Genomic DNA, 71126 nt, shown 5'->3' on the forward strand with positions numbered 1-71126 from the left:
GAGAATAGTTTCAGAGTCATTTGAACTTGTGGTTGTGAGTGTGATGACATTAAGCATTTCATCAATGAACCCATTTACAGCTGGAAAGTGTCCAAAACATTAAAACAGTCCACAAATGACAATCAATTACCTGACCAACCGCACAAAGTATATTCTTCTGAATTCGCATATCTTTTTCAAGTTCCACTCCTGGTAACATAGGGGAACATATCATGTTAACTGCTAAAGAAAAAACAAAAACAAAAGAAGATGAAAGATGATGATGATGATGATGATGATGAATATAACAAAAATATCTAACCCGTTGCGATGTACAGCAAAAACTGTTTTGTGGGATCCAGCCCAATTCTATTGTAATGTCCGGGTTTCTTGGCTTTGTCTTTTGTAACAGAGGACCCAGAGTCTGAAGGTCCACTTACAGGAGCAGAGCAGAGCATCGTTGTTACTACTGCATCATGACGTCTATGAGCAGCAGCTACTGCACCAGGAGAAACATCAGAGACAATATCACCACTGACAACCTGCACCAACAGCAAGACTTAACTAATCTTTACAAAGACAGACTTCGGAAGTGAAAACACTATAAAGGACATAGATGCTAACCAAAATGTCTTTTGCAGTCAGGAGGTGTGCGACGGCCCGAAGTGCACCAGCTGTTCCAACATCATCAGGGACTCTTTCAACCTGTTATAAACAGGTTGCTCGGTATCATATCAAGTATATGAGATTTTGATTAAAATTACATTCCATGCCTACAAGAAGTGCTTCCAGCTTTTGAAAATTGAAGCAGTAGATAGAACTAACGAAATAGAGGGAATCACATTTAAACCGAAGCTTGCATGCAAAGAAGAAAGTGGGAGGAGCATACAACACCATTCTCTGAAACCAGAATCACTAGTCCCGTAGCATCAAACAAATGCAACAAATATATTTAGTGTCTTAGTGGCAGTGTGGCACAACCATTAAATATGTAGTACTACCCTAACACAGGGGACAAGGCATCCTTTGGACTGTTTAACAATCTGAGATACCTCTAGAACAGATAAAAAAATAATGATGCTACAGTTAAAACAATAAAATAGAAATAAGCTAAAGCACAATATTCTTTAATCATTACAAATGGCCTGGCAAGAGCTTTGCTAAAGAAACCAACAACCAAGGGATGCCAATAAAACATAATAGGTAATAGGCTAAAGCACAGCAGGACTCCAATCATAAAAAATGGCCTCACAAGAGCTAAAAAAAGAGCAACCAAAGCAATGCCCAAAATCAAATTCTATCACACAATTCCCACAATCACAAGAGCTTGACATGCATCAGTACCATTCCTATGGATCATCCTTTTCCATCTTCTTAAGTGAAGTCCTACATCTGAGTAGACTTAAAATCCCTAGAATTCCTTCATTGCTTTCAGTTCAATCAGCATTCCTTGAAAATATTGGATGGGCCTTTTATGAAAAGAAACAGCTTTTATATCTTCATTTCATAGTTCTTCTAACTCTTTCCTTTGTTCATAATTTCATTAACTAAAAAGATACCGGTGGACAAGATATCCACGGATAAATACACCTGACTTCACCGGCTATATAAACCACACTACAAACAGAAATAGCAATTCCAATTACAATGAAACTAAACTAACATCTACATACCAATCTGAAGGAATGACAAAAGAAGAGCTGTTACTCAAGTCCGAGAAAACCAATTCCCACAATAATCCTCAGAGCAGGCCTTTCTTTTCCTTTTTCTTTTCTTGATAAGAAACAAACTCTATTAACCAAAGCAGAATATACAACAGAGGGATGCACTGATTATGGGCTGAGTATTTTGGATAGTGGAAGTGTAGACCTATACTAAAGTTTGGGGCAGCACTATCCACGCCCATGATGCAGTGCGAGTTTTCAATGTTCTTCAAATGTGATGGAAAAGACTGAAGTACTTAAGCGGCCTGTAAGTGTGCATGCAAGAGGTCGGAGAAGCGTAGTGCTTGAATCCAATGACAAGCTTCAAACAGATCACTTAAAGGGATTTACCCAGATGGAGGCTTGGAAGGTATGGTGTATGACATTATTCTTATAGCTGATCAAACAGAGACTTATGTCCCCAGGGCACGTAACACGGTAGCTCATATGTTAGCGTATCATGCTTCCAATTGCTCAACAGATTGGACTTGGGATGGCTTAATGTTGTCCTCAATAAATGAAGATGTACTTGCTTCCTAGAGTCGAATGAGAGTTTCAGTATCATTCGGGAGAAAAGAAATGAATGCATCATAGCTAGGTCATATTAGTTTGGAAATTCCAAATGTATTTATCTTCTCATGTTTCTTTCCCCAAAACAGTACCTACCATGATTTGTGAATAGCCATGCTCCAACATGGTCATTAAAAGTCGCTCCAACATTTTCATTGAAAGTCCTTCCCAGTATTTAGTCAATATGCCTAGAGATTCAAGAAAAATTTACGTCGGTGGTCTCATCTAGGGACCCTTGTGGCAATAAGAACTTACAATATTTACTATGGTTTATCAATTCCTATAATTCCATAATAAGGTGCAATATCTTAAGTTCTATTTACCTAAAACTCCAAGGACATTTTCCTATTTGTTAGAAATCCCAAGTGTATTCATTCGCAAAATTACTATTTGATTCACTCAACATGAATACTGGAATGCTAAACCAGAGCCAGCCTTGAAACATACCTGGATACGTAATCGATCAATATAAGCTTCTACAATCCAGTGCTCAACGCAATCATGCGCTTCTTTTCCTTCAACCGCCTAAAATCTCTCAGTAGAAAACAAAATCAAAGAACTATAGTAAGCCATGGCAATCGAAAGGAGACAAGCGTTTACTGATGAACAATCAACCGCAGATTATCCAAGGTATAGAGATTAAAAGAAGAAGGAATCGTACAACAATGATATCCTTAAGGTTACTGAGTTCTAAGAGCTCCAGGACGTACGAGATAACCGGCCGGTTCGCCACCGGAAGCAGAGCTTTCGGAACCTCCTGCCATTGTTTGAGCAAGAGTAAGAAAATTGGTTTCGTTTTGCGAGGAATGGAATGGAAAGAGAGAAAGAGAAGGGGATACCTTAGAGACGAGAGGGACGAGTTTCTTGGATGTTCCGCCGGCTAAGACCACCACTTGGAAATCCATCGCCGTCGCGTCGGAGCAGACGGAGTCAGAGAGAATAGGGCTCTCTCTCTGTAAAGCAGCGGTGAGAGATTAGTAGAACGGTGTGCCCCAAACCCTTGGGTTTAGTTCCAATTTCCAAATGCCTCCCTTAAACTATTTCATGAATTGTTCAAAAAAAAAAAAAAACTATTTTCATGAATTATTTCCTTCTTTTTTTCTGAGAAAATCATGAAATATTACCTTAAAAAGTGTTTAAGGTTATTATATTCACTGAAAATTATTTCAAAAAATAAAATACTAAATGAATCGCTATCGATGAGTTGTGACATAGATGATTTTGTCATCAAAATTTAATATTTTGTTAGGTCTGTTTGGAATTACAGTCAATTGCTTATGATAGATCTGAAAGAAATGCTTCTAAAACTCAACCAACACGCGCATTCCTTTCTTTCTTTCTTTTTACAATTTTTGTTACATTTATGATTAGTTTTTTTCTTTCTTAATTCATCTTGGCCCTTACTAGAAGCAATCTCAAATAGGACCTTAACATTGGTCTGTCTCTATTCGTCTTGACGACTTGACAAGAGTTTCCGAGCTAGCAATTCTGATGCCAACACCATAGATGAATCATCAAAATTCATAATATTCATATAACTTGTAGTTATATCAAAATATTCATTTAATTGAGAATTTATAATAGTTTCTCATGCAACAATTAATTGTTTGAATGAGAAAATACGTAAGCATAGGATTTATTAAGTAAAATCAATAAATTATGTAAATTAATAAAATATTTGGCTCAGTATCAAATAAAAAGTTCTCTCTTTTTTTCTTGGCCTCTATTTGATAAAAAAAAAAATTTGATTTGCTCAATTGGTAAGAAGAAATTTAACCTAAGAAATCTCATGCTTATGTATTTTGCTTCATACATTTTTATTTGTCATTGGGCTATTATTTATGTTATTAATAAAATAATGACAGCCAAAATATACATTAAAGGTGAAATCAATGGTCCGGTTCTTAGTTGAGACATGCATTATCTATCTTTTTTATTGAAATATCAATTGAGTCCCCTCTAAGTTTCTAACCATTATGTCGGTGAGCTGTGACCTGTTGGTAAATTATAATTCCAACATTATAAAAATCATGGGTTCGATTCTCACTAGCATATGTAAGTTTGGGGGCTAAGGGTTTTTCTTAAAAAAAAAATTAAAAAATAAAAAAAAGTTTCTAACCATTATGCTTCACGGCACCATGTTGTCAAAAGAAAACATGGTTCACAGTTTCACACCTCAATCCACGTCATTGCTTAACATTTAAAATTGATGATCTAACTTAAGAGTTGACTAAGTATGCTATGTCATTTGGAGAGAATCTTGCGTGGGGCGGACCAATCACTGTTCAGCAGAGGGGGTGTTTTGGGTATTGCACTTTAGGAAGCAGGGGCAGTTTCGAAAAAGAGAGAAAATTTATTTTCTTCTAATTGGTTGGCCCTAAAGCCACGTGGTGGGGAAACCCCCTCCTAAGAATTTCTCTATCATTTGTTAAAAGAATGGTCCCCACCTTAATCCACATGATCACTTAACAATCATTGACGTTTGTATTAAACTAATTATATTAATGACTATAGAGGCGCTGTCAAAAGAATGGTCCCCACCTTACAATCATTGACGGTTTGAATTAAACTAATTATATTAACGACTATAGCGGCATTTTTGATCAAATTAGAAATTAGAAATGCAGAGAGTAACTGATTTTCGCTTTAAAGTACAAGATAATAAATTGAATTTAGCCCTTCTAATTAGCTATAGGTACTTGAGATTCAAGTTGGCGTCGACATCCTCATTATGCACCAATAAATATTGTTAAGTGATCAAAGTAATTTGAGGACATAAAAGCAATGGGTGTCGAATAATTGCCCAATATTACAGGTTCATTTCCTCATTATGCACCCATAGATAACCATAATTAATTACAGTCACAAAGTACTTGGAGGTTAAACTTGAGACCACTTCTCTTGGTGGCCGGTGATCATATAACATGCATAATAGAGGTATACTCTATTGGCATCCAGAAAACTACTCAAGACACCCCATTTTGTATTATTCTTTTTCAAAACACGAAAGCAAAAAAACCCAAATAAATGAATCAGAAAGCTCCATGACATTCATCAAAAGACATCCAATTCACATTTTATTTGACTTTGGCCTTCGTGTTTTCAACTTGATACATCTCTCTTCTGTATGTACTCTTAACACAGAAATAAAACCTAACTGACCATATTGGGTAAGGAACTTGGGGAAGAAAGAAAAAGAACTACCTCTACAAGTCTAGCAAAGATTACTTGTAATTAGAACTCCAACTTGATTTCTGGGCATTGAACTTCTCTGCACTCCATAACCTTCTTTGGGATGTTAGTTGTAACCAGAGTTCCGCCATTATAACCGTCCATTAGCATCTTCCCTATTTTTGATCTCCACTCTGAGCTATCACTTTCATTCTTCCTGTCATGCACAACTCTCTCACAGTACTTTAGCATGGTTCCCAGACCAGTATTGGGTTCCCAACCATATTCCAATAGAACCTGGGCCTCACCTTCACTCAAGTCTTGTCCAACCTTCAACACAGGATTGAGGAACAGATATAAACAAAATATATTTCACCTTCTAGAAAGATATACAAATTGTCTGGATAAACCTTGCTTAAATTTCAACAAAGAGTTACACTAATATGCCAAAACTAAACTCAGCCAAAAGGCATACATCAAAAACTAAGAAAGATTGCACCTGCATTACATCACAGCAATACCAAGTCGATTTTGCATTATAAACATAAATCAAGAAAGTTGAACATCAGACCAAACTCTTTGTGTATGTGTGTGCTTACATCAGGAACATAAAGGATTCCGCTATAGAAAAACCTTGAATGGGCTCGCGCTTGTTTGTGTGCTTATGAAATAGAAGAAGAAAACTGTAAAAATGCAAATAAAGTGGCAAAATTGTAAAGCTGGGTGTAGCAATATTTTGTGTGTGCGTGCGTGTGTGTGTTTAGGAGATAGAAGTAACAAAACTGAGTGTACTTATATACAAGAATAGGAATAACATAAGTGTAATAACACAATTGAAGTGGCAAAATTGTAAAGAAACATAAAGAGGATGGACAAACCTAGAGGACAGTGAGCACTTGGCAAATTAAGATGTACCAGGGTTTAGGTGGCATTATTTTCAAACACTGAAAAGAAAATCAGTGACAAAGAAAAATCTTTCTAGTGTTTTCTACCAAACAAGAAAAGGATAATAGGTTGGTCAAAATGATCCTTTGATACCCACATGCCCACATCTATAGTAGGCTAAGTTTATACCATGTTTTAAGCATTATCTACGAGAGAACAGCTCACAATTGCAGTAGCATAATTAATTAGCCCTTAAACAATATTTTCATGTTCTTCTGTGCAGCCACTCAGTGGCTGGACAACATTACTAATGGATTCAAACACATATGAACCAATGCACGAAGTGACTTAATTGTTTGACCCATATACCAGCAACGATGTCGGATATGTTTTCTAAATGTTTACCGTTAGTGCTTTATTCTCAATTAGAGAAAGCCTGCTACAGCTGGTAAGCTTCATTGCAGTCACCAGGCGCTTGATCTGCCATTCAATTGGTAGTGAATCTACTAGCTCAAAGAAGTATGTTGCATAGCCATATTCCGGTCGTTCAAGCACAATTCTGCACACAAGTAATACTAAAATGTCAAAATCCTCTCAATAAGATGATACGGACCTTAGAAAAAATTATCAAATCATGCACCTATTATGTCTCGCAAAGACAAATATAAACGATTGAAGGTCCCGGCACCAACCCCATTCAACAGGCCAGTTTCTAAACTGCAAATATCGGGCCTGTAGAAGAAAAAGAAATGAAAGCGGACTTATCCCACGATTCCTACCAGAAAAATAAACAGCTTGAAAGCGATACAGGCTTAAGTCATTTGATGAAAAGGAGTATCATGTTCATGGATTGGTTATAAGCGACCTATTACCTGCTCTACAAGTGAAATTAGACAAGCCAAGCAATAACTAGCCCTCGACTCCTTCGTGCATCGTATTGGAGCAAACTTAAAAAACGACTGGCGCTGCGAGAAAAGCTGAACAACAATAAGGAAGCTAACATTAGATACACCAATCAACCTAAATACTGTTTTATGAACTCAAGATCCCTTTTCTCCAATAATCAAAATAGTCTTGTTTTTTAAAGAAACAAAAAAGATGGAAGCACATTGAATGCCCTGCGGAAAAAATCACAGACTGTGGCGCAGATGTAATAAACTAATAAAGCATCTTGCAAAGCAAAGTGGAAAAAATTATTCTCACATTAATATTCCTTAACAATGCTTTCAAAAGTTCCACACCAAAATGATTCAAAATTTCATGCGACATAGTAGCCACTAGAACAATCCATGAAATGGTAGTAACAAGGCAAAGTCAGGAGGAAAACTTCAATATTACTACTGTTACAAACCTTTGATATCACTGCTTCAAGCTGTGCAAAGCTATCTTCACAAAAAGACTCATCTAAAGCTTCATCACTCTCGATCTCACCATAAAGCTTGATTTCATCAACCAATACCCCCTTGTCAATTAATACCTGCAAGTTCACATTTTAGGAGTCTTGTTCCACATGACACTGGAAGTGGAACAAATAAAAAAGGGCTAAAAAACATGGAGTACCTGCAAGAGTCCTGGAGCATCCTCCTCCAAAGCTGTTTTAATAGAATCCCTGCAATTAAATTTGAAGATCGATCCCTAAGTAAAGTGGGCACAGTAGTAGGTGGAAAAATAATCTGCATAAACACAACATCTTACGTGGCAGTCTTTTTCCTTTTCCTTGGACGACTAATGCTTATAGGCTTAGCAGATTCGGAAATAGGGCTACAGCTAAAGGCAGAAGGCACAATTTTAACCAAGCATCCATAGTTCTTAGACATACTCACTTCAGAGTTCTCTTGTGACACCAATAGATTCATCCGATCTCGCAGCAGCATATTGTCTATCTCATCGTCACCAATTTTGTTGGTAGCTCTAAGTTCTTGCTTTACAGGAAGTATATTAAGAGAGAAGTCACCCCTAACACGTCTGCCCAGACTCAGGAAGTCACTGTTGTCCAAAGGTTCATCCTTTATTTTGACTGAGGAATGCACTCTACTTGTGCCTGTAGGCCCATCATCTTGTCCCCCACATGGACTTAAATTCATGGCAGTAGGGGGAATTCTCTCAGATGAGCATATCTTGTCACTTTCAGAACTTTTCCTATAATCGTTTGATTTAGATTTAGCTACATCAAATGAAAATTGACTAGTAGTACTAGTAGATGATGAGAAAGCAACATTCTGTTGTGGTGAACTGATCATAGATCTACAAAGAACTGAAGCATTTGTTCCAGGATTGTCATAAGGCTGAAAGGTAGCCTTTACAGATTCTTCACCAACAATACTAGTACCTCCCTTTTCTTGACTGTCAAGTTGTTGCAAAACATCTTCCGAGAATGCCTCAGGGATATCCTGTGTGTTGCAATGCTGAAGCCACTTTAATAATAGGAGATAAAATGTAATACAAGTATCCTGTATTCAATTATACCCACTTCCCGAAGGACTGATCTGATAAATTAAAGAAGTATAACAAGAAGTATCAAGTTTTGATTGATTATCGGTTGCCGAACTAGTCCAAATTGAGGTCCTGGTGCAATGTGAAATGTGACGAAGGCACTGATATTTAAAGCTTTACCATTGCCTGTCAACAATTGTTTTTTTTTTTTTTAGGCATTGGGCTATATACCAGATGAGCACTATCACACTCCAAATCTCCAACAGAGTCCCAACAAGATATCTTATAAAATGAATCAAATAAAAGGATAAAAAAAACTACCTCCGAAACTGAATTTTCCAACCTGAAGAGTTTCCTGTGAAATTGCAGGGAAAAGGCAAATCAATGAATTACACATATAGTTTCAGACGTGTGTGAGAGCACAAATTTCACATTCTGCAAAGTCATGGGATAATCTCTTTGTATACTTCACGTGAAGTACAATGCGTTTGTGCTTATGCAGTGAAATAAATTTCAGAAAGGACAACAAAATATTGTGCCAAGATGTGAAAATCACTGAATTAAAAATGGAACCTTGATAGTAGCATCCTTTGCCGCTCTTTCAAGGCAATGTGGTCCAGATGATCATAAGTAGAGTGCATGGAGATCTCATTTTTCACCTTAACAGTCTGTACACGAGAACCAGCAAAGCCATTCATTCCATCTCCAAATGAGCTTGACAAGTTGTCAGGGTAAGCAACCTTAACTTCAACAGAAACTTCTGATAGTGTAGGATTTTCAGGTAGATTGCAACTATCAACACCAAATCTCTCTAGTTGAGCAACACCAATGCTAGGTTTAGTACAGTCAATCTGATCGGAAGAAGCAAAAGTATTCAACTTTGTCCCATTGGAGTCACAGATAGCATTCATTTCCACACATCGGCTGAAAGCGTCATTATGTAAACATTGATCAACTGAAGAACCTACTTCAGATTTACTGCACGGAAGTTCAGGTGTAGATCCTCTGGGAGTTGCAAAATCCCGATGTTCTTCTTGTTCCAATAATTGAACTGCCACTTCTCTAGCAGCACAAGGAAAAGAAAACACATCCTGCAAACGCTAAACAATATGTCCAAAAAGGACAACCACCAATCAAGCACTTATTACGGAGACAAAATGTCGGCTACAAACTGTTATCATCAAGAGCTATAAAGAAATTTCACTAACAAGGATAAGCCTATTTGTTGTTGCCTAATTACGAATCATTAAGGCTCAAGAAACAACTTTAAACTTTCGAACTTTCGACAACACACTACCGAGCTCTAACTACACTAGAATGGTTTTCGAATCAAATATTCACAAACACAATAATTCAGAGTATGACAAAATTAAAACATAGAACACGAAATTGATAAACACAAGTTATGGAGATGGAAAAATTACTCGAGACTCGGAGACTGCGTCTTCTTGTTTAAGAGCAATATCAATGAGAGACCTGCACATAAAGCCCAAATTACAAAGCTTGCATTCTAAACATTTCAAACAAGGAAAGGGGGAAACGATTTGGAGATTAAGGAGCTCACGTCGGTTTTTGCTTGGTAGCCAGTAACAGGTTACGGCGTCGTATCAACGGAACATGGTCAAGCTCATCGGAATCAACAGCCAATTTGGGGATGTCGTCTTCCATTTCAATTCAGATAATCAAACGCCATTAATCGAGATTCCGAGGAAGAAAAAGCTGTGGGAAAATCAAGCTATTTTGAATCTGGAAGGTTGGGTCGGGAATTCGGAAACGTAGCAGAGTAGGGTTTGGGATGTGAGAGAGAGATAGAGAGAAAGACAATAATATGGCGCGACGAGAGAGGATTCAAGCGCTTCTCTGCAATCACGGACTTTAACTTCCCATACTCTATAGTGTAGCGTACCTCTACGTGTACTAGCACGTCTCCATTGTATTACACCAAACAAATTCGGATAATAAAACTACTTTTTCGTGAGTCGAACTCACTTGTGACGGAAAAATGATAAATTATTATTTGAGTTTTTAGTATAAACAGTTTTCGAAGTTTCAGTTCTTGAAGTTTGGGTCATTCGGCACTTTGGTTTCCAACTATCTAAAATCATCACATTAGTACCTCAAAATTAATCTCCAGCATACTTTTAGTATCATTCGTTAGTAACACCGTTAACTCCTTTTTGCTGAGGCCATTCGTTAGTAACACCGTTATCCTAATTACTTCTCATTTTTCATATATTAGTACTTTTATGCTTTGAATTTTTCTTATTTTTTGGTTAGTGATTGGTAATTATTTATCTCAATCAAGACGGTGATGGGTTTCGTGGCAGAGGGAGAGAGAGAGAGAGAGAGAGGGCAAGACGAAAATACCCTTAGAAAAATGGAGGAGTTAACGATGTTATTAACGGATGTATGTCGATGATTAATTTTGAGGTACCAATGTGATAGTTTTACAATGTTAGAAACCAAAGTGTCGAATAGCTCAAATTACAAGGACTGTTTGTGTCTTTGTGACATTTACACCTTATTATTCAGATGTTTACTAGTCTCTTAATCTATAATCCACGCCACTTTATGGAGTTAGCTTTTTTTTGTTTGTTAATTTTTTATTTGCAATTAGAAAGAAAGCAAAATGCAATTTGTGTTTTAGGGAAACGATGTGGGTGCGGCTATTGTCACCCTATCATTTTCTTTGTTCACCCTACTTGCTCATTACACCCTACATTTTAATTTCAATTATTAAGTTTACTTATTTAACCCATTTTCCTTTCCAACAATATCTTTATATGATATATTCAATTAAAAAATAAATATTTTTAACTTTAATTTATACTCATAAAAAGATTAAATTTCCTAATAAAATCATAATCTGATTTACTCTCATTTGTTTCATTTTTTCTTTCAATTTCAACGTTCTCTATTTCAATCCATGTAAAAAGATTAGTAAATTTACAACTATGATCAATGAAGAAGAGATTGATTTTTTTTTTCTTTGTGTTTTAAATTTTTACTTTTGGTGTTCACAAAGAATATTGCAAAGATTTTGATGAAGTTAAAAATAATGGGTTTGTGAATTGAATAACGAATTAACAATGAAGAAGCAACAAAAAGACAAAAAGATAGTAATAAATTTAAATTTGGATGGAGAAGATAAAGATTAATGTTATCCAATGAGAAATTAAGTAGTCTTTGTATTTAATTAATTACTTATATATTTATTTTTCTTACATATTTGGATTTTAAAAAATTAGTGTACTTATCAGTCATTTTGCACTTGGGTAATATAGTCTTTCAATAATTCAAATGTTTGTAGGGTAAACTAAAAACATGGTAGGGTGGCAATAGCCACACTCAATAACGATATTTGAGAGAGAATTACTGTGTGTTCTCATTGATAATAGGGACATCTTTATATCGAGGATTACAATGCATAGAATCTGAATCGTACAAGGAAAGATAATCATATAATGAATGTATATCTCTAAGATATTCTCCGAGATTATCTCTAATTAAAACCCTATTACCACTAGGTCAAGTAACCTAGAGTTTGGGCTAAACACAATTCGGATTTACTTAAACACTCCCTCTTGTGTCGCCCAAACGCGGTGCTTCTCTCGTTGCCTCGTTAAAAACCTTGTCGAGTAACAAAAACCCTATGGGACAAAAATAACCTCGGTCGAAGGGGAAAAAGAGCACAACACACCCTTCACGTTTCGAGACTATGCATGTAGACATCTCCCCCTGATGTCTGCATCTCCCCCTGATGACTACGGTCATGGGAGTTCGGATAACTTCCGCAAACGATGCTACCAACATGTTTCTCAAAAGTGGAATTTAGGCAATGACTTAGTGAGCAAGTCTGCCACACTGTCCTCAGATCGAACCTAGTTCACTTTGATCTTGAGCAGAGTCTGTTGTTGCGGATTATCCTTGGTGTTGTCGCTTTTGATGAAGCGTTGCTTCATTTGTTCAAAACAAGCAGCATTATCATAAATGCTTGTAGGCTCATCTGTGGTAGACTTCAAACCAAAATTGTTCGAACACGCGTAATTATGGATCCAATCCATCAACATTCACGAACCACTTTGTGAACAGCAATAAACTCTGCATTGTGCGAAGATATAGCGACTAGGGTCTATTTTGTAGACCTCCAAGATATCATGGTCTTTACCCATGGTGAACATTTAACCAGTTTGGGAATGACCTTTGTGTGGGTCAGAGAGAAACCCAATATCAGCAAAACCTTCCAAAACACATGTCGTTTTGGGATGGGGATAGTGGAAGCAGGCCAGTGCTTGCGGCGTTCCTGGTGTGTGATGGGTCCAAATCCATCATCTCTCTGTAGGGATAAAAAAAGCCTATATCAATTGTACATCTCAAGTACTGAAAGATATCTTTTACACCAATCCAATGGCGTCGCGTTGGCGCAGAGCTATACCTTAGCTAACAAGTTCACTGCAAATGAGATGTCCGGTCTTGTGCATTGAGCTAAGTACAATAATGCGCCTATTGTACTTAAGTAAGGCACTTCTGCCTTCTAGCACATCTTCGTCATCATCTTTTGGACAAAGAAGATCATTTTCAGGATCAAGACTATGGACGATCATGGGGGTGCTTGAAGGTTTGACCTTGTCAAAATGCCTAAGCATCTATCAACACGATGCTCAAGTTCCAAACCGAGACATAATTGTGTTCTCCCAAAATCCTTCATCTCAAACTCGGATTTCAAGTGTTCAGCGGTTTCCCTTAACTTTTTAAGGGCTTCTAATGAAGATCATGTCCAACATGAACTGTGATAGAATTCAGAACTTGTTATGGAAATGCGCGGGCATATCCCTTCCCAATCAAGTAGTCACTTTAGTGAGCGTTTCAACCTTATTGCAAACGCGCTCCGTGGTCTCGAGCCACTTAACTTGGGTAAATGAAGTTCACCATGTACCTTCATGTACGTTCCATATCTAGATCCCTATAGAGATACGTAGTGACCACATTTGTAAGCTGCATGATCAGTTATTCGGAAACTACCAAACTGACAGGGTAGTGGAGTGCAATGACATCCATTACGAGAGAATATGTCTCATCGTAGTCGAGTGAAACCCTTTGATCCTCTTTTTATAAAATAAAAAAAAAAACTCATGCGGAACGAAATGCACGATTACATCATCAATTATGATGGAGTTTCTATCCCACGTCTCATGTACACTAATATAATTTTCATAGAGCTCAATATTCTCAGGAATAGGTTCTGACGTAGAGGCGTCCCCCAACGATAACCATAACCCGGAAGATACTCATGAGACTGATTTTGAGTCTTGATGATCAAAGGATTGGAATGTGCCAAATTATCCTTTGAACTCACGGGCCTCCCACTCTTCCTAGCTGGGGCCATGGCCTATAACGCCAAAGTGCCACTCTCTTTGGCATTGGCGCCATGCCTACCTCCGTGTAGGGTGGTGCTACATCCTCTCGTAGGGACGTCCTTCCTTGCAGGCATATTTGCAGCAGATGTGTGATCTCGTCACTTTAACAGGGATCGAGATGAGACATAGTGGGGACAGGCCACGACAATTCATGTCGTTCCTGCTGAATATTCGTGTTCTTATCTCCCCCTAAAGACGGGAAGACTGTCTCATCAAAGTGACATATGCAAATCTAGCAATAAGGAGATCGCTTAGCAAGGGTATTAGGTGGCGGACGATTGTTGGAATCTCAAATTCAACTTAGTTGTCCATTCGTCTGTAAGGACCCATCATAGTGAGTTGTGGCAGCGCAATTGGCACATAAATGGCACACTCAAATATGCGTAAGTACGATACTTGTACTCAGTCACTAGCTGTAAGCAGAGGTAGCTAGATTAGGTGGCAGTGGGTCGTAGACGAATTAGCATAGTTGCATGCGATATTGCATCACCCCAAGTGGATATAAGGAGATTGGTGCGCATTACCAATGTCCTGACTACCATCGTAGTCGTTTCCGCGAGACCATTTGGGTGTGTACATGGGAATATGATGTCCAACATCAGTCCCATTGCAATAACCATCGAAAGTCTTCGATGTAAACTCTCTAGCATCGTCAAGTCCAATTGACGGAATAGGATGATCCGGGGAGTGAGCCCGTTGTCATATGATATTTGCTAGGAGTGTAGTATAAGCAGCATTTACGGGTGGACAATGGCACAACACGTGACCAGCGTGTTTGCGTGTCAACCAAAATCATGAAATATTTAAGCGTCTGCAAGTTGGTTGAATCAGTCCACAGAATCCCCATGGATTCTATGTAACAACAGAATGAGTATTTTCATATTCTTTGCATAGGACGGTCTCAGTCCTAATTTCCCTAAGGAACGGGCTTTGTAAAATGAGCGAGAGGCCTTAGAATCAACCAATGAGGATTTTGGTCGGGCCTAAGCGTCTGAAACACTATTTGAAGCAAAGTTTGTGATTGCAACATCACCTGGGGCGTCATCACCATGATGTACGCTATCCATGGCGTCATGGATAAGGACTATGCCAGCCCTAGGTTGGTGGTGGACGGCGGCGGCTCTGGAGGCAGCGGTGGCAGTCACACTTAGTCCAGGAATCAACTTTTGATTCATGCTTCATTTCGCTCGAGAGAAATGATGTCCATGTGAAGTCTTTAGTAGATGGATCATCATATCATGACTAGGATGACCTATCCTGTCGTGACAAAGCCAATATGTGTCTAAATCTAAGAGATCTTCTCTCAAAACTTTATTGGATTTAATAGCTCGAATAGTGACATAGAGTCTACTAGAGAGACACATAAACTTCTCTAAGATGCGTCTTTGTCCACAATCATTAGAGGTATTGCAAAGGAACTTATTTCCGTTGTCTACATGTGTTTTCGCATGGAATCCGTTGGCTATTCATAGGTGCGATTTTCCCTAGGAGCGTAGAGAGTTTCTGTGACAATAATCAAGGTGCCATTTGGCAAGGGGAACTTGGGCTATTCCATGTCCTTGAATTAATACTGATGGCCCAGCCATTGTAGTCACAAAGTAATATGCTCATAATCAAAATGGAGTCATAATTAAAAGAACTCGAAATTTTATTCATAAGCCAATAGAGTACATTATTATCTCTTAACCATTAGGAGAATCTAATCCAAATGCTAGCTAATGCAAAACAAAGGTAGTCATTTGAATTCTTTCGGTAACTCCAAAATAAATATGACCAGGTGAGTAGAGAGATGTCGGTGGAGCAAAGCTTGCTTAAGTACCACTTATCTCAAAACCTTCCTAGACATCACACTCATTTTGGATGAGCCTATGTGAAGAAAAACTAAACCAATGACATTTACTACAAAGTATATGGCAATTGCCTATTACATCTCTTGGAAAAATAAAGACTTAAACAGAATTGGCGAACTATTGATCCCAGACAGATTTGTAGTCTTCAACCCTTCACTCTAGATCATCTTCTTGATCTTCTTATTCCGCATAGTGAGCTTTTCTTGCTTCACAATATGCTTTGTAGGCGGTGACAATTTCTTCACGAGCTCTACAAATGTTTGCCCAATGACCGGATACTCCACATCGAGAACATACATCTCTTCGCTCAGACTCCATTGATTGAGGAGCTTTGAAAGCGTCATTTAGATGACTCTTAGTGTTGGTGGCGCCACCAACATGGCCAGAGGCGTTGCCTCCCTCTCTCTTTCCACGTTGACCTTTTCGGTTCCGTGTTCGCCTATTTTGGCGGTTACCTTCCCAAGTAGAGCGATTATATGGACCAGAACGTCCAGAAGTATCCCTAAGATTAGGGTTTCGCTCTTAGCGCCCTCTCATAGGGGCACGACTATAATTGGATTCCAGAATAAGCTCTGTTTTTACGGATCTCGAATTATAGTTCTTCACAAGGATGTTGTCATGCTTTTCAGCGACATTCAGAGCTCCAATAAGCTCATGAAACCTTGTGATCCGTCCTGCAGTAACGTAGATTCGATAGTTCTTAGCAACCATCAATGCAGAGACGGGGAAGGTAGCTAGAGAGAGTCTTCTCAATCAACATCGCATCTGTGATCTCTTTACCACAGAATTCCATTAAGGATTTAATGCGAAATGCTTCTGAGTTGTAGTCAGGAATTGACTTGAAATCACAGAAGCGGAGGCTATGCCATCTCACTTCTAGGTCAGGAAGCAGAGAGTCACGGACGTTGCCAAATCTTTCTTCGAGTGAGACCCACGGCCTTCTGGGGTCTTCTTCATTCATACACTCGTACTGGAGCGAATCATCCCTATGACGAGTCATTAGGATGATGGCTTTCGCCTTATTTGCCTCTAAGGCTGCTCTATTTGCTTCCAAAGCTTGAGCTTGCTCAACAGTTAGCACATCCTGGCTAGGCTTGAGAATCATATCCAGGATTCCATCAGCCTTGAGATGCTGGCAGACATCACGAACCCACCTGTGATATCCAGAGCCAGTTGTTCCCAATGGAGCAAAGTCCAATTTGTTTAGGTTACTCATCCTGAAAGAGAACAATAAAAAGGGTTAGTTTCGAAGCGGAAAAGCTACCACGAAAACATATAAAATTCCTGAGCGTAATCGCTTCCAAGAAATTCAATTCCAAGAGGTATTGGATTAGATCGAAACAATGACGTAAGTGGTCGATCATAAATTCTCTACAAACTCTAAGTTTGGAGATCTCAACAAGCTCCAAGCTTGGAGTGAGCACGAACCCCCATAGTTCGGCTTAATTAGGTCTCCCCTATGATGAAGAAAGGGGGGTAGAAGAAGGGCAAGTCCCTAGGAAAAAGAAGAGAAAAGAAATAAATACTTCAAAAAAGGGAACTTTTAGTAAAAAATACCTTGAAATTGGTCTCCCGAAAATTTGACCAGAAAACGTGGCCGGAAAGTTGACCGAAAACGGTCAACTAGCGTTGACCGGTGCTGGGGTCCGCTACTGACGTGGCAGTGGGGTCCGGTTGCTGACGTGGCAGTGGGTCCCTGTGATGATGTGGCAATGGGTCTGGTGCTGACGTGGCATTGGGTCCCAGTGATGACGTGGCAGTGGACCGCGTCAGTGGGCCTCTGGGCTGCCTTCTTTTCCTTTTTTTTTTTTCTTTCTTCTGCTGGTTTTTCTGAAGGCCGGTTCAGCAGCTTTTAGACTTGTTTTTAGAGTTCTGCTTCCGGTTCCTGGATCCTAGGATCGAGGCGCTACTGGTGGCAAAATTTGGTAGCAATCGGAGGTCCAGATAGTGGTGAACAGGTGCAGGGATCTCTTTTTTTCTTCTTTGAGGGCTGGTTCGATACTTCCGGTGGCCGGTTCGGTGGTTTTCCGGCCGGTTCTGGTGGTTCCGCCGCCTGTTCTGGAATCCTAGGATTGAGGGCTTCAATATATGAGGCGGTGGTTGCTAGGGTTTGAAGGCTACAAATTTAGGGTTTCAGGGTTAGGGCTTCGTGCTGATAACGTGTTTTAGGGAAACGATATTTGAGAGAGAATTGTTGTGTGTTCTCATTGATAATAGGGGCCTATTTATATAGAGGATTACAATGCATAGAATATGAATCGTACAAGGAAAGATAATCATACAATGAATGGATATCTCTAAGATATTCTCCGAGATTATCTCTAATTAAAACCCTATTACCACTAGGTCAAGTAACCTAGAGTTTAGGCTAGACGCAATTCGGATTTACTTAAACAATTTGCAATTTAAAGTTGGAAGCAAGTAGATAAAACTAAAACTAGTTTGAACTTCAATTTTAAAACTTAGAGATAGGAGGGAAAAAAAAAAAAAAAACTCTCTCTGGAAAACCTAGCCGCAATTGAGAATTTCCCAAATTTCTTCTTGCTTGTCTGGCGGCGCATCCTTTGGACCTTGTTGCCGGATTTGTGGGTTTTTTGTCACTATTTGTTGGCAAATGGTGACGTCGCGTCTATAGTCGAAAGGTTTAAGGTTTCATTCAAGGATGACATTCATGGAAATCACAGAAAGTTAGCAAGGATTGGATGTGGTTTGTCTGGACTTGTAGGCTGACCAGATTAGGGTCGACTGTTTAGAATTGGCATGAGGAGCTGGTTAGAGATGTGGTTGTGGGGTCAGCGGATTGGTATGGATCAGATTCCTTGTTTATTGCGTGGTCTTCTCTGAGATTAGCTCTTGCATTCGACCCGGTCTAGTCTGGTAATATCAAACAAAATCTTGGTTCCTACCTTTTTTCTGGGCATAAACAATGGCATCAGGTCAATGGAAAGGGGGTGGCTGCTTAGGGTGCTTTGCAAATCAGATCTATCCTGGTTTGGCTTTGGTTGACATTAAAGTGGCTGAGGTGGCGGCGTCGAGATGTGCGACAGTGGCGGCGGCAAAGATGGAGGTGTTTGACTTAATCTCGACACATGTACGACTTTCCGGCAGAGGTTGGAGAAGATCAAACCTGGGCGCTTTGCTTCATTCACTGAACCTTGGGCTTGGACTATGGCTTTAGGTCCTAATTTGATAGCTATGTTATTTAATTTCCTTTTTTGTTTTCTTTTATTCCTAGTTTGTTAAGCTTGTTGTCAATAACATCCTGCCAACTTTTGGTAGAGAGTAATTGAGCGCAACCTCCTAATGGGATGATGATACTTAGTGGCACTAGACTTATTCTTCAATGGCGACATAGTTGGAAAGCCATTATAGCTTTCTTCTAATTTAATGAGGTCTAAGTGGAGTTGTCCTTTTGAACTAGTTGAGAATTTTTGCATGGAGCTATTGCAATCAAGAATCTTTAAGGTAAGGTACCCTTCAAGGTAAATGAGCATCGATTGAAACCCTATAGGGATTCCACCATTGACACTAAAACAAAAGGTAATCACTCTCCAAGATGTTCCTTGACTCACTCTTTGACATATATATGGTTCGACAATGATGACCTTAAGGAACATGTTCGGTAGGGAGAAAATTCTAGCATTACCTTGTGATATTTATTTTTCTTTAGTTGGTAGTCTTCGTAGTAGTTGTAGTTTCTTTCTTGTCATTGTTTGGAGGTTGGGATGTGTTTAAAGTTCAAATGTTTGGAAGACATTTTTGTACAATTTTGGGGTGTGTAGTGATGTCAAGACCGTACTCTTATTGGAGAATTCTCATCCTTATTCTTTGGTGAGTCTATCATGTGACGCATTGTTATTGGACATTATCATGCTCTAAATAAAGTCGATTATTTCATGAGCATCTTGAGCATTCATGGAGCGTACTTTAAGGAAGTCAAGGTCATGTGCCTTGAGGTTGATGTCTCGTATTGATCTTCCCTGAATATCGTGAGCAATGGAGGGTCGTCAAAAAGGGGGTTTTCGTGTCTTTTCCCACATTTCAATTACTATTTTTGTTTGTAAGTTTTTATTTCCCTTACGCCAAACTAGGGCTGTCAATTTCGACACGACCCGATAACACGACTCGAAACCCGCACGAAATAAAGTAGGTCGACTACGGGTCAACCCACCATGACCCATTTAATAAACGGGTCGACCGCGGGTCAATCCGACAACACGAAGTGTACCCGTATAACCTGTTTATTAAATGAATTGAATTATAAATTATATATAACTCACGTAAATGACCCATTTAGAAAAAGTAATATTATATGTATATAAAGGTTGAGTAAATCTTTTTCTCACTTTAAACTAGGGTTACCACTTCATCATTAACACTATAAATTCTCTAGTGAATTTAATCAATTGATTTATGCATTTTTTTAGTTAAATGAGTCGCAATGTTAAGCTTTAAATGAGTCATTTTGTTCAATACGACACGACCTATTTATTAAATGGGTTAAGCGGGTTGGAAACGGGTAACCCGTTTAATACATAGGTTGGGTTTGGTTTAAATTTTCAACACGATTATTAAATGGGTTGGGTTTGGGTTTGTCTCTTGTGACACAACAAATACCTTGACCCGACACGAACCCGACCCAACACGAGCCATTGACAGCCCTAGCCCCAACTTCAATCTTATGCCTAAATTCAACATAAATTTAGCTTTTAATCTCACCATACAACATTGAAGACAATGTTGCTTTTAAGTATGAGGGAGAGCGATCGAGGGGCCTTATTTTTACTTTCCAAAAAAAAAAAAAAAAAGGTTCTTTCTAGATTAGCCTTTTGTAGTTATATTTTAATGATTATGGTCATTTGTAAAATAAATTGATACAACAAATTTTAAAGTTCAGAAGAATATGAACAATGAATAAATAAATGATGGATTAAATACTATTTAGTCCCTGAACTTAGATTGAAAAAACACTTCAATCCCTGTCCTTGTAATTTCACATGTTTAATCTTGGACTAAATACTTGTTACTCCCTGTACTTTGCTCCATAAAACAGTTTAGTCCAAATTTTTTAAATTAAACAGTTTAGTCCTTATTCTCTCTAATTCTCACACAACAGATCCTAAAATGACTATTATACCCCTCACTTTTTATTTTTATTTTTTATTTTTTCTGCCACTCTTCACCACTCTGTTTCAACACCACCAACTGAACTTTTCTTACTCACCCTTTTACTCTTTTCCGAAATAATTTTGCCTGAATTCACACAAGCTCCATCTTTCCGAACACCTGAGACCTTTCTCTTTATCCAAAGAAATTTTGGACTTACTCTTAGATTTACCAGTAGTTGCTTTATTAGTTGTGGTTGACAATTCTGCTTACCACCCAACCTTGAAGATCGTCTAGGAGTCTGAAACCCATCACTGACATTGTTCAATCTTGGAGCTTTTCTTGACTCAGAACTCGATTTCCTGCAATTACGAGGCCCATAATCAGGTTTCCCCAAATTCCTTAAGACTATATCTGGGGAGGAATCTTCATCTTCATCGACCACCACCACCACCATCATCTCCTGATTCAAAACCCTAGATTCTCTGGACCCAACATTCTTTTTACTCAATTTCTTCGAGCCAATCGAAAGATTCAAATAGCGTACCACATTGTTGCTTCTAGATTTGGATTTGGTGGTTTTAGGGTTTTTTAGATCGTTCAGCTCTCTCTTTCAATTCCACAATTCACTGCGACTTTAGGAGAATTGTGGCCGGCTGCTCTGGTTCTGGACTGGTATTTTGACCCATTTCTCCTGAGTTTGGATTTGGGGGGGGCTTTTGGATTTTGCAGCGGCCTTTTTCTGAGGCTTGGTTCTGGAGTGATGTTGCAAGGAAGAAATCTGGGAGATCTTCGGAGAATTGAGCATTGTTGGGCTGTGAAGGCCACTGAGTCTCCCTCGTTCTAGACGCCGGTGTGGGGAAACTCAACTAGATAGCCAGAGTGGGAGGCCTACTCGACAAAGGAGACGTTGAGCTCAAGGGAGAGATTTCCTCTTGTCAACGGCGTCAAGAAATTGGTCTCGGCCTTGTTGCAGCGGAGAGACCTGGCGGCATCGTCGTAGGCGAGAGCTGCCTCCTCCAAAGAGAGAGAGAGAGAGAGGCAGAAAAAATATATAAATAAAAGAGAGAAAAATAAAAATAAAATAAAAAGTGAGTGGTATAATAGTCATTTTAGGACCTGTTGTGTGAGAATTGGAAAGAATAAGGACTAAACTGTTTTATGGAGCAAAGTACAGGGAGTAACAATTATTTAGTCATTTAATCTTTGTACTCTCAATTTTAGACCAATAGGTCCATTCCGTTCCTTTTCATCCAAAAATTCCTTTAAATTGTTGTGGTGGCAATCCTTCCGTGCCAAAATATCTATTATACCCTTACAACATCATTTCTTCTTTTTTCTTTTTATTTTTAATTTTTTTCTTTTTCTGTTTATCTCTTCTTTTTCCTCCTCTCTCTCTCCTTCTTCACCTACTCAATCTTCGTCACTTTCTCCTCCAAGAGTCCTCAATGTCGTGCCTTCACTTCCTGACCAAAACATACCAGCTCGTTGACGATCCTGCCATCGACCACATCGTCTCTTGGGGAGAGGACGACACCACCTTCGTTGTCTGATCGAGATGGTTCATGATATGGTCCTTGTACTTGTGTTGGATCATAATTAATATATATATATATATATATATATATATATATACGGGCGAGTTCTAGAGAGGACGTCCGCACTTTCGCTAAAGTGCGGACGGCGCTACTGCAACAGCTTTCAAGCGGCGACGGGGCGGCGGGGCTTGCCGGACGGAGGCCAGAGGTATCCCAGAACGCTTCTGGGCAGCGATCGAGGTCGGAGGAGGTCGAGGTTAAAGGTTTCTGGGCAACGACCTCACCTGCAACTGCAGGTTTCTGGGCAGCGCTGCAACCACGTCGCCGACGACTCCACCGACTGCAGACCTGTCCGTCCGACCCCTGGCCTCCTTCCGGCAAGCCCCTTCGCCGCCTGAAAGCTGCTGCAGCAGCGCCGTCCATCCGCACTTTAGCGAAAGTACGGACGTCCTCTCTAGAACCCGCCCATATATATATATATATATATATATATATATATATATATATATATATATATATATATATATATATATATATATTTGTACCCTAAAACATGGAAATTATTTAAGTTCAATTTAGTGTTGACTAATCTAATTCCATGTTTTGTAGAAAATCTTGACAAGAGGAGAAAAAGTGATTCCGGCGAAATTTTTCATGGACCACCACTTTTGATAGCACAAATATTTTGTGAAGCAATCCCAGAAAAATAGGAGTTTAAATGGAGCAATGAAGCCATGGAACATGAAGAACTGATGTAAATGACTAAGTTCGATCACTCCTTTGGCCTGAAATTACAAGAGAAGTCCACAAAAATCATTGTGCAAAACAGTTGCTGCAAAGCAGAAAACTACAGTTCAGAATCAGCTTATCGGGAACATTTTTGGAGAGCTTTTTCTTGCAACCTTCCATGTGGAATATTGCAGAAATGACTAGTATTCCTTGAAGACATGATGTTGTAGTACAACATGAGCCCAAGAAATGGTCAAAAAAGTCATTAAGGCAGCGGGAATTAATGCTCAAAGTAGGCTTCCGAGAAGGCAGAAACTATCAGCTTTTCACGAAGCTTTTTGGTAGATCGTTTTCGGTGACTTACTTGGAGTTTTTCTTGAAATTTGTTGATTATTATAGAAGACATGATATCATAGAGTATGTAGGAGTCGAGAACCATTCAGAAATATGGCAATAGCAAATCAAACCTAGTCCAAGAAGGAAGCTTCAGAAGCAGAAAATGAATCCTACTCAAATAAGGGTAACTTGGCCGAGAATCCTTTTTAGACCGCTTTGCTGTGTGTTTTTGGAAGGTTTATGATGCTGCAATTATCAAGAAGAGTCTTAAAAGATTATGGCAAGATTAATCCATTATATTAGCCTTTGGATAATAGGAATCTCTATGCACATTCTCTCATTTGGTTGTCACATTGACTTTGGTGACCCAAAACCACCCTAACACTCTTCATTTCATGTTTCCCATGCACATTAAAGACAGCTAGCTGCTTCTCTCTTCTACTAAGTTATCTTTTTCTACTCTACACTCTCATAGATCATCATTATGTCCTTCTTTCTCTTCCCCAACACTTCACCTCCTTTTGTTGACTTTTTCTCACTTTTTCTCCCTTGTTTTCTTACGTATGAAGAAAGGGCTAGCTGCTCCTCTTCCTCTTTTTCCTCTATTTAAGGCTCTCTCTTCCCTTTTTATCATCATCTCATATACCTATAAGTTTCCCAACACTCGATCATATATCACTCCATTACATCTTTTTCTCTTTATATTCTCTACAATCCACTATCTTCTTCTCCACAAAACCTCCATCACCACCACCATTAATCCATAACATCTATTACCACCACCACCAAATTCATCATTTCCATCTACCCATTCTATTTCATATACACAAAGCTTCACCACTCCACCATTTCACCACTTGATCATATCTACATCTTATATTCCATCATCAATCTTTGAAGAAGAAGGAGAGGAGTCTAGCATCACATGAGGAATCATCATCACAATGACAAAACCTCTATGAGTTCATCTACATCATCCCCAATTTGATCATCACTAGTCACTTCTCGTTCCCTACTTTTTAGTTTAATGTTCATAAACATGTTGGAGCTTATGTATTTGATTATGAGTGAGTAGTTAGTTTGTTGGGGCTAGGGTTGAAAGCTCTAGCCAATCTTGTATGACTTTAATGTAAATATTATGTTTGATGCACTTTTCTTTAGCACCTTAACAAGTTATAAGTTCAAGAGTTGAATGTTTATGCTTAAACTTAATCAATTTGAGTATGAATATTTGCCATGACATGAGAAACAAATAGAGCTTGATTAACCTTGGTTGTTTGAAGTATGATAGCATATCATATGTGCATGTTAGTGTTGTGAACTACAATCACTTAGAGATAAGCTTGGTTGGGTACTACACCCGAGAGGGGTTGCTTGATATCATCAAAGGAGCATGTCCCTTGTCATACCCGAGAAGGATGCAAGGAGAGAAATCGGCTAATTAAAATGGTATCATTCACTATAAAAGCATCATTGTTTGCAAGAGAGGCTAGAGGTGAAAACCTTAAGTCCTAACTTCCAACCATTTCATTACATCTAATTTAGCTTAGCATAGTTTACATTTCAAGTATTCATTTAACTATTTCCGAATTAAATCATCTCCAAAACCAAAATCAAACCACTTCTTCACCTTGCATATAACCATCATGAACTTTAGTTCACTTGTGACCTATTGTTTGTGATTTGTACATTTGCATATTCATCTAGCATCCTTTAGGTTTTCCTTAGCTAGAGTGGGTTTTCCAATCCCTTGGTACGATATCCCCTCCTCATAATCCCCTACACTATAACTTGGCCCTTATACTTGAGGGTGGCTATTTGGCTAACAACTAGCTGAAGAAGAAGTTTCAAAGAAGGTTTGGTTCATGATCACCATGAAATCCAAATCGCTAAATTCCAAAACTTAACCCCAAAATCCATATACCCAATTAAGCACACACCAATCTTCGTCTTGAGTCCCTCCTCTTCTTCCTTCTTCTCCTTCGGCAAGTCAATTTTCAGTTTCTTCGGTGCCGATCTCAAAATCAAAACTATATTCGGCGAGTTGGTGATCTCTCTCAGAAAGGAACGCTGCTTCTTGGACGGCAGAGCTTTCAAGTCCTCCGCTGCCAAGGCTCGCTTCTTCGTAGAGTGCATGGTGTAGACACTGTTTCCTTAGTCGCACATGTTGAATTGATTTGCAGAGGGTTTGGGATCAGATCAGATTCAAATTCCCACCACCAAAAACCATGAAATCCTTCAATTCCAGAAATCCATGAGCAAGAAATGGATGAAGAGTAAGACCTAGATGCCCAAGTTCAAGACTTGACTACCCCAGAGCATTACTTGGTTCAATTTGAGTAAAGTTAATTGCTTTTTGTCAATTCCCTATCACAAATTTTTTGGGTGTTTTTGATTCTTTCAATCTATTTAGTAAAAAGCTAGATTGAATTGGTTTAATTTTAGTAAAGTTAATTGCTTTTTGTGAATTTGTGGTTATGCGGAGGCGGGGCTTAAAGTTCAGTACATTGCTGTGTACCATAACATACTGCATTGACCTAGGTTTGCAAAGTTTTTGGTGCTTGTGGCTCAGGAGCTTGATGATGATGTTAGTTCATTTTTGATGTCTTGGTTTTGTTGTGTTTTGGGGTTTATTTTTTGGTTTGGTGAATTTTAAAGGTCGGATATTTCGATTGGTGTTTTATCTACATTTGCTTTGTGTTGGTAGTGCAAACAACTTCTTGCTGGTTTAGTTGAGCATGGTTGACTTACACAGCAACAACTAATAAGAAGAAAAAGAGATAAACAGAAAAGAAAAAAAAAAAAGAGAAAAGAATAAATTTTATAAAAAAAAAGTGATGGTATAATAGACATTTTTCCGAGAAAAAATTGTCACGTCAGCAACTTAACAAAGCTTTTGAATGGAGAGTAACAATTATTAAACATGTGAAATTAAAAGGACAGAGACTGAAGTGTTTTTCAGTAAAAGTTCAAGAACTAAACAGTATTTAATCCATAAATGATTAATTGATTTGGAATACAATTAACAAAAAGAGCAAATGTCAATAACAATAGTGTAGCTTGCAAGTCTATTGGTAGTAGATAATTTAGGGTGCGGCTATTGCCACTCTATTATTTTCTTTGTTCACCCTATTTGCTCATTACACCATACATTTTAATTTCAATATTAAATTTACTTATCTTACCCTTTTTTTTTTTTTTTTTCAGAAATATCTTTTTTTTTTTTTTTTTTTTGAACAATCCCAAATCGGGTTTCAACTTCATTCATCACATGCCAGAGTGGCCATTACATACCCTTCTACTGTCTTCAACCTAGGCAGATCAAGAAATTGTGGTAGTATCCATAGTGGTACATAAAAATAGGTTCACTCATTAGACATCAAATACATAGATAATAGTATGAATCCTTCTTCAGTACTACTCCAGATGCATTAGAGACACATAAAGTGTATAGATCCCTAAAAACTTAAGGAGTTATTGAAAGTAAACTAAGCTACTTGTAGGGGGCACTTTGATCGGAGTTGTACGGCAGTGGATATTCATGGGTAAGGACCCAAAACTTTGCCCCTTTGTCTGAGTTAGCGAAGACTAGGCCCAGCAAACTTCGAAGGATTAAAAATCCTAGGAAGGTTGCTGTTGTGTTCTTCCCGGCAGTTCCTATATATATGCATGGCAATGAATTGATCATTTCAAAATAGGCTTGGCAAGATGCGTGTGGCGTGGGAGCTAGAAGAGCATGAGTTTTAGAAGAAGAGGTTCCAGCAGTGTTGTATACTGGTTGAGGTTTGTGAGATAAGGGGGTTTGGATAGAAGGTGGTTTGAAATGATGGAAAATTATGGATGAATGTGAGAGAGAGGAAGCATGAGAGAAGAAGAGTGCTAGGGAGCTTGCTAGCACACTCCGTCCTCCCTCTGCTTGGTTAGTAACATAGCTATTTATATGCAATTCCAGCAGCCAAAGGAATCTCGGTGGAAGGTCTTTACTGCTGGGTAAAGAGATGGCTTGGGTTAAATGCATGTACTGGATTTTGCAATGTGTTTTGGTTTGTCAAGTTGTGTCTAGGGCTATGAGATTTTGGGCAGATTTTCTGCCATAATTTAGGCAGGATTTGCTGCTAGGATTGCAATCCCAAGATTTCTGCTGTGTTGCTGGGATTATGTGCTGCTGGGATTATGGGATTATGTTATGCGGCTAGGATCAAGAATCCTATGTTTAGCATTTACTATTTTGTTTGTTTCTAAAAGATTTGGGCTTGGGTTTTTGGGCTCTCTCTCTTCTTCACTTACCCGTATTAAGAGTTAGGCCGTTGGGCATGAATTTTGGTCCCAAGTCCAAAATTATCAACGAGCCTAAAACTAATAACGGGCCTCATGCAATTCCGTTACCTTCCATACCACACCCATTCTTGTAAGCCCCAAGTGCGTGAATGTGGCTTGGGTCCACGTGCGTGGCGTGATGTTCGCGGGTGTAATTTGTGATTCGGTGCCTATACTAGCGCCTCACGCGTAATACAACACGGTCATCAAGTTTAGGGCAAATAAATTAAGCTCCAAGTATCGTACCCAAGGGAATAGGGAACCCCCACTTGGTTACGGACAACTAAGCACAAATACAAATTATCCTAGGATTCCTAGCAACAAGTATCCGAAATTGTGATTTTTGATTGTGAATACTTAAACTAAATTTACGAACCGAAAATAGAAAATTGCTAAAAATAAAAATGCAATGCTAAAGTAATTTGCGAAAAATTCAAGACAAGAGAGTGTTGGGAGCTAGGGAGGTTCCTTCACCGAAATCCTATGTGCCGGAAGCTAATTTAATGTAGATGCAAAATTCTTCATTTGGCGGTAGTCGTATCCTAGGCGGTTCAAGGCTCAAGGACCATATATTCTCAATTACGGTATTAATGTGCCGTTTCAAGGGTCACACAAACTCAATTAGAGAGAGCTAGAGCCGGTTCAAGGGTCTCTAAGTCGCTCTAATTGGCATAATACTCAAGAATTAGACCACTAAGCGATTCACCCTCGCAATCACGCGGCGGGTGTAAATCACCATACTTATAACCCCTACAATACCAAATTGAGGGTTCTAGCTTAGGAATTAGAGGGAGTCAAGCCTCTAACTCCGTCCTAGACATGTTCAAAATACATACCCTAGAGTTGACTAGGCTCCTAGACATGCATTTCAACCCAATAAAAATTGATATAAGCATCCAACAAATTAAATTGCATCAATCCATTAAAATAGGCATCCTTTACATAAAATTTGGGCTAGGGCACACAACCCTAACCCCCAACAAAATTTCTACTCACTACCCATAAATATATACATCATCAATTCCATCAATTTCATACAAATAAAAGAGGGAAAGGTATAGAAGAGGGAGAACAACCAAGACAAATTACAAATGCTAAAAAGCAAACATAATAAGCCTTGGAATTATAATTTCTCCCTTTTTACCCAAGTGGTGATTGTTTTATGCTTGAAGTGCTTCCCCTTTGAATCTTGTGAAATTGATGAGAAGATGGAATTTTGGTGAAGTGGGTCTTAGTGAGGAAGTGTGGATTTTGGTGAGGAGAAGAAATCTTGGTGAGGTAGGTTGGATTTTGGTGAGGAGAAGAAAAAAAAATGGAGAAAGATGGGGTTTATAGTGTGGTGGTTTCGGTTGTGTGTGTAGAGGAAGAGAAATGAATTGGAAATTTTGGGTCTGGTTGTGCGGCTCTGAGAAGAGGAAGAATCAAGGATACGTGGTCTGGTGAGAGAGGAAGAAGAAAGAAAGATAAGCTAAGCTGATGTGTCAGCTTATGAGAGGAAGAGAGAAAAAGAAAAGAGGAAGAGAAAAAAACTGGGCACGTGAGAAGAGGGAAGGGTCAGCTGCTGACGTCATGCTGACGTCAGCAAAATCAGAATTTTTTTTTTTCTTTCTTTCTTTCACCTTTTTCTTTCTTTTCCTCAATTTTCTTCTCTCTTCTCTCTTCTTTCTTCTGTCTTCTCAATGCAGTTCCACAACATATTATCGAATGTGATTAGATTCCGCTCCCTTGATAGTGTTGACTACGGTTGACCCGCATTGACTATTTCGTCATTTTGTCGAAAACTTCAATTAACTCCAATTTCACACAATTTTCTCTCGTTTCCGCAATTCCGCTTATTTTCTACAAAATAAATAAAAATGGATTAATTACATATTAATTGACATGGGAATTTGCTGATTTATAGTGTTTTAAATATAATTACACGCATATAAATGCGTATAATCAATTTGCCTCGAAATATGAATTGGGCTTAAAGCATAAATTGGGCTTGTTAGCTGGATTTTTGGGTGTCAACACTACTAATATAGGATCCCTAAAATAAGGAGAATTAATAGAAAGAAAATTTAATTCATATTATGGGTCTAGGGCAAAAAAAAAAACCCAGCCGAAATCGCCAAGTCAAAGAACAGCCCAAAGAACAGTGGGCTGAAAGTCCAGCAGGCTGACTAAAGTTAGGCCGGCTCGATCCCTCTGTATAGCAGTCACACGTGCAACTGTTCCAACGCCGCTGCCAAACTAGCACCGCCACAACCACGCTGTTGCCGATCTCGGATGCCGTCAACGGAGCGCCTCCAACAATCCATGAGCCCCAAACTAGAAAACCAAGCAAAACCGAAACATACCAGCTTGAGTTCACCTAAAAAACCAGATTGAGACATGGCCGCCTCCCAATCCGTCACAAATATCCTAGAAACCGAACAACCGACCATTATGTTTCAAATATAATGAACTATAAAATTGCTGAACCGTTTGCCAATGCTTCAAGCAGCCGCGATCTTAAGAAAATTGTCCCGAGCCTTAGCATCCATCACGCGTCCGGCAGCGGACCACAAACGATAGGAAGGCTAGAGGCTAGTCCAGCCTCCATGCCCCGCCGGACGAGCACTATCGTACATAATGAAGACTTCGAACTTTTTTGCCTTTAGGAGGCTAGGGTTTCTTACCGAGTAGAAAACTTTCTAATTTCATAAATATCCTTATATGACATATCCAATTAAAAAAATGTTAACGAAAAATCTCTCATTTAATTTATACCAATAAAAATACTAAAACATATTGAAGTTTCATAACAAAATCATAATCTAATTTTCTTCCATTTTTAAAATTTTGTCTTTCAATTTCAAATTCGTCTGTTTCAATCCATGTCAAAAAATTAGTAAGTTAATAACTGTGAGCAATGAAGAAGAGAATGAATTTTTTTCGTGTGTTTTAAATTTTTAAATTCGGTGTTCACAAATGGTATTGCTACTTGGTTTGTGTGTGTGTGCGTGTGTGTGCATACAGGGCCCTTATAGTGAGTGATATCTTTTTTTAGCATTTCAAGGGATCGCTTATTAGACCAAGTTTGCGATCACATATTGGCATCCCAACTGTTCAACTTTTAGGTCTCCATGAGTAAATCACTTCTGCAAAATTTCTGTCAAATTGATAATTGTTAAGGTATCGAACTAGATCAAATCAATGGACGAACCAAACATGTCCAACCTGAATCATTCATGTGCATAATGGTATGTCACGATTATGAACACCTTAACGTTCATCAATTTGGCTGAAAATTTGTAGAAGTGATCTACTCATAGAGACCTAAAAATTAAACGGTCGAGATGTCGATATGTAATTGAAAAGTGGGTCTCACAAGAGATCCCTTAAAATGACCAAAATAATGGATCCCTTAGTAGAAGTGCCCTCATAATATATACAAGTTCTTCCTTAAATTAAAGAGGATCAAATGATTTCACTCCTACCCCCATGGTGACTTGAACCCATGACCTCAATCTTAGGTAGTGGGTGCTTTAACCACTGAGCTAACACCACTTCATAATATATACAAGTTGTTTATACCTTTATCGTTTTTTTTTTTTTTAAGGAGAAAGAAATTCTATTAATCTAATATATTACAACAATAGAGATGACTCAGTACAGTCCAAACTTCTCTAACTAAAGAAGAGGAAATACTCATACCTATCTCAGGAGTCTCAATATATCCTTATATATAGCCCACATCAAGAGAAGCGTAAAGCTCTTTCACATAGTGTATGTGAAAACCACCACTACACAAGTAGGGGCAGCTTCTCATTACATTGATGACAAGAAAAAACCAAAATTAAAACTACTAGCAGTCTTTGAGAATGATACCATACCAATGACAGAGCCACTATTCCAAGATACTCAAACCCTCTGGCTCAATAGAAGACTTATTAAAACTAACCCAGCAAATAAAAACCTAATGAAACAAAGAAATAAGTCGTGACATGCTGCTTCTCTTTTTCATGACAACGACGCTGGCTTCCCAGAATTTTCCAGAATAAGGTTGGAGAGCATATATGTGTCGTAAAACTCATACGTATAGACTAAGAACGTACAAAACCACCACCTCAAATCTTGAGCGTACGTTAGAGAATGCGACCAACCACCTAAGCACAGGCTCCAAAAATGTGGTCCTGCCAATTGTCTTTCCAAACTCCTCCAATCCTAATTGATATCCCTTGTCACCACACACCTAGATTCTGGCAAGCCTCCTTGCCACACCTTTAACCCATAACTGACTCAACCGTTTACGCCATGCAAACCCATCGAGAGAAACACAACTCGCCAACCCAACATTCTTGTAGCAACCCACCAGATGTTAGGTGACTGAGCGATCATATCCAAACCTTAAATGATGATTGAATCCTCCGACCTCAACGAGCCGCCAAGCCTCTACAACAAACCCCCAAGGCATTATATATTACCACTATTTGCAGTTTGCAGCATCATCGAAATGTCTTGTCGCAAAGCCTCAAGCATATCACCACCACTACAAGAAAATGACTCTTTTACCGCGCACATTTTACGGCGTGCATTAATGCGTGCCGTAATAGACACACATTTACGGCGCATTTTCACGCAGGCCGTTAATACCCTTCTCTGATATAGTCTTTTATGGCGTGCATATAATGCGTGTCGTAATAGACACACATTTACGGCGTATTTTCACGCAGGCCGTTAATACCCTTTCTGATATGGTCTTTTACGGCATGCATTGATGTGTGCCGTAAAAGTAAAAGGCGCAAAAATTTTCGCCAAAATTTTTATTTCCCTCCATCTCTTCCCACTACACATTTCATTTTTAACTTTTTCATTTCATAACACAAAAACTTCTCTCTCTCCCCGACACACACCTCAATTTTCGCCATCTCTTCCTTCCACGTCTCTTCCTACCGCCAAGTCGCTGTTCACTGGATTTGCTCCACCGCCGAGTCGCTGGCCGCGTACCTCCCACCACCATCACGTTCTCTGCTCCTTTCATCGAAATGTCATGGATCGATTGAGCTACGAATTAAAGAACATTGAAGTGGTTGCCGCTCTTGGAGATTGGGGCCACCTGTTTCAGGATCATGAAGTTTCTGAAACCCTTTTGGAGAAAGTTGAGAACTTTGGCCTTGTATTGCTCATTTGCTATCTGGGTTTTCTTCTCTGGCCAAATCAAGGTACAGTTTTTTTTCACTTATTGTTTCAGTTTTCATCTTCTGCTTGATCTATTTAGGGTTTTTCAATTGTAGGAAGGTTTCTATTGCTTGGTTTGCCTAGTTTGTTGGTTTGACTGCTTGTTTGACCGTATGTACCTACATTTGAGGTTGTATTTTGATCAATCTTGATTTTTGTTCTCAGAGGTCTCTCCCTGCGAAAAGAGAGTCGGTCTCAGAGGTCTCTCCCATCTCTCTCACTCTGAGACAAGTCCAATTTCTGGTTCGCAATCTCTTTTCAACACTACAAGAATATTGTGTATTGATAGCACAAATTAATAGCGTTTTTCTCTTAAGTGCTATTGTTTGTCACTTTTAAGACCCCAAAAAAAAAAAAAACAATATTGAAACGCTATTAAAACTCTGTAAATGTTACCGCCAGTAGAAAAGTGAAGGCGGGATTAAAAATTTTGGTTTCGCGGTTCGGCTTATTGATTAGAGCGTTTAGCTTATCGAATGAATAAAAAAACAACGGGAGTTATTAGAGCGTTTTCACTCCACCGCTGCCTTCATCGCCATTCTCTCTCCTCCTCCTCTCATCCTCTCACTCTCCTTCATCATTGCCGCTGCCGTCCTTGCCATTCTCTTCAATTCCTGTGAGGTCACCAGAAAAAGTGAGATTGGGTATTCTATTCCTTATGTTTTGGTCTTCTAAGCGTCGTGTTATGGTGGTTTTCTTTCACAAGTGAGATTGGGTATTTGGACTGAGTTTTAATCTATTTGGGTTTTTGTTTCCCTTGATTTCTTCGATGGGTTTTTCTGTCTCTTGAAGATTGGGTGCTTTGATTTCGTGTTTGTACTGGTTTGTGAGAGTTATTTGTTGTTTTTGCAGTTCTGATTGAGCGAGGCGATTTGAGGGGACTCTCTGCTCTTTCTCAAACTAGACAGCAGAGCTGCTTGTTGATGCTTCTCAATCATCTGAACGACCAATATCTCCAACTCTCTTTGGAATTTTCTTCGAGGTTCGTTTCACTTCGTTCGCTTGGTCATGATCGATTTCTGTTCCAACAGCTCTCTCTTGCTTATTTTTGACTTTTGCTTATTCTGTTTGTGGGTTTATTGCTTAATTTTAGTGGAACGTTCACTACTATTTAAATCGTTTATAGGAGTTGGTTTTGGTTGCTGACGGTGGGTGAGAGAAACGAAAGAGAGAGATGGAAACCAGAAAGAAGAGTAAGAGGACGGGAAAAGAAAAGGGAGAACAGGGAGATGAAAAGAGGAAGAAGAAAGAAAAGAGAGGGGAGGGGAGCACAACTAGTTGAAAAAGAAAGAAGAATGAGAAGTACAAAGGGGGAGACGGAGAGGGATTGAGAAGAGAGAATTTGTGAGTTTGGGGTTTTTCTCAAAGGCTGGGATTGGGTATTTCTAGATTGGAGGAGAGTGAATTAACATGATAGTGAGCATTCCAGTGTTTTGAAGATAGTGTATTCTGTAGACAGGACAAAATTTATAACACTGCTCGGAATTTTGAAATAGTAGGAGAATGATTACTGGACATACTTTCAATTAGTTGGTAATATAGTAGCTGATTTAGAGAGAGATTTGTATGGTAACGTTATTTTAGTCCAAACTTTATATATATGTATAAGGTTCATGTTTTCTCTTTCAAAACAAGTTGAATTGTCAGTTTACCAGTTCCAATATGCATGTATGCAATTTCGGTTTCTGTTATTTCATGCTCCCAAGTTTACTGGTTTTGGTTTCATAGTTTTTTTTTTCCTGCTCATGCTAAGCATATGCATTTTTTTAATTTTAATTTTTTTCCTTTGCTTAACCTGTGCATAATCTGCTGTCTTTTTTTTTACCTCATAATTTCTTAACACTTTAGATTTATTATTTGTTACTTAATTAAATCTCAACATTGCTGCTAGGATATTCAAGGACAATAAGTTCGTGTGGCATAGCTGGTTTGAAATTGTCTCATAAACTTGATATTTTTTGGAGTTGTATATTGCTTTTGTGTATTATACATAGGATCTTAAGCTTTAGGATATCGTGGGGATCATATGGAGGTTAGTATCTTAATTCTAAGCTTTTCTCATTGGGTTACAGATCAGATATTTAACTGCTGGCTATTTGTTTCAGAGACTGCCTATTGGTTGATCCTACAGAGCTTGCAGACCCATCTTTTAACTCCCAGCAACAGAGGGAAAGGTGATCTTTTAACATTAGCTTACAATTGTGAATACCAATTTGATTCAAAAACCTCATTTAAATTACTTTTGTGACAAAACTGAATTAGGACCTGATCAACTACATAAATTAAAAACTGAAGTAGTGTACTCTTGGACTTTGAAGAATGTTGTATGCCCCTTGTTCTTCTCATCCCCTTGATTCCAACTTGTAGAACATAAATTACTTGCACAATCTGTTATTTTTCTTGCCTTTGCGATTGCTAGTGACTGGAATGTTCATGATGCCAGGTTCTCACATCTTTTGCATCTGGCTGTGCTACCTCATTAGTAGTTGATAGGTGAGAGATTTCAAACTGTGACTATTATTAATGATCCATTCTCTTCCTACATATACTGCATCATTCTTACAAGTTCTCTTTTGCTCAGACAAGTCATTCATATATAATTGGCATATTCATTCTATGGTTGCTTTTTCTTTCTTGTACAATCCATTTGTAGTCTGTTCTCATGTCCCCCGTATTGTAACTATAATCTCTTTTTTATGTGGGCAGTAAGTGAGCTTTTTTTCACGATCAAAACGATGTTCCTTATCTTCCTCATCATTTCTTGTTCTGTCATTCCTATGTCTGCATCTATCCAAGCTTCCTAATGACAACTATGGTCCCAGGTGAATCCAAGCAATGGACATAGTCAAGGCAATTACCAGCTCCTTTGAGAAAGGATGTTGGGGCACAAAGTCTCCAAAGAGTTTGAAGCAAGTTCATTCTGGAGCAGCTCATTTGTGCATGAAATTCATGGAGGACTGTTATATACCACTTTTTATGATTTTAAGTTCTTTCTTGTATTGGTTTAGCCATAAATTTCAAATGCGATGCTTTTAAAGCAATGTATGTAATTGAATATCTTTTTTTAAATATATATAAAAGTCAGATTCTTTTAAATATGAGCGGAAGAAATTGAATTGAAATATATTTTTTTTAATATAAAAGAACATTTTACGGCGTGCAAATTGGGCTGTAAAAAACTGGGTAACTAATTCTTTTACGGCATGCAAAAGTGTGCCATAAAAATTGTCTTTTACGGCATGCCCTGCGTGCCGTAAAGTGGTCTAAAAAGTCATTTACGGCGTGCTTTCTTGACATTCACGGCGTGCAAACATCCCATAAATCAAATTGAATAATACTTGAGAATATATTTACGGCCTGCTTGGATGCACAATTACGGCCCTCTTATGAACGCCGTTAAAGAGTAATGTCTTTTACGGCTCCGGCATTTACAGCCTGCATTTGTGCGCCGTAAAAGGGTATTTACGGCGCATATTGTGGGCGGTAAAAGACTGTTTTTGGTGTAGTGCACACGATTTCATCCAATACTGAACCCATCACACGCTGACAGCCACCATTGATGCCGAACAAGCCAAGGCACAGCCCCTATGTTTCCCAAACCATAGGTCCCTTCTCCTGAGACTACAGAGATTTTCTGTACAAGTATCTTTTTGTATGTTTACACCTTTATTGTTAATGTGAAACTATGTAAGAGTTTATAGTCAACTGAAATCTTGAGTTGATCTTCATGTCAAGACTAGTAATTAAGGAATAAATAATTAATGATCATTGAGTTATGACCCGTTCGACACTTAAATAACTATGTTTTAAAAAATATCACTTAACTCACTCACTTTTAAATCTGTACTTAGCTCACTCACTATCATTAAATCTAGCGTTAGATGCTGTTAAAGTTGATTGTATATTTGTTTGAACACTAGAAAATGCATTTCCTGTTAAAGGAAAAACATATTGTGTGCCTTCATCAAAGCAACTAACGAAGAGGGAATCAAGGAATCAGTGATTACCATCAATCAGCACAATTACGGATCAATCAGCATTTAGTATCATTAATGTAATCGATATTTCCGTTGTAATTCTATCCCTATATAAAGGGACTATGAAATGAAATGAGTAGACCAATTCCAATTGGCATTTTACTTTAACACATTATCAGCACGCTCAGAGCCAATAGCCAAGAAAAAAACTCTAGTTTTCTTGTTTATTTCCGTCGAAAAAAAAACCCAAAACCCTAAAGAAGAAAAAGTGTCTTCTTTTCTGCCGCTTTCAAAAAAAAAAAAAAAAAAAAAAAAAAAAACAAAACAAAACAAAACTCTGCAGAAGCAGATCGACCTCCCAACCAAGAGAAATTGCTCTCTGCACCGCCACTACCTGCACAACCCAGCAGCCCCGGCGTCAACACCATCGGCCCCCATCCTCCAAATCCCCATTTCTCCTCCCCGCCGCGAAGCTCACAGCCGGCCAGACCCAATCCAAACCAGCCTCGTCCTTCGTCCCCGCCAGCCCACACGGGCCTCCAGCCCAACCCAGAAAACTGCAGCAGCGCCTCCGCCCCTGCCTGCACATCACAGCAGCGCCTCCGCCTTGCAAGTCCGGCGTTTGCAGTCGCAGCCCAGCCTGCAATACACCGGCCTGCAGCACACCACCGAGCCTCTAGCCTGCGCCGATCCCGCCTGCAGCAGCCCGAGCGACTGCCCAGCCCCGGCGATCCGTCGCAGCCCAGCTTGACAAGCAGCCACCTTCACCGATCTGCTCCCACCGATCACCTATCCCAGCAGCCCACCGATCACCGCTCACCTGCTGCTGCACCCAGCGCGCCTCCTCTGCAAACTAGAAGAAGACTCGAAGGACTGAAGGAGGAAGAAGAGAAAGGAAAAAGAAAAAAAACCGGCCCAAAGAAAAGGGACCCGGCCAAGAAAAAAAAAGAAAAAGAAGGGCCTAAGTATACACCCGGCCCAAATCAAAAAAAAAAAAAAAAGCAGGCCCTGCAGGACCAGAAACGAAAAAAAAACAGAGAAAGAAAAGAAAAAAAGGAGAAGGTCCAAAGTAAAGATCAGGCCCAGAAAAAAAGTGCTAATTCTCAGCCCAACAAATCAGCAGGCCCAGCAGAACCCGAAAAAAAACATCGCTACGCACGCCTGCATCAACACGCGCGTGCGCTAGGATCGTTTTATTTACTCAAAATCAAGTATGTTTTCTTTTATTTATTTAATCTCATACTATGGTATATATAATTAGGATTGTTGAGCATGTTTAGTTAAATAATTTTGATCATTTTAAGCATGCCTTATTATTTATGGTTTATATGATTATATTTAAGCATGATTTATAATTATGTTTAAGCATGCTTTATATTTTATTGTTTATATTTTAATATGAAATTTTGAGCATGTTTTTATTTTTTTTATTTACGCTTATATAAATTATGCCTACGCATGCTTTGTATTATGCTATTGTTTACATTTTATTTTATGCATGATATATTATTGCTATTATTATGTGTAGTATATAATTTGTTGTGTATTTGTGAAATTTGAGCATGCCATGTAGTTTATTTTTATATATGCTATGTTTAAATATGCTATGATTAATTTTTAGAATGCAACATATAAAATCCGTTTTGCCATGATAATGAAAATTCATGCGCATTATCCATACACACTTACTGTGATAAAGTATTTTCACATAGCATCGAAAAAATGTGACCATTACGAATCTTGGTCTTGAAATCTAATTCATATGTTTGGAAAATAATTTACGTGGATGTCTTTATGACTGCGTAATTTATATATTCTCTCTTGTTTTATGTAGATGGCTGATCCAACTCGACCTGAGTTTGACATCTTGGACTCAGAAGGACTTGAGTACCATCGTTGGGTTTCCGATATGGAAACTGCCTTTGTGGCAAAAGACTACACTGCCACCATTACTGATCCCAAAGATGATGAACTATCTAATAAGGTGAAAGCAGATGCCTTAATTTTTCTGAGGCGACATATTGATCCTAGCCTACGCTGGGAGTACCTTCAGTTGAAGACACCCAAAGCACTGTGGGATGCCCTTAAAGGACGTTTTGGGAACATTCACGATACTTTGCTCCCAGGACTGGCTGTTCAGTGGAATGGAATCCGCTTTCTTGACTATAAAAAGGTCAATGACTTCAACAAGGACATGTTGCGCTTAAAGGCACGTCTCAATTTCTGTGGAAGGGAAATCACAGAAGATGATATGATCTCAAAGACTCTTACCACCTTTCCTAATTCAGCTTTTATACTAGCGAACCAGTATCAATTGGATTATGACAACAAAAGAATCACAACCTTCAATAAGTTGATAAGCCTACTGCAAGTGGCTGAGAGACAAAATAAGATTCTCTTGAATAACAATGCCAGGCCCACTAGGACAAAGAAAATTCCCGAGGCTAATTATGGAAAAATGAAAGGTGGAAATAACTCCAATGCAAGGGGGTTTAGACGTGCTGATCCCTACCCACGTGGCAACAATGCACCACGTGGAAAGGGACATGGGGATCATGGAAACAAGATGCCAAAGGAAAGAGTTGACAATGAACCATGCTATAGGTGTGGATTCATTGGGCATTGGTACAAGAACTGCCAAGCAAACAACAGAGTAGCAGCCAATTACAAGAGGTATAGAGAGTCTAAAGAACAAGAGGCTCACTATATGGAAGAAGGAGGTCATGACCTAGACGTCAACCTTACAATTGCAGACTTCAATGGCAAAGAGGAACTTGCTAAGTCAATGGATGCTCTCAATCTTGACTGATCTGCTTTATTCATTTTATTTTCCAAAGACAGTTATGAAGGCATAATGCCTCATTTTTAATTAGACTACTACTTGGTCTTAAAGTTTATTTCAATACTGGTTTGATGAATTAGAACAAGACCTTGATTTGATTATCGATGGCTTATTAATAAATTTTGAATTTTATTCTGAAGCACTGAATTTATTCAAATTTATTTACTATACACATATTTACATGGTTCCAAATTGCACTATAAAGATGTAAAGCAATACATCTAGATAAAGAAAAAATTATTTGGATGAAAAAAAATTATCATTCTACATAAATACAAATACTCTAAAGAATATGAGATACGCTCTGTATGCACCAAGAGCTAATCGAACCTTGTTAATGTTTCAAAGCAATTTGTGCCAACGATTATCATGTAAAAACACACCGTGAGAATGGAACTGAATACCTTGATATTACCTCTAATGAATGTGGAAGGAAACGCATCTTAGAGAAACTTATGAGTCAATCTAGTGGACTGTACCTCACTACGATTCGGATCATTGAATCCTATGTTGTCACCAATAATGAAATATGGGACTCTGACTCATAGAGGCTTTGGCATGACCGCCTAGGGCACCCCGGTCGTGACATGATGATCCGTATTTTAAAGAACTCATATGGACATCCCTTCTTTCGAGTGAAAAATAAAATGGGACAAAAATCCGTCACACTGCAAGGTGTCGGTCCTAGTACTGCTCAAATACAGTCATTGCCTTCTGAAGTACCAGAAGCACTACCTCCCTCCCATTATGCCTCATTGACTATTTCAAATGCATATCACTCGTTTTGCAAAGCCTGCTCTTTAGCAAAAACAGGATCGAGACCTTCCTATGCTAAAGATACAAAACAAAACATTCCATTCTTACAAAGGATACAAGGAGATATCTGTGGACCTATCCATCCAGAATGCGGACCATTTTAAGTACTTTATGGTTCTGGTGGATACTTCGACACACTGGTCACATGTCGCTTTAGTGTCCACAAGAAATGCTGCAAAACTCCTAGCATAGATTATACGTTTAAGGGCTCACCACCCTGATCACCCTATCAAGTCTATAAGGCTTGATAATGCTGGAGAGTTTACATCAAAAGCATTTGATGATTATTGCATATCCATTTGGATCGATCTAGAGCATCCTGTACCCCATGTGCATACACAAAATGGTCTCGCAGAAGCCACCATCAAAAGGCTACAGATGGTGGCTAGGGCATTGGTTATGCGCACCAACCTGCCTATATCTGCATGGGGTTATGCAATATTGCACGCAGCTTTACTTATTCGTTTCAGACCCACTGCTAGCCAACCATTTTCTGCGTACCAGTTGGTAACTGGATATGAGCCTGACATTTCACACTTACGCATATTTGGTTGAGCAGTTTATGTGCCTATTGCGCCCCCACAGCGCACTAAAATGGGTCCTCAGAGACGATTAAGTATTTATGTTGGATACGAATCCCCAACAACTATCCGCTATTTGGAAACCCTTGACAGGCGATCTCTTTACCGCTAGATTTGCGGATTGTCACTTTGATGAGACAGTCTTCCCGTCGTTAGAGGGAGATAGGAAAAAGGATTTTCCAAGGGAACGACAGGAATTGTCGTGGTTTGTCCCCACTTTGTCTCATTTTGATCCCCGCACTTCACAAAGTGAAAGTGAAGTGAAAAGAATAATCGATCTTCAGAACGTAGCAGATTCGATGCCTGATGCGTTTACTGATATCGCAAAAGTGACGAGATCACATATACCAGCTGCAAATGTGCCTGCAAGGTTAGAAGTCCCCACCAAGGGGCACGGTGTCGCAGATAGAGGCACTGCAACCGCACTTAGTGGAGGTGTGGTTGAGGCCGTGGCTCCCCAAGGAAGAGGGGGAGGCCACTTGGTTCGATTGACACTCACCCAAGGAAGAAGAGGGCGAGTAAGGCACAAACCAATCATCAATGTATAGAATCCCTCTCATGAGATTGCCTCTGATTATAGTTATGTCCATGAATCAATACTGGAGGACGCTCCGATGTTAAAAATGATTCCAGAGAACAAAGAAATCTCAAAGGATTATGAGAGTGCGTATGAGTTGATAGAAAGATCTTCCATACACATTGATGATATATATTGTCGCTCAAGGAAACATAGAGCACGATGATATCGAACCACGCTCTGTTGCAAAATGTCAACAAAGAGCAGATTGGCCTAAATGGAAAGAAACAATCCAGGCAGAATTAGATTCTCTGACAAAGAGACAGGTATTTGGTCTGGTAGTGCTAACCCCACCAAGTGTAAAGCCTGTAGGACATAAATGAGTCTTTGTCAGAAAGCGTAATGAGAAGAATGAAGTCCTGAGGTACATGGCTCGCCTTGTGGCGCAAGGTTTCTCACAACGCCCTGGAATTGACTACGAGGAGACATACTCTCCCGTAATGGACGTTATAACGTTCCGCTACTTAGTCAGCATAGTAATTTCCGAAGGACTGGAAATGCAGCTCATGGATGTGGTTACAACATATCTCTAGGGGGATCTAGATTCAGAGATATATATGAAAGTGCCTGATGGCCTTACATTACCCAAGTCAAGTGACTCTAAACCACGGAGTGCGTTTGCAATTAAGTTGAAACGCTCACTTTACGGAATGAAACAATCCGGGCGGATGTGGTATACCCGTCTAAGTGACTACTTGATTGGGAAGGGATATAAGAACGATGAAGTATGCCCCTGCGTATTCATAAAGAAAACAAGTTCCGGATTTGCAACTGTAGCAGTATATGTCGATGATATGAACATAATAGGTACTCTTGATGAAATTAGAGAAACCGCGAGCTATTTGAAATCCGAATTTGAGATGAAGGATCTTGGGAAAACTCGATTCTGTCTAGGCCTTGAACTAGAAAACCGAGTTTGTGGAATACTAATCCACCAGTCTGCATATGTCCAAAAGTCAGGCAATTTAACATGGACAAAGTGCATCCTGCTAGCACTCCCATGATCGGTCGAAGTTTGGATGCAAGGAAAGATCCATTTCGTCCAAAGGAAGATGACGAAGAAGTGTTGGGAGCTGAAATTCCCTATCTAAGTGCAATAGGCGCATTATTGTACTTAGCCCAATGTACTCGACCAGAGATTGCATTCTCAGTGAACTTGTTAGCTAGATTTAGCTCAGCGCCAACGCAGCGTCACTGGAATGGTATCAAGAACATCTTCGATACCTAAAAGGAACCATTGACTTGGGACTGTTCTTTCCCTACAGAGAGACAAGAGGGACCGCAGATGGAACTGCAATCCCTAAAGGAAATGTTGATGGCGAAAGCGCCACTTCCTACACCGAAACGCCAAATGACGTTTTGGTTGGTTTTGCTGATACTGGGTATCTCTCTGACCCACATAAAGGTCGTTCCCAAACTGGTTATGTATTTACCAGTGGGAACACGACGATATCTTGGAGATCAACCAAGCAAACCCATGTGGCTACCTCCTCGAACCACTCAGAGATCATTACTCTACATGAGGCGGTTCGTGAGTGTGTACGGTTAAGAGCTATCATCACACATATTCGAGGGACTAGTGGTTTGAGTTCTACCACTGAAGAGCCGACTTGCATTAATAAAGATAATGCAGCTTGCATCGAACAGATGAAGCTAGGGCATATTAAGGGTGATAATACAAAACACATATCACTAAAGTTTTCTACAATCAGCAACAACAGGCCCTCCTCAAGATTCAAGTGAATCAAGTAAGGTCTGAGGAGAATATGGCAGATTTGTTCACCAAATCATTGCCTAAGGCCATATTTGAGAAACATGTGAAAAGCATAGGAATGCGAAGACTTTCCAAGCTCCCCTGATTAATGTAAGTATCAGGGGGAGGTGTAGACGTCAGGGGGAGTCTAACACACATATGTCATCCTCAAATGTAAAAGGTGCGTTGTGCTCTTTTCCTTCGACCAAGGCGTATTTTTTGTCCCACAGGGTTTTTATTGTTACTTGGCAAGGTTTTTAGTGAGGCAACAACTCATGCACCATTTCGCTTTGACTTGGCACAAGGGGGAGTGTTAAAGGAAAAACATATTGTGTGCCTTCATCAAAGCAACTAACGAAGAGGGAATCAAGGAATCAGTGATTACCATCAATCAGCACAATTACGGATCAATCAGCATTTAGTATCATTAATGTAATCGATATTTCCGTTGTAATTCTATCCCTATATAAAGGGACTATGAAATGAAATGAGTAGACCAATTCCAATTGGCATTTTACTTTAACATTTCCAACTTTATTTTTCTTTATGAAGAAAAAACTGATAAATATTTTTTTTCCAAATTAAGTTTCAATTTTCTAAAAAAATCATTTTCATTAGAAATTTTCAGAATTATAAAAAAAAAATTTAACAAAAAATTTGACGACAGTGAGTTAAGTATATGATAATGTTGAATGTGAGTGAATTAAAGAATATTTTTAAAAAGTCAGTGAGTCAAGTGTCAAACATGTCAAAACTTAGTGATCAACTGATCATTAGTGATTACTATAGTAATTAAAACAAACAAACTTTAAAAATATTATCTTATTTTGCAACGACAAATTAGACAGGCAAGGTAATGGACCAGGAATAAGAATTTTTGCAAGATATATAATAGCTCGTTATAATTTATTGGTTCCGAAAATCATGAACGCGAATATTTAACCTTCTAAGCCAAATAGAGTGAACAATCATGTGGAAAACATCATATCTCCTAGGAGGTCCATTCACCACAAAATGTCGTTGCACTTGTTTCACATTCCTTTGCATTCTTAGGTACTGCCTATGAGATATCCCCATCAATATGTTCTTGATATCCGATATGTTCTTCACATCTATTTGAACAGAAAATGACTTCCAATTCAAAACATCACTGAAAGGTGGGACATAAGCATCTGAAATCAACACCGGAACACACTCGGCATAGATTGCTTCCACCACTCTTGGACTTGCCACTTCATACCCACTTGGGCACAAGCAAAACTTGCTACTTTTCAACTTTTTTTCATAGGACACTTTCTTTGGGAGCGCATCATAGACTTGGACATCTTGGTCTTTGCCTTTCCATTCGTTTAAAAGGAGGTACCTAATGTGGCCATGAAGACGACCGGCGAAAAAGGCGAGGACAGTTCGAGTCGATGGAGGCTGACCACCTAGACTTGAGATTTCACCTGTTAGAAGATTAATTTCGGGAAACGACGCATCTTTTGATGGATTAAATCCTTCGGAAGTATTGGCATTGCAAAGAACCCTAATGGACCTGTGGAACAAATTTGGAACAAAGGATGACGTGGTTGGCCCCTATAAAACAATCAACCCATTAATTAGATAATAGGTATTACAGAAAGTTGAGGAAGGACTAAAAGATGTGAAATTAAAGAAACAACAAATTGCAACCACCAACAACAAATAGTTCCAATGGAAAAGAAGGCTACAGCAATAATGGAAAGAATAAATTATATATCTATTTTGTTTCCAATAATCGCAACAAGACAATAAAGCTAGCTTAACAAGAAAATGTGTTTTATGATTTTTAGAAATCAAAAGAAACTGATTGGTATTGCAATTTATAGTAGTTGTAATGTTTCACACATTCTCTTGGCATGATGTAATTGTATATCATTGTCATATCTTAGAAAAATAGAGAAAACAAACGAGAGTACAAAAACTGGGTCCAGGGTGCAGAGTGAGTACAAATAGTAATTTCATCGGATTCTGCAAGTTTTGGTCTTATCTAAGGAGAGAACACGCATAAACCACAAAACCTACTGGTCCTATATTTCACACACAACTTGATCGTAAACAAACACACAGTAAAACAAGGAAACTAATCAGAATCGAAGACGAAGAAGAAGGAAGGAGGATGAAGATGATCAGGAAGAGGAAGAGGAGGAGGAGCTGCGTACCCAGTCATGACATGAAAGCATGAAATGATCAGCACCAAGGCTTCTATTCCAGAAAGGATGCCTATCAGCAATGACTTTAACGTAGTCGACGATGGCTCGCTTCATCGGATCTAGATCTTTTGAATCGGGGACATACAGGTACTGAACCAGATTGACCACACTTACTGGAATGAAGTAAACGTGAGCTTCATCTGGGTCTTTTGTTCTGTACAATTTGCCCATCTCCATTTCATGAATGAACCTTCCTTCTGAGGAATATATGCTCTTGCATGGACCATTATGAAACAGTGGGACCTCTCCTTCTTCGTATACGTATATCTTGAACAGCTTCTCCATTAATAGGTAGCTCCTAATTAATTAATATTCACACAAGAAGTAGTTAAGATTTTAAGTACATAATTGGATTCCATATATATGAAGCTACGTACCCAGGAAGAAATAAAGTTTAGATATTTTTCTGTTTGCCGCAAATTCCTAAACTTCTCTTTAGCAATTTCATACCCTAAAAGAGTGGTATAATGATATTTATTCATATTGGAATACGAATTATCAATATACACTAAATTGACCGGCCATGTAGCGTGGAATACCATTTATCGGTACGTATAGACAATAATTAATGAATTTTAGAAACCCAAATATGCATTTCATTAGTAGTATTTTGCATAAATAGTTGAAAATGCTTTCCGAACAATAAAAACATTGGAGACTTAAGTACTTAATAGGTGCTTCTTTGCTCTAGAAGTGCTTCTAACAAAAGCAGATGTATTTATATTCGAAAATTAAACACTTTTCACAAAAGTGTAACTGAGCAAAACTGCTCTTTTGATCCCAAAAAAAAAAAAAAATGCTCAGAACCAAATAGTTTGGTCCTTAGTTGATGTCTTCATGTTCGCCCGGTCTCACTCTGAACCTCATTTTCCAACAAAAGTAAAAAGTCGATCGTGTATACATCAGTTGATAACCAATAATAACTAAAATTAGTACTTGAGATGAAAGTTGGCATGGTGCCGGAAAGTTTTATGGATAGAGTTACCTATGAAAGGCGTGGGCGTTCCGATATATGCGGCCGTGAGGAACATAGTCGGGGTCGTCGTCATGTACTAGTTGTACTGTTTTTGATGTCGAATTGATCTTGTTCCTAAGTCGTACTAGTGATGTACCAGCTGCTTCTCTTATGGAAGACCTTGCTTTGCCCAAACTTGCTTCTAGCTTATCTAGCTTCATGCTCCACCATGATTTTACTCTTCTAGAACCACCAACTTGTATAGCCCCCTAGTGAAAAACATGTATTAAGATGTTATTTTAGAGAGAGAGAGAGAGAGAGAGAGAGAGAGAGAGATTCTTACAGTTGATATTTGAGGGGCAGGAGCAGGACTTGGACTACCATATAAAAAACTAGTAAGTGGAGCTTCAGCTGGAGGTTGAGACCATTCTTGAGCTGCAGTTAAAGCTAGAGAGTAGCTAAAATTTCCAGAAGTACTAGAATGATCAACTATCCAAGTTGCAGTTGATGATGAAGAGCTTGAACTCAGAGGCTGTATCAGAAAGATTAACAGCAACACCAGCAAAGGTATTACCAGTAACACTACTAGAAACCAGGATAATGAAAAAACTGGTCTGTAAGTACGAGCAGCCCTCATATCTCTATCTCTCATCTCCACTATCAAAATGAAACGTACTAGCTTTTGATTTGGTGAATGAGGCAGCAAACCCATATTATCATCCAATTTGTGATTTGGAGTTATGTAAAAGCTTGATGGCAACCTAGCACCGGAAAAAATATTTAGATTTATTAAATGTTCAATAGGGACAGTGACCTCTAGTGTAAGGCCAGATGGGGTTTTTGGCGCTCTTAACATGTGGTTCACCCCTTTCTCATAACTTCTGCTCTCACATTTATTTTTCCATTCAAATTGAACACGTTTGCTCCTTTCTCATAAATTCTTGGAATTGGAAAATTGATATTATATTCGGTTAGGATTAATGTTAATTTGGTATGTCGCGATCGATTAGCTAGCTAGGATTTCAAGAAATGTGTCAAAATCTTGATGCATTCAAAAAGTCGATGATACACAAAGATTTCCCTATAACATAGGTTTCTGTAAGAATATCTAGAATGATAATATAAATAGCGTATATATTATGGGGTAGGTGGGTGTGTATAAGAAGCTGCGTCCATCAATTCTAATTAATATAATTCTTGTCGGAAAAAAAAATTCTAATTAATATAATTGGATTACGCAATTCGAATTCTACACGAAATAAGACATATTAAACACAAATGATTAAAAAATGATCATTTGCAGTTCAAATCCGCAAAGAGACCTATTAATCATGGATTAGTGTACGTTAACCCACCAACTCGCAAAAAATCCACTTAGCCCGTTTATTTCATTAGTCCAAGTCAAAATTTAAGATATTTCAAGTGTTGTTATGCAAATTCAAGATATTTCAAGTGTTGTTATGCTTGTATGGTGTTTTTTCTCCTAATGTAAGTCGTACAAAAAAATATAGTGCAAAGTTATGTCTAAAATTGGTCAACTATGATTTATCTCAGCACCACTATCTGAGCTAGTAAATTAGTTGCGCAAGACGTCATGGGTTGGATTTGAATTCTCCGATACGTTTATTAATTAAGTCGGATTTGAGTTTGTATATCCGACACTTTTAATATATTAACATGATCCCAACCCGACATGCCCGAAACTATTGACAACCCTATATATACCTCGTTAAAATGATTGCACTACACCAATTTCGGAATCAGACAACACATATCAGACGACAGCAAACATTTTAACTGTCGTCTGATTTAATCAGACGACAGCAAGAAATAATATGTCGTCTGAGTTTTTGAATCAGACAACAGTTTTTTCTTGGCTCTTGTGCAATAGCATTTCAGACAATGGTTGATTTTTTTGATGTTGTCTGAATTAATTCATTCAGACAACAGTTATTATGTGATGTTGTCCAAGGTTCATTTATACAATGGTTGATTTTTGCTGTTGTCTGATTATTTTTAGTCACACAACTGTTATTAGGTGTCTGTTGTCTGATATCTTTTAAGTCAATGCTTGCTGAAAGATGTTGTCTGATTTGAGTGGTTCACACAATGCTTTTTAATTTGTCTGTTGTCACATGAGTTTCAGACAATGCACCTTATATTTGATGTCGTCTGAGTTTTAAATTTGTTTTTTCCGATACAATAGCTGACTTTTAGCTAGGGTTGATATATTGCTTTAACACTTCGACAAAAATCAAAAATTGAACTTTTTCCCTCCCCATTCGACCAAAACACCCGAGCTCCCGCTTCTCTCTCTCAAAATCACTTTCGATCTCACCAACCCTCAGTCCTCAGTACTCTCAGCCATCTCTCTCTCTCTCTCACACACCCAGTGACCAGTGACCGCCAGCTCTCTCACGAATCCTCAGCTATCACTACTGGATCTCAATATACTCACTATCCTCAGCCATCAGCTTCTCTCAGATGGATTAGATCCAATCCAAGATCTAGAACGAAGAAGCCGTCCCGCGATACAAGGATCGGAAGCGGTCTTGTACAGGTCCACCTGCCCAATTTGGCTTCAACCTCGGCTGTTGCAGGGCAGCCGAACTCGGGGTTGGAGAGTCTGTCACTCTGTCCAGCAACCCGTCTCCGCCTCTCCCGCTCTCCGGTCTCCGAGTTCCGCCTCCAGGCTCCAGGTATCTCACTATCTCCCTCTCCCTCTCCGTTCCCTACTCTTCTCCTCCTCCTGACCTTCTCGGCGAGTTGGCGATGGCTTCTCCCCTCCTCCAGTCCTCCTCTTCTTCTCTTCAGAAGTTCTGGCCTTCTGGGTTTCTGAATTCTAAAATTCTAATCTATAATTTCCGGGTTCGATTGTTGAATTGTTGAATTGTATAGTTGAATTGTTGAAATGGGTTCCGGGTTCGATTTCGGATTTCCAGTTGAATCTCCTCCTCTCCGTCTCTGAGCTCCAGCGGTCCAGCCTCCAGGTATCTCTCTCACCCTCTCCGTCTTCTTCTCCTCATCTTCTCTTCTTCTTCTTCTTCTTCTTCTTCTCCTTTATATTTGAATATTCCATTTTTTTTTGAAGTTTCTGATCTTCACTTCTTCATCAGTTCTTCGGCGGCTCGGCCCTTGAGGCTTGATCAGTTGCTGCCTTGCTGGGTTATCTTAGAAGGTCATCTCTACAATTCAAAATACAGAGAAAGACCACCCAAAAGATCCAAACCACCCCACCTCTCAATCTTCAAAGAATCATTGGCTTCCCAAACCAACTCTCTTTCTCTCTCTCTCTCTCTCTGTTCTCCATTGGAACCCACAACAAGAAGAAGCTCATTAGGCTCCCAAATCTCTCTCTTCATGTGCTCTTGAGCAGAGCACAGACAAAGAATGAAGCTTTTTTTTTTTGTTGTTGTAAATTTTGTTGCTTTTGTGCTTGTAGACCAAAACAAGCCATGCCCTTTTTGTGTTGGAGCCACAGTTGTACCTGACCCGCTTGTTTCTTCCATGTCTGCCCCTCTTCCCCCACCAAGCTTCTCACCCACTTCCCCAATTGCTTCATCAATGGCTTCCTTCTCTCCAGGTACCTCATTCTTTGCTTTATTCACTCTTTCTAGCATCTTCAGTTTTCATTGCTAGCAACTTGGTTTTCAAGAGAGTCGTGGGTCCTTCACCAATTTGAAATTTGAATCCCAAAATGGACCACTGAATTTCATGCATTTACTACACAATATACAGAATTTAGTTTATCTGATTCTGTCGGTTTGTGTATAAGAATACCCTTTTCCTTGATTTCTTACAGATGTACGAAATCTCTTGGTCTTAATGTATAGATATGGCCCATTTCATCTGAATTTGCTAAAAGATATGACTCTATATCCCATGTTATATGTGTAATCAGGAATTCAACAAGGAAGTGAAGGAAATCAAATGGATTCGCATAAGAAACCGCTCATTGCCCTCATTGTGACTTGTGCAACACTTGGTGCAGTTTTGTTGTCACTATTGTGTTTGTGGTTTTATCACAGCAAGTACAAGTTCCTTAAGAGAAATGCTCAGAGCTCAGGTACTTGATTATATTTGTGGGTTTGATTATGTTTGTGAATTTTTATCTGAGATCTTTTGTTCTGTTTGGTTTGTATTTGCAGATGCCGAGAAGGAGCTGGCATTGTCTCCATTTTTCGGTAAATTCAATTCCATAAAGATGGTTGGAAACAAAGGGCCTGTGACAGTAATTGAGTATAAGCTAATAGAAAAGGGCACTAGCAATTTTCGGGAGAGTAATATCAAGGGTGGATTTGGATGCGTTTACCGGGCTCGTTTGGATGATAGTTTGATTGTTGCTGTCAAGAAACTGGACTGTGCAACTGAGAATGCTAAAAAAGAATTTGAGGTACTGGTTGTTTGAAATTTGATTAGGTGTTCATATTTTGGCTGTAAATTTTATCTGAATCTGTAATCATTTTGAATTATCACATGGAATTGCAGAATGAGGTGGAGTTATTACATAAAATTCAGCATCCGAATATAATTTCTTTTTTGGGCTGTAGTATTGATGGTGACTCAAGGTTCATTGTTTATGAATTGATGCATAATGGTTCTGTGGAAACTCAATTGCATGGTAAGGCTGTTATTTCATTCTTTGATTTTAGATTAAGAAACAAGGAATATACAAGGGTGCTAATGTACTTTCTTTCTCTGTAAAGAGGTGTTCTAAGACAACCCAATTCATCTCCAAATTGATAAAACCCAAATTGAAATTGTTAAAACTAATGAAATTGTTAATTCTGATAAATCCCAGTTCTTGGGTGGGTTGGATTTGCTGAATTTGTGCGTGTAATTTTCTAGCTAGTCATTCATTTAATTCAAATACCAATTTTGACATCATTGCTTGGAATTTGGAATGATATCGAAGTCCATCGTTTGATGTGGTATAAGGAGTGTGAGGCAAATTTTCCTCACTGTAAAATCCTATGTTACTGATTACTGGAAGAACAGGAATCTGGGTATTGATTGTTCTTGAAACCATTAATATACGAGAAATTACTAGATACATGAAATTTTGAAGTTATTTTTCACTGGATTCTGTACTTCTGCAGTTTGTAATTGTCTCTTTGACTGGATGGGGTGCACTTATCTTTAGTGGATACAAGTTTTTCACCAGAGGCAAAGGCAAGAAGGAAGAGGTATGTCATGTTCTCCGGATCCATGGAATTTGAACCATTAATCACTTATTTTTTGTTGGGGTTATAGGCTGTCCATTTGTTGTATATATGTTGATTCATGACTTGGTAATTACTCAAGAAGTGTGATAACTGGGGTAAGGTGAACATATATATAATCAGGAAGCTTAAAAAATTACATTCCTGGGTAGGGATTAGGGTAAATTGCATTGCTTCCTGTAATTCTTTTGCATTCTGTAAATGTGAACTGGCTGTGATTTGTGGGGGAGTTGTTTTGGTGGGATGTGGTTTTGAGAAAATGGTATGATATTTGTAACATTCTACTACCAAGAAGAATTTTTTTTTCTTCTTTGCTGTGCATTCATTTGGTTTTTTGTTTTTATCTCTAAAGCTTCTATCCAGTATATACTGTATACCTGTTATAATTTGAACCTCTGTAAATTGAATACACTACATGAATGGAGAAGAATCATGTTTTATGATAATTTTTCCTCTACTCTTCAAAGTTCTAAAGGGCAAGAACTTTTGGAAAACACATTTATTTGTTTTCAATTTCTAGAAGAGGATGGACTCATATTCATTCTTTGGTATATGGGCTTCATATTATTTTCTTTTACTTATTCATAATGCAGGATGATGGGGACCAATTCGTGTAAACATGCATCAGGTTCATTTGACTGGAATTTCTTACATTTTCCTCCAACTTCTTTGCAGGTTCATTTGACTGGGATGTTTGTGTGACTTTTCTTCTTTTCCTTAGGCTTGCATTTTCCTTTATGCATGTCCCTTGTTTATATTATATGCATTATGTACTGCTTTTACTGCTTGTGATGTTGTAGTTATGGTTCTGAGCTGGGTGCTATTCCCCGTAGCCAGTTATCTGTTGGTTATTTTGTCTTTCGTATGAAAGAAGTAATAAGTGAGTACATACTTTGGTGTAGCAGGTATACAGTTGCTTTGGTTCTCCCTTTGTTTATTTTCAACATTTTGTTACTGAGGCTATTAAACCTTTCTGAATAATAATAGTAGAGATTTTTGATCAAATAACTGAGGTTGATGCTTTTTTATGCAGGGCTTTCCGAGGGTAAATAAAAGGATGTACTTAAAGCTGCTGGTGCATTGTTTTCATTTGTAAGGTTTAGGCAGGGTTAGTGTGCATCACATTTATGGACAAGTATAAGTTTATGGTTAGTGTTTTATGGTTAGGGTTAATGTTGGGATGGAATGACTTTGTTGAATATTTGGATGAATGTATCGGATCTTTACATAAATGAATTTGTTTTGAATGTGTTGCCATTTGGATTCCATATATGCAGAATGTCAGTCTTTTGAATGTCTCTCAGACCATTCTATTCCAGCTAAAAACTATTGTCTAATAATTATTCATCATAAAATGCCTAGCAAAAACTGTTGTATGAGCTATCTACTTATATACATTAAGGACTAAAAGAATGAGAAAGCCATTGTCTAGCAAAACAACAGACAACAGTTTTTCGGAGAAACCTATAATATCAATAATGGATAGACAATGGGAATTTCAACTACATATTGTCTAATCCAACCTTCAGACAACAGCAAGCATATAAGCCCCTGTTGTCTGACACAACCTTCAGACAACAGCAATCATATAACCTGCTGTTGTTCTTTCTGGTATTCAGACAACAAACAACATAGTAATCGCTGTTGTAGTAAACTTTATCAGACGACAGTTTTTTGGTATTGTCTGATCCATGTATCAGACGGCATTGAGATAGACAACAGCAAAGTATATAATCAGACGACAGTGAAAAACTGTCGTCTGATTGAAAAATTGGTGTAGTGTTGGTCGGTTAAAACTTAGTACGTGGGACACAATTCTTAAAGAGAAAAATTCAGTCACCGTCCCCAAACTATGCTGCCAAGGCCAATTTGATACCCGAACTCTCAAAAGTATCAATGTGATACCCAAAGACCTAAATTGGCATCAACGTGATACTTCCGTCCAAAATCTCAAACGACTCCGTTTGTTTGCTGACGTGGCAAACACGTGGATCCTATATGGAAGGGTAGAATAGTCTTTTACTACTAACTAATTAAAAAAAAAAAAAAAACAGAATGGAGCACAAAGCTCCATCTCTCTCTCCTCTCTCTTTCTCTCTTGGTTCTGGTTTTTCTGGGTTTTGATGGCTTTGGAGGCTGTCAGTCTCTCGCTCTCTCTCCTTCTCTCGACCCCCGTCTCATCTCTCTCACCAACCTCATCCTTGATTTCTTCGCTATCCACCATGCCTTCATGGTCAGGGGCAGAGGGTTATGGGTCGACGAATTGTGAACCAGGGGCAGAGGGTTATGGGTCGACGACGACGATGCCACCGCAGCCGTCGATTCAGAAGACGACGAGGATCACCATCCCCAAAACGACGCCGTTGTTTCCCACTGGGGGAGGCGGCGGAGACAAGATCGAAGACGACGGAGCAAGGTTCTAATCAATCTGTTTGGGCTTCTGGGTTTTCAATCGAAGAGCCTCAAACTCTTGGTTGCTCTCTTCCTCAAGCAGCAAAGTAGAAACTCTTGGTTAATATTCTGGTTCGTTGTCGTCATCCCTGTGGCTTTGGTTTTCACAGACGAGCTCCGGTGACAGAGAATAGAAGCCCGAAAGCTTGTCGGGTTCTTCGACCTATTTTCCGACTCCGGCCACGGCTGCAAGCGAGATCGGTGGCAGTAGCTTCGTCTTGGCGAGGTGAAGAAGCCTGTGGTATCTTTGTGTCCATCCATCAACTTGAAAGAGAGAATCAAATGGGAGAAGTTTCTGAGTTTTCCGGTCATGTTATGTGTTTTCCGGCAACTGTTGACGATAAATAAGGTATTGGTGTTCCTCTATTTGTCGAGCTCTACATGATCGTGCCATCAATTTTCAGTTTTGATTATGATTGGACGAATTGGAATTTTGGGGATTTTGAGGCTACTGTGTGTGTTCGAAGTTTGATGTGGCGTATTAATCAATTGATGTTCTTCAGTTAATTTCTTATCATAAAGAAACCTCTTAGTACGATTTTGGTTGTTGGTTAAACCTGAATTCAAGAATGATAAGAATTGGATGATCGGAAGGATAAACTGTGTTACTCCGGGGTCTAAGAACTATAGCTGCTTTGGATTGTTTTTGTATTCATACTTGTTTGTTGGATTGAGAATTGGAACTATGGAGCTTTGATTTGAGAACTGTAGAAGTGGGATGATTCCTCCAGATTTGGGTCATCTCTGTTTCAGCATTGCTCTTGTTGATATGAAGGACGAGGATAAGATGTTTGGTTTAATTGTTTATAACATGAACCAGAATGATGAGAATTTGTAGAGTTGGATACTGAGAGATTACTCTGTATGGATTGTTAAATTAGTGGAATGGAATTGATACTTTATGTTGTAAAAAAAAAAAAAAAAAAAAAAAGAAGAAGAAAAAGAAATGAAAAGAAAAAAAATTAATTAAAACAGGGGTAAATTGGTCATTTCACATTTTTTGGGGACCCACATGTTTGCCACGTCAGCAAACAGACGGAACCGTTAGAAATTTTAGACGGAAGTATCACGTTGATGCCAATTTAGGTCTTTGGGTATCACATTGATACTTTTGAGAGTTCGGGTATCAAATTGGCCTTGGCAGCATAGTTTGGGGACGGTGACTGAATTTTTCTCATTCTTAAAATAGAAAATTACCACTAACTACATTTTTTATCCAATATTTACCATTAACAGGCCTTTTTTTTATATTTCCCTTGCGGTACTGTTCATGACCCATGTGCAAGCCCCATATCCCGTGCGGCCATTTTCCTACCAATTTTTTGAATTGTTCTGTTACTGAGAAATTACAAAAATAACCTCAACTGATTTCTAATGGTAGCACTGACCCTCAGTAGTGTACTGATCCTCAATAGCACTCAACAATAAATATAATTCAGAGATCACATTATCTACCAAGTTAAACAGGTAGAAAAGTAAATGTAAATTTTCCATGTATGCTGCTTCGTATAATGCTGCTTCGATTAATTTGTGTATATGATAAATGCAAATATGAGTACTGACCCTCAGTAGTGTACTGAGCCTCAGTAGTACCAATCCCATAAGAAACTAACAAACACAAAACCAAAGCTACTGACCCTCAATACAAAAGCACAAGTCTAAAAATATGATTCCACAGCAGGACTATATATAGACACTGATTCCACAAAAACAATAGATATTGCATCCTTTGGATACCCAGCTTGATCTGTAGTTTCAGCTCCTCAGATGTAACACCAGATATTGATGATAGGAGCATTTTTATGCAACGTTTTAATAATTATTTCCTCATATTTTACTTAGTTATTTCCTTAAATAAATAAATTTTAATTTAGTTTCTATTTTCTAGGTACATCGAATAAATGGAGAAGAAATGAGCTTAAAGGCAAAAGGGATGCAGAAATGAGCTGAAATGAAGAAATGGAGTATTCCTGGTCCGACTAGGAATCCCAGTCAACGCAGGAATCCTGATGAGGCTAGGAAACCTGAAGGCATTAGGAAACCACATGGCTTGAAGATGAAGCTGGAGATATTATGGGAGATTAAATCTGATTTTTGCATGTGAAAATCAAGGAGATTACGTTGAGAAAATCTTGGGAGAGTTTTAAGGGATTGTGCAACAAGAAAAGGCTCAAAACAAGTCCAGATTCGTTCCTTAATTCCCTCAAGATATGTTGGCTGAAATTAGAGAATAAAATCTGCAATTTTAATGTGGAAATCAAGAGAAAATCAAGGGGAGAATGTTAAGGATAAAGCCATGGAGAGATTTAAGGGAGAAAAGGTCCAAAACAAGTCCCGATTCATTCATATTTTCACTCAAGATTATTTTGGCCGAAAATTAAGAGAAAAATCAGATAAAATCTTGGGAAAATCAGCAATAATATATTTGGAAAGATTAGGGATTGATTTTCGAGCTTCCTGATTGGTTGAATGACATGGTAGAGCTGACGTGGCATTAATTCATTGGTTGGAGCTGTGTGGTGCAACCAGAAAATTCCTTGGAAATTAAATTCATGAAGCCTTGCCTTCCCCTATATAAACCCCCCCTATATATGCTAGATGTTTGAACACAACAACAACACCACAACACCTCTTCATTCAGAAAAATTCTCTCCATTCTCTAGTTGCAAAGTTCTGCGTTTTCAAGCAAGGAGAGGAAGAAGAAGAAGGAGCCGTGAAGATCATATCCTCCATCATCCACCTTGAAGGCTTGCTTCCAAGATTCAAGATCCAACCATCTAGCTCTCCATCTCCATCTCCACTCACGGTGTAATTCGTTCCTTTTCCTTGTAACCTTTTTGGTTTCCTTGTTTGATTTCGTATGAACTTGTTTCTAGTTAACCTAACGTTTAGGGCGAAGTTTAAGCCCAATTTCTATGTTTAAATAAAGTTTTCAGATTCTATTATTGTAATTAGAGAGTTGCTTATGTGAGTTTGTTTAATTAAATTTGCTTTATAGATATCTTTTGTATTTTAATCTTATGTGGTTCGAAACACTTAGGGTTTTGATATGAATGGTGCTAGATTTAAGAACATGAAATCAACTTTTTGTTTTGTGTAACTTGAATCGAAGTAGTAAAGGTTTTGGACAAAAACCGAATTTAATTAAAGAGGATTGCAATTAGGTGGACTTTTTCATACTAAGTTGCACACTTGAGTTGATAGCCTTTCTATGTGTTTCATGCGTTAAACATGTCATGATTGACTAGCTTTCTAGGGCTTGATTACATGTTTGATAGGATTAATCTTTGTGCTTTCACTTAGGTTAATTAGCATTGAAAAGTAAAAAATGGGAAATTATTTGCTTTCGAATATTTCACATGATCAACTCCTTTCTCATGACTTAGATGATCAATTATAGGGTTTGAATCGAATTTGATTACATGGAATTGGTTTTGATCTTTGTTCCTTGCGTTCCACCCTTGTATATGTGTTTTTATATTTTCTTTCTTTTATTTATTTTAATTTTCAAAACTCTAATTCTTAAACCCCCCTTTTATTTTGTTATTTGTATATGTACTTTTTGTAAATAATACTTTTTACTTTTACTAATTAATTATTTGTTTTTACAATTACAGGTGTACCCTCAATCCCCGGCTAGAACGATCCCTCCTTATTCTATACTGACAACTACATTTTGCAGGGTTAAATTATGCGCTTGCTTTTAGCGTTATCAATTGACCCTGCAGAAATTAGAAATTATGACTAATTGACTGATGAAACAAATTCACAAAAAGAAACAAATTCAAAAACGATCTTCCAAATGTGATAACCATCGAACACAACGGTTTACATGCACAAAACCCAACAACTAACCCCAATCTGTCAAAACCTCACTGCCCTGAAAATTTGAACACATCTTTTAACAAAAATACATTAACCACTTTCTGACTGTATCAACAATTAGCTAGCAATCCCGATTGAGCTCCACAACTTTAATATGAAACCAAAAATTTCAATAGTGAACATAATCACCACTCACCAGGCATGAAATTCTTTGTAAATTATGAAACTAAAACAAATTTCGGTCACTTTCGCACAGAAAGAACAGATCAAACCAGTTCAAAGCTACTGACCCTCAATACAAAACCGGAGTCGCGCCCTAGCTCGCCGCCTCGCTTAGTAGCTCGCTTCGCCGACTGCTTCGCCACCAGAGCCTCGATTTCAGCTTCGATTTGTTGCTTCGCCGCCGAAATGGAAGAGAGGTTTTGATTTTGGGGCCGGCTGCTTCGCCACCGGAGCCTCGATTTGGTGTTTCGCCGCTCGCTTCGCTTCGTCAGCTGCTTCGCCACCGGAGCCTCGATTTGTTGCTTCGTCGGTTGCCTCGCCACTGGAGACTCGATTTGTTGCTTCGCCGCTTCGCTTCGCCGGCTACTTCGCCACCGGAGCCTCGATTTCAGCTTCAATTTGTTGCTTCGCCGCTGAAATGGAAGAGAGGTTTTGATTTTGGGGAGAAATGGATCTGAAAGAGATATGAGAGAGAGCGAGCTCTATCGTGATATACGATGGCAATTTTTGTAATTTCATAAAAATTGTTTTGTCCTTTCTGTCCTTAATGTATAGAATCGTTACTGTAACTAAAACTTATTTGACCGCATGGAGACCGCGTTTGTGTCCCTTGCGCATGGGAAAAAAATGTAGGATTTTGTAGCTAATGGTCATTAACTCTTCTTAAAATTCAGTGTATACCACATTATACGAGGTAATATACACCATTTTTCATCCGTTAAATCCATCAACCATGGTGGTCCTTCTTCTCCATAACAATCTAGCTTCTTCACAAGGTCACATGGCTTGGATTCCTTGGAATCTTCCTTTAATTACCATCGATTGGACTTACATCAACATCTTCCTGCCAACAAGTTTCTGAAATTTCATCAGGGTCATACGTTTTTGATTATGTAACTTCCTTCGCTGATGCTGTTGTGTAGGATACATTGAATAGGAATAGGAATCGAGAGACTTCATGAGGAGGAACTTCCTGCACAAGGAAGGTAGGTAGCTAGCTAGGTTTCCCTTGGTGTAGGGTGCCTTTAGCTAAACTGAGACGGCTTAGCAAATCTAACTGTATAATACTTGGAAGCAATTGCTTTCCATGTTGAAATTTTGGCTATTTTCTGCTATATGCGTTTAGTTTCAGACAAATGGCATGGTGACTATATTAGCATATGCTGGGAATTTTTGGACATGCAGTAGAAATCTTCTTATTTGTGAGATGTGATATGACACACCACTATCACAACGAGATGGCCGGACCATCAACAATCAAATCTCAAAGCAGAAATACATGCTTGATCCTTATATCCCTATTCCACTCCTACTTTCATGCCCCCTTTTTCTTGGTCCCCAACTCCAAAGATTCCATGCCCACCAAAGATATTATCAAGAATGTAATGGAGCAGTCAATTGTATAGTGGGATTTGCAAGTAGGGCGTTTAACCTTTGGTCTTCGTTGTTCTGTACAGCTAAACCATTGCCCTTTATGAGCAACCGAAGAAGAGCACGCCCGCTGAGTTTCGACAAGAAGAATCAAAATGCCCTTCTGTGTAGGCGCACAGATAGCTTTTCCAAAATCTTCAAGGAGAACAATGGCCACAAGTGCAACAACTTCATTGAAATCTTCACCAACACGCTTCATTCCATTGGAGCGTACATTGAAGTCCCTTAGAGGCTTTAGAGTTTGGAATCTTGTTACGTACAATGCAGAGACTAGGTTAGGTTTTGTTCATTGACTTCAGTTTTGTGGTCAAGTTTCTTGATGATGAGTTCTGCTTTTTTTTTTTTTTTTTTCAGAAATCATGAATCCCCGATGTTCCTCGTCTCCGGTCTTTAAACAGCCTGAAATTGATTAGCAGTACTGTTTTCTGGTTATGGACCAAACAAAGTTAAAAAATACGTCTGGAGATCATAGATGGACCATGCTAAAGCCACACACTCCAGGGCAAGCACCACCAATTCTTGTTTGAGCAATCCTTCCTGATTAATTATTACAAGACAATAAGATTAAGCTAATGCCAGGGGCAACGTATTCTTATTATCTGCAAGAGATTCCTAATAATATCTTAACAAGTAGCTTTACAAATTCTGAAAATTAAGCAAAGTCAATGAGGTTCACAGCTTTTCGAATGGCATAGTCAAAACAGATAAGGAACAGAACCCAATAGACCATTCTTATTATACATGTGAAATACAAGGGGAGTATCTTTCTCATAATATTTGTATATGAAATTACCAACTGGAAGTCTGAGTGGCTGGAGAACCATACTCATACATTTAACTTTAATGCACAGCTAGCTGGTGCCTATGTGAAACAAATAGGTTGTTAGGAACCAAATGGGAATCACCTAGGACACAGCCATAAAAGTGTCCCAATTGATCTTGTAACAAACATGAAACATGTCCAATATTAGTGTTAATTCACACCGTCTTAAGCTCATCAGGCCTCATATGGGAAGTATATACACCTTTCAACTTCACTATAATGTTTTCTGCAGGGAACCTTGTCTAGCCAGAGAACTACATTATTAAGAAACACTAAGCGTACAATGATCATATAACAACACAATATATAGAGTTCAAGGAACAACGGCTTAGCAGGTTGTGCCAATTAGTCTTTGAGCTCCTCCATCTTGCCCTATTAGTTTAGTATTGTAGTTAGACAACTGTAAATCCAAGTGGAGTATTCAAGCATCCGGTTCATGAACATACCTGTGAGATGAGCTGCTCGGCATCAGTTCGTTTAAGAAAATGCATTGAGTGGCGAGTAAAATTTGCTTTCTTATCATCACTCAGTAGTATCTCTCCACCCAAGTCATCGAGGACTCTCACCTTGATGTAGGGATCTTTTGGTGGTACCATATCCTGGCAGACACAACAACTCAAAATGATAATCGAAGAGAATTATGAGTCATATCCTCATAAATAGGTACATGCATAAGAATCCTCATTCGCAACTTGTTAGGCATACCCCATAACATTTACTAAACAATACGCATATTGCACAACCCACACCCATGTGATGTCAAGTCTGTTTGACATGCAGATACTGGCTACTATAACACAACTTTTGCGGTGAGAGTTCATTTGGAAAGCTTTGGTTGGGCAATATTAGAAGTTAATATCAGCACACACATTTTCATTAAATCAATGGATTATATGGGCCTCAGCAGTTGAAGCAAAGATCTTTCTACATGATATTGGTCTCGTTTCTGCAGCTACTAATATATTGTGCTTCATAGGTGTTTGGATCATATATAGGACCAACTAATCTAAATGACAAAAAATTTCCTTGCTTTTTCCTGTCATATGTGCTTAATCCCCTAAACCAGCGCTTTTCTCCACCATTTCCATTACACACACAAAAGGTTAAAAGAGACACCACTAACTATACAAGTATATTAATTTGACAACTTGATACACCTAGAGAAAAGCTGATGACTGCCATTAAATGAGGATAATGGCATTGGGCATATCATTATAATCATAATAATGATAAACACAGACAGGTATGCAGTGAACTTGGTTACAGCCAACTAGGGAAACTGAAAACCTTCACATTCAGGAATATATTGCCTAACCTAAAAAGTACATAAGTTTTCTCACTTAGAACTAGTCAGCCTTTCTCAAATCATTTTCATCAATAGCATGTTCATGTACCACTCAGTTAAAGTTACAGGACCTTCATTAGTAGACCACCCCAAGCATTCTGCTCAAGTAATTACCATATTAACATCTCCAGTAAATCAAGTTAATTGTAATCCACAGGAATATGTTAATATCAAGAGAAAGACATAATGTTATCTCATGGTCATTATCAAGGTCAAAGTTTGTGTAGAGAGAGAGAGAGAGATTACCACTTCCAAATCGAGTTCCACACTTGACATATATTTTTTCAGAGATGCTGAATGTTTTGTAATGTACTCTTTCTCTGAGTAACTGAGTTTCTCTTTAATTTCTTCAGGAATTACAGACCCTACCTTCCACATCAGAGTTCGTAAAATTTCTGCTCGGTTGTACCTGCATGGTTATAACACCAATACAATAATAGCTAGTGAATATGAAAACCTAAAACATATAAACCGGCTAGCAGTTTAATCATGTATTGACAGAACAGACAAAGTATTACACATATGCCATTAAGCAGCGTTTATTGCGAACTAAAGAGAGGTGGTGGATGAGTGCTCCATAGTGGTCCTCATTTTTAGCTGTTTCGACATTTAATCCTTGTTCTTCCATTCTCCTGTTGCAGTCGTATGAGTTTCTTGAGTATATAAGTTGGAACTTAGAACATATATCATATCAGATAGAAATGTAAACAGAAAGAACAAGATATCGACAGTTTTAGGCAATAGGTGAAATGGGAGTTCAAAAAAAGGTAAAGAGTTTTTGCACCACAAAACAAGTATAATGAGAAATTGAGTTGCAAGGATCTGGTAATGGGTAGAGATTCGAAAGGAGTCTATAATAGTCTGATATGTCTTAACAGGCATGAGTCCGCTATCTATTACCTGTTAAGTTAGGAAACAAAGATTAAAGAGAAAAATCTACTCAATCGAGCATGCAGGCAGAATTACATGTAGTAACCACAAAATCAGTGTTGTATGAAGATGTATCTCTACATGGACAATATAAATGAAGTGATTAACTGACTGATGAGATTCTGACTGCAACCAATAGAATATTGGAAATACCCTATATGATTTGCAAGACCAAGTAACTACAGAAATAGTCCCCTTCATTAAAGTACCAACATAACAATAGGAAAAATGCGTGAACCATGGTAAACAAGTTTCGAAACTATTCAATGGTAATATATGTCAATATTTACGCTGAGGCTGAGGTCTTAGCAGTAACAAGTCGGCCCACTAAAATTCAACATCAAAATGAAAAAATAGGAAGATAAAACCATTAGTAGCAATTTCATTCCGTAGCAAACAACATCAATACCCATGAGATGGGGACAAATTTATAAGGAATAGCGCAACCTTATCAAGCATTCAAGCTCATGATAGTGCTGTTTACATTCTTCAATCACTTCATCAAACAGGTCACTCTACAAAAACAAAAGCAAGAGCATATCAAGTAAGCTGGGATGAAAGAAACTGAGAAATGAGGCAATGTAAGAAGACTAGCTTACACTGAAAGGGGTGAGCTGGCCCTTTTCGCTGGTTGCGATTTCTTTGACCAATTGGGAGGCCTTTCTGCCGTACATGTTCAAATCTCAAACCTGCATCCATTGAGACATTTCATCAAACAGGTTGTGTGCGGAAACCCATCAGGATCAGGTAGGTAGCCGGAATTATGGAAGACTCACGAAAAGCCGGAGACTTGAGAGAGCAGATTATGGAAAAATGATTAATGGGTCTTGAGCCCGAATTTCAGATTCACCAGAAAAAAGTGTTTGCTTTCGCGGGTTTTTACCTTGGGGAATTTTTGAATTGACCCGCTAAAAAGAGCAAACTCGCGCTATATATAAACCCTATAATCAATTTTTTTTTTTTTTTTTGCAGAAGATAGTGACGCAGCAACTATACCAGTAGTTTGGAGAGCCCACCACAGTTGGGGAATTTGAAGATGAATTTCGATGGTGCATTGGATCCAAGGACCAAAATATCGAGTTTCGAGGAAATATCGATGGTCTCGGAAACGGAAATTTCGACGGAAATATCGAGGATATATCGATTTCGGTAAATATTTGAAAAAAATAACGGAAATCTATATAAAAATATGGAAATTTGAAATGAAGCTTTAAGAAATGCTTATTTGATCAATTATCTCTTGTATTTATATCAATAAAATGTTGAGCAAACTCATTGCATATGGATTTGTAGTGAAATAAGATAAATTCATATGCGCTGACAAAATAAAGATTTTTGACATTTAACTTAATACATCTCAACTTTTGATGTTATATGGATTGGAACACAATTTGAAACATGAAATTACACCTATAGTCTTTTACACATCCTAGTTTATGTGTAATATAGTTGAAAATAATTTGCATTTTATTACGTCTATTTACCAAAAATAATAATTAAGACTCAATATTCAGTATTAACATACCTAATTTTTGTCATATAAAATTAGGAACACAAGAAATATTTGGAGCAAAAAAATGAAGTTGCAGAAGATAATGAGTTTAATGAAAAATATTTTTATTTATAAAGAAATTTTTTTGAAAGGTTTAAATTTAGAATGGTTGGTAAATTCAAATATTTTGCAAGGTGTTTTCAGACTCGTAAATTGTATATATATTTAAAGTTAGTGCATACTTAAGTATATGAGTCTCAGCTGGAATGGTTGAGATGTATGGGTTGTTTTGTCTCAACCAAGGTTCGAATCTCAGGGTTCGCATATTGGCTTTTTGTTCTCAGTTCAACTCCAATTTGGGCCCAAGTTTGGCTGTTGGGCTGCATACAAAAAGCAAAATATCGAGGATTTCGCGATAATTTCGAAAGTTTCGCGAAATATCTTAAATTTCGTGCGAGATTTTCTTTGTATCTCCCGATAATATCGGGAGGTTGAAAAAACGAAAATTTTTAAGACCTTGATTGGATCCAAGTAATGGTATATATTTGTGGTTTGGGGGTGGTGTTCAGGGACCATTTTGGAGTCTTCATGAAGCTCTTGCTTTGCTTCATGGACTTCGTTTCGCTCCTCATGTGGGATTTGGAAGATTGGAAATTGAAGGTGATGCTCGGTCTATTATTAATTCTTTACAAGTTGAGTGTGATGATTTAAGTCTTGAAGGACACCTCCTAGATGAAGTTGAACTTTTAGTTGAGTCTTTTGAGTTTTGTAGTAGCCATTTTGTCAAGCGGGAAGGCAACAATGTTGCTCACCGTTTAGCAAAAGAGGCTTTGAAAGTTAGTCAACCTTTTCTTTGGCTGTAAGAAATAAAGAGAAACTTCTCTAATATTTAGTTTTTTTTTATTGATAATTTGAATGAAAATTACAATCTAAGAGGTGCCTTATATAGGACACATTGCATAAACCTCATACAACTAGAAAACATAAAGAACAATTTATTATTTATTCAAAAAAAAAAAAATTTATTATAGACTAAAACTAGGAAACCTAATTAAACCTCATTAAATAAAAATCAGAAATAGAATCCTAGATACTAAAGAATATTACGCAAATATGTAATTGAAATCCCAACCAAGATTTTGCTCGAGAATCCCGATATATCCAAAATAGTAATGTATGATTAATTCCATCATTAAGAAGCTTTTTTCTATTCGAGATTCTTTGTTGAAATTGGCTAAAATCTCGTCCTACATCAATCTCCTCCACTTGAAAAGAACTCGACCTCGAGTTCCTCTTGAATGCAGCTCGATCATTAGTAGGAATAAAACATGATAAGCCATCAACTTCAATATCCTCAAAATTAAAAGATATCACCATGAATCCAATACCGTAGACAAGTTTAGAATAAGCATCTTGAAACTTGAACTCCTCCACTTGAAAAGGAATGGACATTGACTTCTCCTTGGGTTAATCTTGAACACAATTAGGCATGCATGACATGGATATCGATGTGATGAATGAATCAACTTCCTTGTCTTTAATGAGTTTCTCTTCAATCTTCAAAGTGGCTTCTGCATGTTCCTTTTCACACAACTCAGGATGGTCATTTTTGATGTTCTTCCTTCTAGGCTTGATTTTAATTTGGACTAATTTCAGTTTACTTCCCTGAGGTTTAGGGTCGACATCATGTTAGTCCCTATGTTTTCAATTTAATCAGTAACACCCTCATACTTTTCAATTTCATCAGCCGTGTCCAATTTCTTGAGCACCGTCTAAATCGGCTGTTAACTCCAACGTTGGGGGCCCACTGTAAGGGCTAGAATGGTCATTTCATTTTTTTTTTTCATTTTCATTTTCCATAAATAAGAAAAAAAAATGTATTTGGGGAGGCCTCCTTTTTGTTCGGCCAATCTCCTCATGCCTGTGTCGCTCTTTATCCTCCGACAATAACTCAAGAAATAGTTGCAACTCAAAGGCGGGGATAATAATATGCTCCAATCCCACTGGGGATACCCCCGAATCTTCTCACCGATCGTTCCTTAACTCACACCCAATCACAACCCAAACACTCACTCACACAAAGAGGAGCCAAAACAAAGCAAGCAATTCAAGCCCTGTTAGAGGATGAGAGCTTTGAGCTCCCAATTTGTGCTCCTTGATCTCCAGAACTCATGGCACTCCGCCACCCAATTCCCCATCTCCACCCTCTGTTATCTCCAGACCTTCAACTTCGTCTCCACACTCTCTTCCTCATTTCATCGAACACGTGGCGTGCATAAGGGAATTGCTTCCTCCAAACACTCCTCATTGCTGGCGATTCACCGGCCGTCTGATCGGTTCTTCTTCGGGAATAGGTCGTCGTCGAATTGGGGAACTCGGCTTCCACGTCGCAGACCCAGGCCGCGTCGGAGCTGGAGCTGTTTCTGGAGTTATTGCCGGAGAGGATGAAGAGCGAGCTGTACGGGCATGAGGAGATCGACAGGCTCATTGAGGTCGTCATGGACTTGGGTAGGCCTCCGATTGCCAGGTTTCCCACCAACGATTGGGTCAACTCGGAAAATCCCGTCAGCCAAGAAGATCTCTAGCAACGATATCATTTTTTTGTGTGAACAGTGGGAATTTCAAGATGGAGAGGTTGGGAGGAAGGAAAAGTTGGGGAGGAAGGAAAAGTTGGGGATGAGAGGTCATAGCTACTGTGGCGTTACTCTAGAATTTTTCAGATATTGTGATGTTCTTTGATCTAATTGCTGAGTAATTAAACGAGGAGGAGGATGGAGATGGAGGAGCAGGGGCTGAGACGAAGAGGATGGAGATGGAGGAGCAGAGACCAAGAGGCCAAACGACGTCGGATTAACCCCTAAAGTGGGTATTTTTTGGTTTGTTTTTTTTTGGTCTTAAAATGACCATTCTAGCCCTTACAGTGGGCCCCCAACATTGGAGTTAACAGCCGATTTAGAAGGTGCTCAAGAAATTGGACACGGCTGATGAAATTGAAAAGTATGAGGGTGTTACTGATTAAATTGAAACCACAGGGACTAACATGATGTCGACCCTAAACCTCATGGGAGTAAACTGAAATTAGTTTTAATTTTGTGCGACTCCCACCTAAATAAATATGTGTTGTCTTTGCAATAACCACCTTTGACGCTTTCATGCCATGGTCTTCCAAAAAGCACATTAGTGTCGTCCATTTCAATCACATGACAAGTAATCTCTTCTTTATAAAATTTTCCCATAGAGACAGGAACTTTACAAACCTCTATTACTTGTGCATATTCATCCTCCCCAAATGGAATCCAGTATGGATCACTCAGCTTCACTGTCGGTAATTGAAAATAATCCACAACTTTGTTTGCTACAAAGTTCTCTCGTAGACCACTGTCAATTATTATCGAGCATACCTTGTCTTTGATGATACATATAGTTCGGAAGTCATCGTAATCCGGCGTTGTGAATATCCAACGTTCCATATTTCTTTCTTTTTTTTTTGTTTTTTTTTTCTGGATTGATGAGGTTGTCCTAGGGAAAATCCCTTGGCATGTTCCTCTTCAACGAAACTTTCTTTGATAGATACTCTACGACCAGCATCGTTGAGGTTGGTGGTAGTGAACTTCTCCCATGGATCTTCGTCTGCTAAGGAGCGGGCGATACCCGCTTTGATACCAAATGATGCGGGAAGCGTGAACACGATAGCAAGAGGCTCCGTCAAACGTCAAAGCCATACGAGATAAACTAGAATCCACTAACAATTACGAGCACAGCCGTAAGAAACATAGAGGAACTTCTCTAATATTTGGTTTTTTTTATTGATAACTTGAATGAAAATTACAATCTAAGAGGTGCCTTATATAGGGTACATTGCATAAACCTCATACAACTAGAAAACATAAGGGTTTTTGTCCATTTACCCTATTTCTAGGGATTTTTTTCCCACTTACCCCATTAAGTTTTTTTAATTCACAAAACACTCTAAGGAGGTATTCCCTAATACCCCATTACGTTTTTTTTTTTTGTTTTTTTTTTTTTTTTTAATACTATTTTACCCTTACTACTTTGTTACTTAGAGAGAGAGAGAGAGAGAGAGAGAGAGAGAGAAACCATATGAGACTTCACCGGAGCCGGTCACCGGTCGCCGGAATCCAGCCAACTTTCACCAAAATCCGGTCACTGATTGCCGGATTCCGGTCACCAGTCGCCGCCTACCGGATTTTTCTGAAAAGCTCTCTAGAGATCCCCATAGAGGTCGTCGGAAAGGTTTATTGCCCCAATAAACCTCTATTGCTTTTAATTGCCCCCCAATAGACGTCTATTGCCCCTAATAGTCTATTGCCCCCTAATAGACGTCTATTGGTCTATTGCCCCCAATAGAGGGTCAATAAACCTCTATTGCCCCCCAATAGATGTCTATTGCCCTCCAATAGAACTTTCAATAGCAGGAATGAGAACTAATCTTCCTAAAATTAGACAAATAAAACTTTGATTAAAGAAAAAAAAGAAGAGATTATATCAATTTAAAAAGAGAAAAATTCAGCTACCCTCCCCAAACTATGTTGCCAAGGCCAATTTGATACCCGAACTCTCAAAAGTATCAATGTGATACCCAAACACATATTCTTGGCAACATAGTTTGGGGAGGGTAGCTGAATTTTTCTCATTTAAAAACGTCTATTGCTCGCCAATAGACGTCTATTGCCCGCCAATAGACGTCTATTGCCCGCCAATAGACGTCTATTGCAACCCCCAATAGACATTCAAAACTTTTTTTTCTTTCTTTCTGTCCCGTTACTTAAAAAAAGAAAAAAAAATCTGATTTGGGCACCCAGAAAATGATCTGGGCACCCAATCTTCTTCTTCCCTGATTGACCGGAACCCTCTCTTCTCGCTGCACCAAATCCCCCAGGCTATCAGAAACCATACGTATCGTTTCGGCCTGGCTTAGCCGGACTTGGAGAGAATGGGCTGCTGCAACTAACAGACACCGATGCCATCGCTGCCACCACGAAGAACTGTGTCATCTTCGTCTTCATCATTCAAGCAGCCATCAAACTCGTCCCTAACAGTCGTACCAAAACCTAGAACCACCGCCTGCCGTCGTGACTCAAACGAACCAAAAGATTTCACTGCCGCCATCACCCACTACACTAGGAAGAAGAATAAGGCTGAGATCCACAAATCTTCGACAAGCACCGCCCCACGGTCCAGTCTCTGCAGCGAAGCCAACCAGATCGCCCTACTCATTCGTATCACCTCTGACTCCGGCAAACCCGAACCAGATCCAAACTCGGATCAGTCCTACCTTCGCTGAGAATCCTGATATATCCAAAATAGTAATTTATGATTAATTCCATCATTAAGAAGCCTATTTGAATACCAATTTTCAATATTCAAATTATTCTACTTAATGTGAAGACGCTTCTTTCTTTTCGAGATTCTTTGTTGAAATTGGCTAAAATCTTGTCCTACATCACACACCCTTCAAAGCAAAGAAGCGGCATAGAATCAAGAAGAGTGATTGGAAAATAGGTAATTCACGCATAATGAGGTTACAAGCCGATGGAATATTGAAGAAGATTTGGTTTTGGATCTTTCGGGTTTCTCGTGCAAAAAGTCAGATATTAATTGTGAATCAGATTGTGATCAACTTTTGGCCAGAATGTTTGTTTGACACCGGAAAGATGAAAACAGAAGCCGACGGCCCACCAAAAGACCATTGATGATCTTGCGCTGCCGGCGACATCTTGCACTGCCAGCGACTTTCCAACGATTTCGTTTTTATAGCCTATGTCACTGGCTATGTTACAGGTTTAAACTAAAATTTAAAGACAGTCATTTATCATCTCCACTCAAAAGAGCTTTAAATCTCCAGTCAAACCAAAAATTGGAGTCGAATTCTTTTGTTTCATAATCAAATGCAGAAATAATTATATCATATTCGACTTATAATTCCAAAACTAAACACTATCTCAATGTATCACAATTAAGTAAGAGAAGTTTCTAAGAATCGACGCTGAACGATTACCCGGTCGAGGTAGACAACTGAAGGTCTGCAATCCTTCAAAACCCTAAAATTTGGGGCTTTTTCTGTGAAGTACTTTTGCAGAGGCGGCGGTGCTTCACCCTGGAGGAAAACAGTCATCGGAGAATGTACGTGTCTCAGAATGTGGCCGCCGGAGGTGAAGAGGATTGAGAATTCTCTATTTCGGAGTAGGTTTGAGCGCTTTTTTGAGTTTTGAAATTCTGAAATAATGTGGAGAAGATGAACAATAGTCCCGTTTTAGTTTACGTCCCACAAACTGCCAAAGAAAACTGACGGTGGTAGTATTGTAATTAATTTGAATTGTAGTGGTAGGTTCTGAACAGGTGACCTTAATTATCATGGGGACATTTGTGGTGTTTAAATTATAATAAGAC

The 71126-nt window shown here is 38.7% G+C and overlaps 5 protein-coding genes and 2 long non-coding RNA genes across 10 annotated transcripts in view; 3 read left to right on the forward strand and 4 right to left on the reverse strand.

Annotated features, from left to right (window-relative positions):
- LOC133724656 (uncharacterized) overlaps positions 1–3277 on the reverse strand; it is a 5314-nt gene extending 2037 nt beyond the window's left edge. Inside the window, exons 1-6 of the mRNA XM_062151434.1 lie at positions 3092–3277; positions 2914–3009; positions 2700–2777; positions 604–684; positions 302–521; positions 131–189 (exon numbers count right to left, since the gene is read on the reverse strand). Of these exons, the coding sequence (XP_062007418.1) occupies positions 131–189; positions 302–521; positions 604–684; positions 2700–2777; positions 2914–3009; positions 3092–3157 (600 nt within the window). The 5' untranslated portion in view covers positions 3158–3277. The remainder of the gene's footprint in view (positions 1–130; positions 190–301; positions 522–603; positions 685–2699; positions 2778–2913; positions 3010–3091) is intronic.
- A 2025-nt stretch (positions 3278–5302) lies between these two features.
- On the reverse strand, positions 5303–10663 carry LOC133724657 (uncharacterized). 3 transcript variants are annotated; one of them, XM_062151436.1, is made up of 11 exons: positions 10306–10663; positions 10166–10217; positions 9315–9832; positions 9063–9096; positions 8004–8713; positions 7869–7917; positions 7660–7785; positions 7181–7285; positions 6949–7040; positions 6714–6867; positions 5303–5753 (listed from the first exon to the last, which is right to left on the reverse strand). In XM_062151436.1, exons 1-11 carry the CDS (start codon positions 10407–10409, stop codon positions 5487–5489), a joined length of 2211 nt encoding a protein of 736 aa, XP_062007420.1. In that variant the 5' UTR covers positions 10410–10663; the 3' UTR covers positions 5303–5486. The 3 variants fall into 3 exon arrangements, with proteins under 3 accessions (XP_062007420.1, XP_062007419.1, XP_062007421.1); XM_062151435.1 differs by having other exon boundaries at positions 9315–9841; XM_062151437.1 differs by having other exon boundaries at positions 8004–8698; positions 9315–9841; positions 10306–10662.
- A 23033-nt stretch (positions 10664–33696) lies between these two features.
- Positions 33697–34593, forward strand: LOC133740468 (uncharacterized). The gene is made up of 3 exons (XR_009861237.1): positions 33697–33873; positions 34092–34221; positions 34366–34593. It is a non-coding gene; the product is annotated as an uncharacterized LOC133740468 (long non-coding RNA).
- A 673-nt stretch (positions 34594–35266) lies between these two features.
- LOC133741388 (uncharacterized) lies at positions 35267–36310 on the forward strand. Its single transcript, XR_009861875.1, has 3 exons — positions 35267–35413; positions 35683–35732; positions 36062–36310. It is a non-coding gene; the product is annotated as an uncharacterized LOC133741388 (long non-coding RNA).
- A 1981-nt stretch (positions 36311–38291) lies between these two features.
- LOC133735373 (uncharacterized) lies at positions 38292–40159 on the forward strand. Its single transcript, XM_062162787.1, has 2 exons — positions 38292–38427; positions 39051–40159. The coding sequence occupies exon 2, from the start codon at positions 39051–39053 to the stop codon at positions 40023–40025; it is 975 nt and encodes a 324-aa protein (XP_062018771.1). The 5' UTR covers positions 38292–38427; the 3' UTR covers positions 40026–40159.
- Positions 40160–44653: 4494 nt separating this feature from the next.
- Positions 44654–47712, reverse strand: LOC133735382 (probable glycosyltransferase At3g07620). The gene is made up of 4 exons (XM_062162794.1): positions 47318–47712; positions 47005–47243; positions 45969–46317; positions 44654–45363 (listed from the first exon to the last, which is right to left on the reverse strand). The coding sequence occupies exons 1-4, from the start codon at positions 47684–47686 to the stop codon at positions 44692–44694; spliced, it is 1629 nt and encodes a 542-aa protein (XP_062018778.1). The 5' UTR covers positions 47687–47712; the 3' UTR covers positions 44654–44691.
- Positions 47713–60830: 13118 nt separating this feature from the next.
- Positions 60831–64279, reverse strand: LOC133735398 (uncharacterized). 2 transcript variants are annotated; one of them, XM_062162822.1, is made up of 7 exons: positions 64220–64279; positions 63823–63912; positions 63671–63738; positions 62812–62925; positions 62540–62702; positions 61395–61547; positions 60831–61320 (listed from the first exon to the last, which is right to left on the reverse strand). In XM_062162822.1, exons 2-7 carry the CDS (start codon positions 63895–63897, stop codon positions 61294–61296), a joined length of 600 nt encoding a protein of 199 aa, XP_062018806.1. In that variant the 5' UTR covers positions 63898–63912; positions 64220–64279; the 3' UTR covers positions 60831–61293. The 2 variants fall into 2 exon arrangements, with proteins under 2 accessions (XP_062018806.1, XP_062018802.1); XM_062162818.1 differs by lacking the exon at positions 64220–64279 and adding an exon at positions 64000–64146 and having other exon boundaries at positions 60832–61320.
- Positions 64280–71126: the final 6847 nt, after the last annotated feature.

Source organism: Rosa rugosa, chromosome 1 (genome assembly GCF_958449725.1).
Source record: "Rosa rugosa chromosome 1, drRosRugo1.1, whole genome shotgun sequence".
Classification (NCBI taxonomy): domain Eukaryota; kingdom Viridiplantae; phylum Streptophyta; class Magnoliopsida; order Rosales; family Rosaceae; genus Rosa; species Rosa rugosa.

Coding starts and splice junctions, on each gene's coding strand:
- LOC133724657 (XM_062151435.1), bottom strand. CDS start 10,409: ATGGAAGACGACATCCCCAAATTGGCTGTTGATTCCGATGAGCTTGAC. Junction 7,786..7,868: donor ATGCTCCAGGACTCTTGCAG/GTACTCCATGTT, acceptor GTGAACTTGCAG/GTATTAATTGACAAGGGGGT. Junction 7,041..7,180: donor TAATTTCACTTGTAGAGCAG/GTAATAGGTCGC, acceptor TTTCTTCTACAG/GCCCGATATTTGCAGTTTAG.
- LOC133735382 (XM_062162794.1), bottom strand. CDS start 47,686: ATGGGTTTGCTGCCTCATTCACCAAATCAAAAGCTAGTACGTTTCATT. Junction 47,244..47,317: donor CTGCCCCTCAAATATCAACT/GTAAGAATCTCT, acceptor GTTTTTCACTAG/GGGGCTATACAAGTTGGTGG. Junction 45,364..45,968: donor TGCTTTCATGTCATGACTGG/GTACGCAGCTCC, acceptor ATTGTTTTATAG/GGGCCAACCACGTCATCCTT.
- LOC133735398 (XM_062162822.1), bottom strand. CDS start 63,897: ATGTACGGCAGAAAGGCCTCCCAATTGGTCAAAGAAATCGCAACCAGC. Junction 62,703..62,811: donor CGCTGCTTAATGGCATATGT/GTAATACTTTGT, acceptor ATAACCATGCAG/GTACAACCGAGCAGAAATTT. Junction 61,548..62,539: donor TGGAACTCGATTTGGAAGTG/GTAATCTCTCTC, acceptor TGTGTCTGCCAG/GATATGGTACCACCAAAAGA.
- LOC133735373 (XM_062162787.1), top strand. CDS start 39,051: ATGGCTGATCCAACTCGACCTGAGTTTGACATCTTGGACTCAGAAGGA.